This window comes from Piliocolobus tephrosceles, chromosome 10 (genome assembly GCF_002776525.5).
Source record: "Piliocolobus tephrosceles isolate RC106 chromosome 10, ASM277652v3, whole genome shotgun sequence".
Classification (NCBI taxonomy): domain Eukaryota; kingdom Metazoa; phylum Chordata; class Mammalia; order Primates; family Cercopithecidae; genus Piliocolobus; species Piliocolobus tephrosceles.
In genome coordinates this window covers 109,332,593-109,393,972 of record NC_045443.1, presented here as the reverse complement: position 1 = coordinate 109,393,972, position 61,380 = coordinate 109,332,593, and the positions used below count along the sequence as shown (strand labels likewise).

General features: G+C 49.9%; 2 protein-coding genes across 8 annotated transcripts in view; both read right to left on the bottom strand.

The window, feature by feature from the left end:
• Positions 1 to 1,092: 1,092 nt before the first annotated feature.
• Positions 1,093 to 45,217, bottom strand: ALDH2 (aldehyde dehydrogenase 2 family member). Its single transcript, XM_026456572.2, has 13 exons — positions 45,013 to 45,217; positions 29,119 to 29,223; positions 27,372 to 27,512; positions 25,298 to 25,377; positions 23,236 to 23,347; positions 22,605 to 22,733; positions 21,744 to 21,857; positions 20,992 to 21,094; positions 20,348 to 20,532; positions 14,664 to 14,828; positions 12,808 to 12,965; positions 6,975 to 7,089; positions 1,093 to 1,529 (listed from the first exon to the last, which is right to left on the bottom strand). The coding sequence occupies exons 1-13, from the start codon at positions 45,124 to 45,126 to the stop codon at positions 1,497 to 1,499; spliced, it is 1,554 nt and encodes a 517-aa protein (XP_026312357.1). The 5' UTR covers positions 45,127 to 45,217; the 3' UTR covers positions 1,093 to 1,496.
• Positions 45,218 to 55,399: 10,182 nt separating this feature from the next.
• The window catches only part of ACAD10 (acyl-CoA dehydrogenase family member 10), a 71,696-nt gene continuing 65,715 nt past the window's right edge, over positions 55,400 to 61,380 (bottom strand). For 5 of the 7 annotated variants that reach the window (XM_023203559.2, XM_023203564.3, XM_023203566.3 and 2 more), the window contains 3 exons: positions 58,558 to 58,701; positions 56,752 to 56,829; positions 55,976 to 56,163 (listed from right to left, as the gene is read on the bottom strand). In XM_023203559.2, the coding sequence (XP_023059327.1) occupies positions 56,023 to 56,163; positions 56,752 to 56,829; positions 58,558 to 58,701 (363 nt within the window). In that variant the 3' untranslated portion in view covers positions 55,976 to 56,022. Of the gene's footprint in view, positions 56,164 to 56,751; positions 56,830 to 58,557; positions 58,702 to 61,380 lie in introns of all 7 variants that reach the window. The other 2 variants (XM_023203548.3, XM_023203557.2) reach the window with 2 other exon arrangements.

Here is a 61,380-nt window from a genome sequence, read left to right as displayed (position 1 = left end):
GCCGGAGGGAGAGGGGAGAACGGGGGGGGGGGGGTGGGGGGGGGGGGGGGGCCCCCGGCCACGGCACTCCCGGCGGGCCAGACGCACCCCCCCCCCCAAAAAAAAAAAAAAAAAAAAAAAACTGAGTAAACTGACATCTGGTTTCCAAATCAATCTATTATGAAATTGGCCAATGTCACTTCTATTTGGCCTGATCAAGTTTTTACTAAGAACTGAACTGGGCACAGTGGCTCACGCCTGTAATCCCAACACCTTAGAAGGCTGAGGCGGGAGGATCACTTGAGTCCAGCAGTTTGAAAACAGCCTGGGCAACATAACAAAACCCCATCTCCACAAAAAAATACAAACATTAGCCCAGGAAGCTGAGGCAGGAGGATCTCTTGAGCCCAGGAGGTTGAGGCAGCAGTGAGCTATGATTGTGCCACTGCACTCCAGCGTGGAAGACAGAGCAAGACCCTGTCTCAAAAAAAAAAAAAAAAATTGAGAACACTGGACATTCAGTGTCTCTTTTCTGGCTTACCTCTCCCCTCTCTTGGGCATCATGTTTAGGTTTTGTCTCTAGAGCACATCTCAGAGCCTACTATGGGTAAACAGGCCAGAAGTTAAATGCATGAAACATTCAAGCACATTCTTATTGGTGTAATTAAAATAAAAAACTAAATACATGAAACAGAAGCTGTTTACCCACAGCGGAGGAGGAGCAGAAATCATAACCAGTGTGCCATATCATTACTGCCTGCCAGTGTTTCCTTGGGCTATTTTATTATTTTTGTTGAGATGGAGTCTCGCGCTGACTCCCAGTCTCGAGTGCAGTGGCACGATCTCTACTCACTGCAACCTCCATCTCCCAGGTTCAAGCAATTTTCCTGCCTCAGCCTCCCAAGTAGCTTGTAAGTGCCAGCCACCATGCCTGGCTACTTTTTGTATTTTTAGTAGAGACAGGGTTTCACTGTGTTGGCCAGGATGGTCTCAAACTCCTGACCTCGAGTGATCTACCTGCCTCAGCTTCCCAAAGTGCTGGGATTACAGGGGTGAGCCACCACGCCCCACCTTCCTTTGGTTATTGAGATGGACAAAGAGTTACCTAGTAAGTTAAGAGCAGCTTGTTTTTAATGAATCTTAGCCCAGAATACAAAGCAGGGTGTAGCAGTTGCCTTCATGCTGATATAATTGTAAACAATGGCTTTATCTTCCCCTATAAACTCAAGTTACAGGAAGCGTTTCAGAGAGAGGATAAGACATTTGAATCTATTTTTTAAAAATGCACCCTGAAAGCTAGCAGTATTGTTGTCATTTAAAAGGTTTCTCATAGGTTTCTCTTACCCTCAGCCACCATGCTTATCAATTCAAATTCTAGAACTTTCTTGACCCAAGAGATTTTGTAGGAAGAATTTCTCTTTTCAGATATTCAGCACGCAAGGATCATTTTTCTTGGTTTTGTCGCTGATCTTGCTGAACTTTCCATCAATGGCTGAGGGAGGAAGCCCACATGGTTCTTATGAGTTCTTCTGAGGCACTTTGATTGTGATCTGTAAGGGGGACAGAGAACTGTTTGATCTTCCTGTTTGCCTGTGATCTGTAGGCACCCTCAGCTAGTTGCTGACTGAGTGTGAGCAGAAAGGGCTTTTCTTTTTTTTCCCCCAGGCTGGAGTGTAGGAGTGCAATCACAGCTCACTACAGCCTTGACCTCCTGGCTCAAGTGATCCTCCCACCTCAGCCTCCCAAGTAGCTAGAACTACAGGCATGCACCGTAACACCCAGCTAACTTTTTGTATTTTTATTAGAGATGGGGTCTCACTATGTTGCCCAGGCTTGTCTTGAACTCCTGGGCTCAAGTGTTCTGCCTGTCTGGGCCTCCCAAAGTGCTGAGATTACAGGCGTGAGCCACCACACGTGGCCTGTAACTACGATTTTGATGAACAGTTATAGGCCAATGATGTCAGAATTTCTATTTCAAATCTGGGTCTTGCCCCTGGAGCTCCAAGCCCATCTCCCTAGATGTGTTCTCCACATCACCTCTTGGGTTTGGACAGGTACCTCCAACACAACCCTAAAGAGAACCACAGTACTTCAGTGTTCTCTATCATAGGACTGGTGTCACCACTTAACCCCTCCTTGGAAATCTGGGCGCCATCTTTGATTCCTAGTTTTGCTTTTCCTCTCCATATCCAGAGTCACCAATCCTACTCCTGGCTTCCCGTCACATATACCCTCTTTTCTCCACCTGCACTGCACCACTCCAATCCAGACCACCATCATCTTTTTCCTTGGAGCAGCCTCCTGACAGCTCCCTCATTCCCCCCTCTTACCAGATGGTCCATTCTCCCTATGGCAAGCAGAGTGAGGTTTCTTACATTTTTTTTTTTTTTTTTCAGATGGAGTCCCGCTCTGTTGCCCAGGCTGGAGTGCAATGGCGCGATCTCGGCTCACTGCAACCTCCGCCTCCCAGGTTCAAGCAATTCTCCTCTCTCAGCCTCCCGAGTAGGTGGCACTACAGGCACCTGCAACCAAGTTCGACTAATTTTTGTATTTTTAGTAGAGATGGGGTTTCATCTTGTTGGTCAGGCTGGTTTTGAACTCCTGACCTCAGGCGATTCACCTGCCTCGGCGTCCCAAAGTGCTGGGATTACAGGCGTGAGCCACGGCGCCTGGTCGCTTTCTTAAATTTTTAAACAACTTTCTTGAGATATGATTTATGCACAATCAAGTGTAATTGCTTTTAGAATATTTTAAGTTGTGCAATCATCATCATACTCCAATTTTAGAACATCTGCATCATCTCCAAAAGCAATCTTGCACCCATGAACAGCCACTCCCCATTCCCCATGCCCTGAACAACCAGTAATAAGTTTCTGTCTCTACAGATTAAGCAGAGCAATCTTTTAAAAATACAAATTGAGCAGGCCAGGCACAGTGATTCACACCTGTAATCCCAGAACTTTGGGAGGCCGAGGCGGGTAGATCACTTGAGGTCAGGAGTTCAAGATCAGCCTGGCCAACATGGTGAAACCTCATCTCTACAAATACAAAAAATCAGCCAGGTGTGGTGGCAGGCACCTGTAATCCCAGCTACTCAAGTGGCTGAGGCATGAGAATCCCTTGAGCCCAGGAAGCGGAGGTTGCAGTGAGCCAAGATCATGCCACTGCATTCCAGCCTGGGCAACAGAGTGAGACTCTGTCTCAGAAAAAAAAAATTTAGCCACATAATTCTTCCACTAAAGATGCTCCCATAGCTGAGATCAAACTCCATTATCAAAGACATCAAACCCCACATCATGGCCAGCAAGGGCCTGTGTATTCTGGCCCTGCTCTCTCCCCACTAACCACTACATCTTCCACCACCAGCAACCTTCCTGCAGTTCCTGGAAGAGCCGTATTTCTCGCCATCACAGCTCTTCCAGAGGTCATGCTCTTTGTCTAGAATGTTATTCTCTTCCTCCCTTCACCAAATCAACTTCCACTCATCCTTCAGGTATATCAGCTTGGATACCACCCTGTCATGTGGCCATCCTGGACGTCGCCTCCTTAACACTAGTCATGTGCCAAGATTTAAGAGTCTCCATCAACTGAAGTTGGACCTTTTATCCAATGCCATAACTCAAAGCCCAGCACAGGCTGTCCACCCACATGGCCATCTCTTGCTGCTGTGGGCTCTGCTCGGGCAGTGGATGAAGTGTACATGCTGGGAAGTGGGCAGGGCATACAGGAAACAAGACTGGCTGTGAGCTGGTCTTTGTCATAGCTTTACGGTTGGGACACAGAGGCTCATTCTACTGTTTTGCTTGTTTGTTTGTTTTTTGAGACAGAGTCTTGCTCTGTTGCCCAGGCTGGAATATAGTGGCGTGATCTCAGCTCACTGCAACCTCTGCCTCCCAGGTTCAGACAACTCTTGTCTCAGCCTCCTAAGTAGCTGGGACCACAGAAGCCTGTCACTAGCCTGGCCAATTTTTGCATTTTTAGTAGAGATGGGGTTTCACCATGTTGACCAGGCTGGTCTCGAATTCCTGACCTCAAGTGATCCGCCCACCTCGGCCTCCCAAAATGCTTGGGATTACAGGCATGAGCCACCATGCCCGGCCTCATTCTACCATTATACCTATTCTTTGCACATAGAGTGGAAAGTTTCCACATTAAACAAGCAAACACGTTTAGTTGATTCCAGTGAGCTATTCAGAAACACAGGGTGTGTCCTCGGCCTCTCCAGTCTCAGGCTTGGCAATGTAGCCTTGAATGAGTCCTGTTTGCCTTTTCTCACCTGCTCCACAGCTGGCAGGCTTGCCATAAGCCTCCTCTTTTCCAATCCTGGAAAGGCCAGCTCAACCCATTTACCTCTTCCTTAAACATCACTTGTGCTTATGTTTTCTGGTTAAACTATAATTAGTATTCATGGTAGATAGAAAATCATTTTCACGGCCGGGCGCGGTGGCTCAAGCCTGTAATCCCAGCACTTTGGGAGGCCGAGACGGGCGGATCACGAGGTCAGGAGATCGAGACCATCCTGGCGAACACGGTGAAACCCCGTCTCTACTAAAAAATACAAAAACTAGCCGGGCGAGGTGGCGGGCGCCTGTAGCCCCAGCTACTCGGGAGGCTGAGGTGGGAGAATGGCGTAAACCCGGGAGGCGGAGCTTGCAGTGAGCTGAGATCCGGCCACTGCACTCCAGCCTGGGTGATAGAGCGAGACTCCGTCTCAAAAAAAAAAAAAAAAAAAAAATTTCCCATTTGTTTTATCCCCTTGTTTTTTTTTTTTTTTTAGACAGAGTCTCGCTCTGTCACCCAGGCTGGAGTGCAGTGGCGTGATCTTGGCTAACTGCAAGCTCCACCCCCCAGGTTCACACCATTCTCCCGCCTCAGCCTCCGGAGTAGCTGGGACTACAGGCTCCCACCACCACACCCGGATAATTTTGTTTTTGTGTTTTTAATAGAGACGAGGTTTCACCATGTTAGCCAGGATGGTCTCAATCTCCTGACCTCATGATCTGCCCACCTCAGCCTCCCAAAGTACTGGGATTACAGGTGTGAGCCACTGTGCCTGGCCTGTTTTGTTTTTTTTGGGTCTCCCTCTGTCGCCAGGCTGGAGTGCAGTGGTGCGATCTTGGCTCACTGCAACCTCCACCTCCCGGGTTCAAGCGATTCTCCCGCCTCAGCCTCCCAAGTAGCTGGGACTATAGGCGCGCACCGCCACGCCCAGCTAATTTTTGTATTTTTAGTAGAGACAGGGTTTCACCATGTTGGCCAGGATGGTCTCGATCTCTTGACCTCGTGATCCACCCACTTCGGCCTCCCAAAGTGCTTGGATTTTAGGTGTAAGCCACTGCGCCTGGCCATTTTGTTTTTAATTAGATGGTGTCTCGCTACATTGCCAAATTAGTCTCTTATGAAATTGGCAAACACGACTCTTAATTTGGCCTGTCCAAGTTTTTCAACTTACAGAACTGAGAGCCAGGCTGGGTGTGGTAGCTCATGCCTATAATCCCAGCACTTTGGGACCAAGGCAGGAGAATCGCTTGAGCCCAGGAGATTGAGACCAGCCTGGGTAACATAGTGAGATCCCATCTCTATAGGAAATAAAAAAAATTAGTCGGGAATGGGCAATGTGCACCTGTAGTCCCAGCTACTTGGGAGACTGAGATGCGAGGATCACTTCAGCCCAGGAGGTGGAGGCTGCAGTGAGCTGTGATGGCACCAGTGCACTCCAGCCTGGTGATTCCAATCCTGGAAAGCCTTCTCAACCCATTTTCCAGGCTGGCTTCAAACTTGTGGCTCAAGCGATCCTCCCATCTCGGCCTCCCAAGAAGCTGGAACTAAAGGCATGCACCACCACACTCCACTTTTTCCTGTCTTTTTTTATATTTATAAGTAAATGTATCTGAGTATCTATGTACATATACTCCAAAAGTTGAGCTTATACTGAATATATATTAGTTTGTATACTGTTTTTACTTTAAAGGCTAAGCATTTTACATATCAAATATTCTACAAAAACATCTGTAACAGATACCTGTTACTCCTTGAATGGGGTGTTCCATAATTTATTGGGCATTAAGGTTACATCTGATTTTCCCCTCTTAGAGATAAAGCAGTGAAGAACATTTATGGAAGGAATGCCTTCTTTTATTTCTGATGAGTCCTTCAGGCTCTATTCCAATCATTGAAGTTGCAAATCAAAGGAGATGGGTATGGTTATGGGCCTTGATATCTCATGCCTAATAGCTTATTTTATTATTATTTATTTTTAAATATTTTTATTACTGTGGGAATTGCTCCATTCCAACCTAATAGCTCTTTTTTTTTTTTTTTTTTTGAGATGGGGTCTCGCTCTGTTACCCAGGCTGGAGTGCAATGGCACAATCTCAGCTTACTGCAACCTCCGCCTCCCAGGTTCAAATGATTCTCCTGCCTCAGCCTCCCAAGTAGCTGGGATTACAGGCGCACACCACCATGTCTGGCTAATTTTTGTATTTTTAGTAGAGACGAGGTTTCACCATGTTGGTCAGGCTGATCTTGGTTCCTGACCTCATGATCCACTCGCACTGGCCTCCCAAAGTGCTGGGATTACAGGTGTGAGCCACGGCGCCTGGCCAGCTGATTCTTACTAGAAGCTTTTCCTCTTGGCCTCACCCCCTGAGGTCTCTCCCTCTTCTCAGACTCTATAGGCCTTGGCATATAATGAAGCCCAGCAAATGACCGCATAGGGCTGGTTGGGCACGTCCCTCGGTATTTCTCACAGGACAGAGCAGAGGCTGGGTCTTTACCCTCTCTTGTCACTTCTCAGGCTTAAAATGGGAAATTAGTGGGAAACACTGATGGCCTCAAGCATGAGGGAGAGGCCAAAAGGTAGCCTGCCCAGCAGACCCTAAACCCCTGGCAGGCCCCGAGACCCCAACAGACCCTGATCCCCTAGCAGGCTCTGAGCCACCAGCAGACCCTGAACCCCCAACAGGCCCTGAGCCCCCAGCAGGTCCCACACTCACAGTTTTCACTTCAGTGTATGCCTGCAGGCCGTACTCGCCCAGCTCCCGGCCACTGCCCGACATCTTGTAGCCGCCAAAGGGTGACTGGGCTCCAAACACATCATAGCAGTTGACCCTGTAATTTGAAATGAGATTGCAGAAGTCACTCTTGGGGGTTATGGGTTACACTCCCAGGATCCTCTGTATTGCCCCAAAGTCTGTATTTTATTTTTAACTTAAAAAAAATTTTTTTTTTTTGAGATGTAATCTTTCTCTGTTGCCCAGGCTGGAGTTGCCATGGCATGATCTCGGCTCATTGCAACCTCCACATCTGGGGTTCAAGAGATTCTCCTGCCTCAGCTTTCCGAGTAGCTGGACTACAGGCATGCGCAAACACGTCTGGAAATAACTTTTTTTTTAAGCGATGGGGTCTCGCTATGTTATCCAGGCTGTTCTCCAACTCCTGGCTTTCAGTGATCCTCCCGCCTCAGCCTCCCAAGTAGCTAAGACTACAGGAATGTGCCACCATGCCTGGCTAATTTTTTTTTTTTTTTTTGAGACGGAGTCTCGCTCTGTCACCCCAGGCTGGAGTGCAGTGGCCGGATCTCAGCTCACTGCAAGCTCCACCTCCCAGGTTTATGCTATTCTCCTGCCTCAGCCTCCCGAGTAGCTGGGACTACAGGCACCCGCCACCTCGCCCAGCTAGTTTTTTGTATTTTTTAGTAGAGACGGGGTTTCACTGGGTTAGCCAGGATGGTCTCGATCTCCTGACCTCGTGATCCGCCCGTCTCGGCCTCCCAAAGTGCTGGGATTACAGGCTTGAGCCACCACGCCCGACCTTAATTTTTTTATCTTTTATTTTTTGTAGTGATGGGGGTCTCACTATGCTGCCCAGGCGGGTCTCGAACTCCTGGCCTCAAGTAATTCTTCTGCCTCAGGCTCCCACAGCACTGGGATTACTGGTGTGAGCCACTGCACCTGGATGGGTTTCTTTTCTTTCTTTTTTTTTGCCATTAAAAAAAATTATTAAATTTTATTTGAATTTAAAATTCACCATTTTATTTATTTATGTATGTATTTATTTATTTACTTTTATTTATTATTATTATTATTATTTTTTTTTTTTTTTTTTAAGGTGGAGTCTCGCTCTGTCGCCTAGGCTGGAGTGCAGTGGTGTGATCTCGGCTCACTGCAACTTCCGCCTCCCAGGTTCAAGCGAATCTCCTGCCTTGGCCTCCTGAGTAGCTGGGATTACAGGTGCATGCCACCACGCCCAGTTAATTTTTCTATTTTTAGTAGAGACAGGGTTTCACCATGTTGGTCAGGCTGGTCTTGAACTCTTGACTTCGTGATCTGCCCGCCTTGGCCTACCAAAATGCTGGGATTACAGGTGTGAGCCACCATGCCTGGCCTATTTTTTATTTTATTTTATTTTTTTTTTTTTGAGATGGAGTCTCGCCCTGTCACCCAGGCTGGAGTGCAGTGTCACGATCTCAGCTCACCGCAAGCTCCACCTCCCGGGTTCACGCCATTCTCCTGCCTCAGCCTCCTGAGGTGCCTGCCACCACACCCGGCTAACTTTTTTTTTTTTTTTTTGAGACACAGTCTTGCTCTGTCACCCAGGCTGGAGTGCAGTGGCACAATCTCAGCTCACTTGCCTCCTGGGTTCAAGTGATTCTCCTGCCTCAGCCTCCTGAGTAGCTGGGATTACAGGCGCACACCACCATGCCCCAGTAATTTGTATATTTTTAGTAGAAATGGGTTTCACCATGTTGGTCAGGCTGGTCTTGAACTCCTGACATCATGATCCACCCACCTTGGCCTCCCAAAGCGCTGGGATTATGGGTGTGAGCCACCGCGCCCAGGCCTAATTTTTGTATTTTTTTATTTTCTTTTATTTTATTTTTTGAGACGGAGTCTCGCTCTGCCACCCGGGCTGGAGTGCAATGGCCGGATCTCAGCTCACTGCTAGCTCCGCCTCCCGGCTTTACGCCATTCTCCTGCCTCAGCCTCCCGAGTAGCTGGGACTACAGGCGCCCACCACCTCGCCCAGCTAGTTTTTTGTATTTTTTTAGTAGAGACGGGGTTTCACCATGTTAGCCAGGATGGTCTCGATCTCCTGACCTCGTGATCCGCCCGTCTCGGCCCCCCAAAGTGCTGGGATTACAGGCTTGAGCCACCGCGCCCGGCCAATTTTTGTATTTTTAGTAGAAACGGGATTTCACCATGTTGGCCAAGATGATCTCAATCTCCTGACCTCGTGATCTGTCCACCTCAGCCTTCCAAAGTGCTGGGATTACAGGGGTGAGCCACCGCGCCCAGCCTAAAATTCACCATTTTAAAGTATACAATCACTGGTTGATAGCATATTCACAGTGTTGTGTGACCATCACCACTGTCTAATTGCGGAACATTTCTATCACACTGAAAAAAGCCCTATGCCCGGGAGGCAAGCACTCTCTATTCCTTCCTCCCCCAGCCCCTGGCAACCACTAAGGTACTTTCTGTCTCTATGGATTGGCCTACTCTAGATATTTATAATACTGTAAATGGAATCACACAGTATGTGGCCCTCGTGTCTGGGTTCCTTTTTTTTTTTTGGCGTCTCCACTCTGTTGCCCAGGCTGGGGTGCAGTGGCATGATCTCCACTCACTGCAACCTCTGCCTCCCAGGTTCAAGTGATTCTCCTGCCTCAGCCTCTCAAGTAGCTGGGACTACAGGCACCTGCCACCACTGTCAGCTGAGTTTTGTATTTTTAGTAGAGATAGGGTTTCACCATGTTGGCCAGGCTGGTCTCAAACTCCTGATCAAGTGACCTACCCACCTCTGTGGGGAAAAGAAAGATCAGACTGTTATTGTATCTATACAGAAAGAAGTAGACATAAGAGACTCCATTTTGTTCTGTATTTGAGATGCTGTTAATCTGTGACCATACCCCCAACCTTGTCCTTGCAAGAGACATGTGCTGTGGTGACTCAGGGTTTAAAGGATTTTGGGCTGTGCAGGGTGTGCTTCGTTAAACAAGTGCCTGAAGGCAGTATGCTTGTGAAAAGTCATCACCATTCTCTTAATCCCAATTACCCAGGGACACGTACACTGCCAAAGGTTGCAGGTACCTCTGCCTAGGAAAGCTAGGTATTGTCCAAGGTTTCTCCCCATGTGATAGTCTGAAATATGGCCTCGTGGGAAGGGAAAGACCTGATTGTCCCCCAGCCTGACACCCATGAAGGGTCTGAAGGGTCTGTGCTGAAGAGGACTAGTATAAGAGGAAAGAGGCCAGGCGCGGTGGCTCAAGCCTGTAATCCCAGCACTTTGGGAGGCCGAGACGGGCAGATCACAAGGTCAGGAGATCGAGACCATCCTGGCTAACACGGTGAAACCCCGTCTCTACTAAAAATACAAAAAACTAGCCAGGCGAGGTGGCGGCGCCTGTAGTCCCAGCTACTCGGGAGGCTGAGGCAGGAGAATGGCGTGAACCCGGGAGGCGGAGCTTGCAGTGAGCTGAGATCCAGCCACTGCACTGCACTCCAGCCTGGGGTGATAGAGCGAGACTCCCTCTCAAAAAAAAAAAAAAAAAAAGGAGGAAAAGAAGGCCTCTTGCCTTGAGATAGAGAAAAGCATCTGTTTCCTGCCTGTCCCTGGGCAATGGAACATCTCATAAAACCCAATCGTATGTTGTTTACTGAGAAAGGAAAAAACCGCCTTAGGGCTGAAGGTGGGAGGTGCTAGTGACAATGCTGCTCTTTATGCACTAAAAAGGTTTATGGAGATGTTTGCATATGCATATCAAGGCACAACACTTTTCCTTAAACTTATTCATGTCACAGAGATCTTTATTCATATGTCTTACTGCTGACCTTCTCCCTATGATGATCCTATTATCCTGCCACTTCGCTTTTTCTAAGATGGTAAAGATAATGATCAATAAATACTGAGGGAACTCAGAGACCGGTGCCGGCGTGGGTCCTCTGTATGCTGAGTGCTGGTCCCCGGGCCCACTTTTTCTTTCTCTATACTTTGTCTCTGTGTCTCATTTCTTTTCTCAAGTCTCTCATTCCACCTAACGAGAAACGCCCACAGGTGTGGAGGGGCAGGCCACCCCTTCAACCTCGGCCTACCAAAGTGCTGGGATTACAGGGGTGAGCCACCATGCCCAGACAGTCTGGGTTCTTTCACTCAATGCTATGTTCAAGATTAATCCATGCTATTGCATGCATGGCTACTGATATGGTTTGGCTGTGTCCCTACCCAAACCTCATCTTGAATTGTAGCTCCCACAATCCCACGTGTTGTGGGAGGTAATTGAATCATGGGGCCAGGTCTTTCCCATGCTAGTCTTGTGATAGTGAGTAAGTCTCACAAGATCTGATGGTTTTATAAAGGGGAGTTTCCCTGCACAAGTTCTCTTCTCTTGTCTGCCCCCACGTGAGATGTGCTTTTCACCTTCCACCACGATTGTGAGGCCTCCCCAGTTCCCACACGTGGAACTGTGTGAGTCCATTAAACTTCTTTCCTTTAAAAATTACCCAGTCTCTGGAATGTCTTTACCAGCAGTGTGAGAACAGACTCATACAGCTACTTCATTCCTTTCTGTGGCTGAGTCACATTTCATTGCATGGACAGATCACATTCTGTATCCATTCATCTACTGATGGACATTTGGGTTGTGTTCACCTTTTGGCTGTTATAAATAATGCTGCTGTGAAGATTCATATACACGTTTTTATGTGGGTGCGTGTTTTTCTTTCTCTTGGATAAATACCTAGGAGTGGAATTGCTGGGTCATATGGGGGCTTCATGTTTAACTTTTTGAGGAGTTCCCAAACTATTTTTCACAATGAGTGTGCCATTTTCCATTCCCATCAGCAACACAGGAGGGATCTAATTTCTTCATATCCTTACCAATACTTTAAATATATATATATATATGCCAGCCCGGGCAACGTGGCAAGATCTCATCTCTACAAAAAAAAAAAATTGTTTTTAATTGGCCAGGTGTGGTGGGACACACCTGTGGTCCCAGCTACTCAGGAGGCAGAGGTGGGAGGATTGCTTGAGCCCAGGAGTTCAAGGCTGCAGTGAGCTATAATCGCATCCCACAGCACTTCAGCCTGGGTGGAGTATTATTTTCTGTCTCAAAAAATAAAACTAAAAATAAATAAAACAGTAAAAATATAGCCATCCTGGCCAGGTGCGGTGGCTCAAGCCTGTAATCCCAGCACTTTGGGAGGCCGAGACGGGCGGATCACGAGGTCAGGAGATCGAGACCATCCTGGCTAACACGGTGAAACCCCATCTCTACTAAAAACTACAAAAAAAAAAAAAAACTAGCCGGGCGAGGTGGCGGCGCCTATAATCCCAGCTACTCAGGAGGCTGAGGCAGGAGAATGGCGTAAACCCGGGAGGCGGAGCTTGCAGTGAGCTGAGATCCGGCCACTGCACTCCAGCCTGGGAGACAGAGCGAGACTCCGTCTCAAAAAAAAAAAAAAAATAAAATATATATATATATATATGGCCATCCTAGTGGGGGCTAAGTGTGAAGCAGGGGCTAAGTTTTTAGGATCAGTGTCACAATCATGGGTCCCTCTCCTCTGGTCTCCTGCCCTGAGGCAGCTAGGGAGGAGGCCGGCCACCCAGCTGCCTGCCAAGGACAGGTGCAGGGCGTTTGCACCACAGAGAAGCTTGATCCCTCGGAGGTGAGGTACTAGGACCTCTCAAATCAATATCACACCCTGACCCAGGAGAAACTATGCCCAGCTCCCCAAATTCCAGGATGGTGACCACTGGATTTCAGAAGGCCCTGGCTTTGAGGAATCCCTGTTGGGTTGTGAGGGGCTGCTGGAAGGCTCTTACCACACAGTGCCCGCCTGGAGGGCCTGGGACAGGTAATTGGCCTTGTCCAAATCCTTTGTGAAGACAGCTGCGGCCAGCCCGTACGTGGAATTGTTGGCTCTCCCAACAACTTCCTCTATGGTCTTGAACTTCAGGATCTGCATCACTGGCCCGAAGATCTGGAGGGAGAGAGCAGAGTAAGGGGGTTCAGCAACACAGAGGCACCTGCTATCGAGCTCTCGCAGAGCAGAACAGATGATTCCAGATTGGGGGATGAGTCCCCAGCCATGCTCTAACAGTTCCAGGGGAAGACAACAGTCATCAAGCTCAGCAGAACAGAGGGAATGGAGCTAACAGGGGCCAACTTCCTCCTGTGGTCCCCAGGCTTTACATACAGTATCCCATTTCTAAACAATTCTGCCAGGTATGTTATTCACACATGACATGTAGATTTAGTGTGAAAGAATTTAAGTCAGCCGGGCACTGTGGCTCATGCCTGTAATCCCAGCACTTTGGGAGGCCAAGGTAGGAGAACTGCTTGAGTCTAGGAGTTTGAGTCCAGCCTGTCAAACACAGTGAGACCTTGTATTTACTAAAAAAAAAAAAAAAAAAAAAAAAAAGAAAGGAATTTTGACTGACTGAGCACAATGGCTCACACCTGTAACCTGTAATCCCAGCATTTTGGGAGGCCGAGGCAGGTGGATCACCTGAGGTCAGGAGTTTGAGACCAGCCTGGCCAACATGGTGAAACCTTGTCTCTACTAAAAATAAGAAAAATTAGCTGGGCATGGTGGTGCGCGCCTGTAATCCCAGCCATTAGTAGGGGCTGAGGCAGGAGAATCGCTTGAACCCGGGAGGCAGAGGTTGCAGTGAGCCGAGATCGTACCACTGCACTCCAGCCTGGCGACAGAGTGAGACTCCATCTCAAAAAAAGAAAAGAAAAAATAAGCCGGGTGTGGTGGCTCACGCCTGTAATCCCAGCACTTTGGGAGGCCAAGGCGGGCAGGTCACGAAGTCAGGAGTTCGAGACCAGCCTGATCAACATGGTGAAACCCTGTCTCTACTAAAAATACAAAAATTAGCCAGGCGTGTCTAAAATTGGAGATGGAGTCCTGCTCTGTTGCCCAGGCTGGAGAGCAGTGGCATGATCTCGGCTCACTGCAACCTCAGCCTCCCAGGTTCAAGTGATTCTCCTGCCTCAGCCTCCAGAGTAGCTGGGATTACAGGCAAGCGCCACCACACTGGGCTAATTTTTTCTTACTTTTAATAGAGACAGGGTTTCGCCATGTTGGCCAGGCTGGTCTCGAACTCTTGACCTCAGGTGATCCACCTGCCTCGGCTTCCCAAAATGTTGGGATTACAGGCATGAGCCACTGCACCCAGCCTCTACTAAAAATTTTTTTAAAAATTAGCCAGGCATGGTGGTGAGCACCTGTAGTCCCAGCTACTCAGGAGGCTGAGGTGGGAGGATCACTTGAGCCCAGGAGTTCAAGGCTATAAGGAACCATGATTATGCCACTGCACTCCAGCCTGGGCAACAGAGCAAGATTCTGACTGAAAAAAAAGAAAAAAAAAAGGTCATGGGAAGGAGCAGGCAACGTCATTCCTAGACTCTTGGCTCTGAGGGCCATGACACGAAGGCCTGCAGGCCATGCTAAGGAATGCAGACGATCTCCCAGACAGAGGGTACAAGCTGAAGAGGAGTGACAAGATCAGATACATACTATGAATAACTTGTTATGGGCACTGGTTCTGGGCATTAACTCCAGATCTGGCCCCAAGCCAACAGATGGGTGATAGTGGCAGGATGCCAAGCTGAACTGTTTACCTCGTCTCCTACCAAAAACGTTCCCAGAACACCGGCCCCAGGTGCTCACCTCCTCCTTGGCGATGGTCATGCCATCCTGCACATCTCCAAACACGGTGGGCTGGATGAAGTAACCACGGTCAGCAGCAATGCCCCCACCACACAGCAGCTTCGCCCCCTCTTGTTTCCCAGTGTTGATGTAGCCGAGGATCTTCTTAAACTGAGTTTCATCCACCTGTGGGAGAAGGAACCCAGAATTATGGAGGCATCGGATTCAGACCTCTCCTAGGCTTCAGGCTTAGAATTATGCAGGCAACAAGACAACTGGGAAATGGACCAAGGTCATGAGTAAGCAAGATCAGAAGAGGAAACACACAGGGCCAATAGCAGAAAACACCAAAAAGGCCCAACTTCCTCAGCCTACCAGAGAAAAGGACATCAAATCAATTTTTACTTTTCAACTGTAAGATCACCAAAAAGTTTAGGAAGAAAATACACTGATAGCAAGAGACTATTACATACACTATTAGAAGGATGACAGGCTGGTACAGCCTTTAGAGCAAGTAGTTTATTAATATTGCTCAAAAATTATATGCTCAGACCCTTTGGCCCAGCTATTTAACTTCTAGGAATTTATTCTACATATGCATAAAGAGAAATGAACAAGGATATTCACTAGGGAGTATTTTTTTTTTTTTTTTGTATTTTTGTTTTTGAAACGGGGTCTCACTCTGTCACCCAGGCTACAGTGCCGTGGTGTGATCTCTGCTCACTGCAACCTACGCCTCCCACGCTCAAACGATCCTCCCACCTCAGCCTCCCGAGTTAGCTGGGACTATAGGCATGCGCCACTACGCTGGGCTAATTTTTGTATTTTTAGTAGAGACAGGGTTTCCCTTGTTGCCCAGGCTGGGGAGCATTTTGTAAAGGCAAAAGATGGAAACAATTCTAAGTATAAATCAGTAGAGGGGTTGGTTAAAATTATTACGGTGCATCCGATATATTCTATTGTCACTAATAGATCTGAGAACTAACTGACACAGAAAGATGGCCCAAGATATTCTGTAAAAAGAAGGAAAGCTTGGGCTGGGTGCAGTGGCTCATGCCTGTAATCCCAGCACTTTGGGAGGCCGAGGCAGGCGGATCACGAGGTCAGGAGTTCGAGACCGGCCTGGCCAACACAGTGAAACCTCATCTCTACTAAAAATACAAAAATAAGCTGGGCATGGTGGCACGTGCCTGTAGTCCCAGCTACTCGGGAGGCTGAGGCAGGAGAATCGCTTAAACCAGGGAGGTGGAGGTTGCAGTGAGCTGAGATCGTGCTATTGCACTCCAGCTTGGGCAACAGAGTGAGGCCTCGTCTCAAGAAAAAAAAAAAAAAAGAAGGAAAGCTTGTAGAATATGCACTATATATTCCTTTATAGGATAGGGGGAAGGGTGACAGGGTCTCACTCCATTGCCCAGTCTGAAGAGCACTGGCATAATCACGGCTCACTGCAACTTCAACCTCCCTGGGCTCAGGTGATCTTCTCACCTCAGTCTGCCTAGTAGCTGGGACTACAGGTGTGCGCCACCACACCTGGGTAATATTTATATTTTTAGTAGAGATGGGGTTTTGCTATGTGGCCCAGGCTAGTCTCGAACTCTTGGGATCAAGTAATTGGCTCACCTTGGCCTCCCTCCCAAGTGTTAGGATTACAGGGGTAAGCCACCACACCCGGCCTATTTAAAAAAAAAAAAAACATACAACAACATAACTGTGTGTTCATGTGTGGTTACCGATGGAGAATAAAAGAAATGCAACTTATTTTTTACATTAAACACCTTTTTTAAAAAAGAGTCAGGGTCTCACTCTGCCATTGAGGCAGCAGTGCAGTGGTGTGATCACTGCTCACTGCAGCCTTGACCTCCTGGGCTCCCACCTCAACCTCCCAAGGAGCTGAGAGTATAGGCACGCATCACTACATCTGGCTAATTTTTTTTGCTTTTTTAAAAAAGAACAAAATTTATTATTTTTTGAGACGGAGTCTCACTCTGTCGCCCAGATTGGAGTGCAGTGGCGCGATTTTGGCTCACCACAACCTCCACCTCCCAGGTTCAAGTGATTCTCCTGCCTCAGCCTCCCGAGTAGCTGGGATTATAGGTGCCCACCACCATGTCCGAATAATTTTTGTATTTTTAGTAAAGATGAGTTTTCACCATGTTGGCCAGGCTGGTCATGATTTGTTTTTTTTTGTTTTTTTATTTTTTAAGTAGAGACGAGGTCTTGCTGTAGTGCTTAGGTTGATCTTGAATCCTGGGCTCAAGAGATTCTCCTGCCTCAGCCTCCCAGTGTTGGGGTTACAGATGTGAGCTGCCACACATAGCCTATACACTTTCTCATTAAATTTATTAATGCAAGTTTATATTACCTTAATAATTAGCCACCAAGAGAAATGAGACAAAAAGAAACATTAGGATAGGCGCAGTGGCTCATGCCTGTAATCTCAGCACTTTGGGAGGCTGAGGCGGGCGGATCACGAGGTTAGGAGTTCGAGACCAGCCTGGCCAACATAGCGAAACCCCCGCCTCTATAAAGATACACAAAAATTAGCCGGGGATGGTGGTGGGTGCCTGTAATCTCAGCTACTTGGGAGGTTGAGGCAGGAGAATCACTTGAACCTGGGAGGCAGAGGTTGCAGTGAGCCGAGATCACGCCACTGTACTCCAGCCTGGAGACAGAGCGAGACTCTGTCTCAAAAAAAAAGAAAAAGAAAAGAAAAGAAATGTTAGGACAGGTGCGGTGGTTCACACCTGCAATCTCAGCACTTTGGGAGGCTGAGGCAGGTGGATCACCTGAGGTCAGGAGTTCAAGACCAGCCTGACTATCTTGATGAAACCCCATCTCTACTAAAAATACAGAAATTAGCAGGGCGTGATGGCGTGCACCTGTAGTCCCACCTACTCAGGAGGCTGAGACAGGAGAATTGCTTGAACCCAGGAGGTGGAGGTTGTAGTGAGCCGAGATGGTGCCACTGCACTCCAGCCTGGGTGACAGAGTGAGCCTGTCTCAAAAGAAAGAAAGAAATGTTAGTGTTCCTAGCTGCACTATTCACAGTAACCAAAAGGTGGAAACAACCAAGTGTCTGTCAACAGATGAATGGAAAAATCAAAATGTGGTCTATCCACTATCCACACAATGGAATATTACTTGGCCTTTTATGTTTTGTTACATTCTTGTTACAACATGGATGAACCTTGAAAATATGCTACTTGAAAGAAGCCAGACACAAAGAACCATGTGGTGTAGGATTCCATTTGTATAAAACGTCTACAATAGATCAATCTATAGGCAGAACATAGATTGGTGGTTGCCTGGGCCTGGTGGGGAAAGGAATGTGGAGTGACTGCTAATGGGTACAGGATATTTTGGGGAGGTGATGACAATATTGTAGAATTAGTGGTGATAGTTGCACAATGTTGTTGTTGTAAATCTACTAAAAATCACTGAATCGTACACTAAAATGGTACATTTCACACTACATGAATTATATCTCCATAAAGCTATGAAAGATAGAGATGTTGGAGGCCAGGCACGGTGGCTCACACCTGCAATCCCAGGACTTTGGGAGGCTGAGGTGGGAGGATCGCTTGAGCCCAGCAATTCAAGATCAGCCTGGGTAACATAGCAAGACCTCGTCTCTACAAAAAATATGAATATCAGCCAGGTGTGGTGACGTGTGCCTGTAGTCCCAGCTACTTGGGAGGCTGAAGCAAGAGGATCACTTGAGGCCAGGAGGTTGAGGCTGCAGTGAGCCATGATCACACCACTGCATGCCAGCCTGGGCAACAAAACAAGATGCTGTCTCTAAAAAAAAATCACAGAGGGGAATGTTGGGCACATAACCCTGTCCCATGGCAAGGCCAGTCCATCCTCAGACATGGCTGTGGCTCCCCAATGAGGAACCAGAAATGCAAATTGCTAAAAGAAAAAAGCCAGTCTGAGAAGGCTGCCTACTGTATGATTCGGGTAAGACAATCTGGAAAAGGCAAAACTATAGAGACAATAAAAGGATCGCCCAGGCACAATGGCTCATGCCTGTAATCCCAGCACTTTGGGAGGCCAAGACGGGCGGATCACGAGGTCAGGAGATGGAGACCATCCTGGCTAACACGGTGAAACCCCGTCTCTACTAAAAAATACAAAAAACTAGCCGGGCGAGGTGGCAGGCGCCTGTAGTCCCAGCTACCTGGGAGGCTGAGGCAGGAGAATGGTGTAAACCCGGGAGGCGGAGCTTGCAGTGAGCTGAGATCCGGCCACTGCACTCCAGCCCGGGCGACAGAGCAAGACTCTGTCTAAAAAAAAAAAAATTACCTGGGCAAGGTGGCATGCACCTGTAAGTCCCAGCTACTCAGGAGGCTGGGGCAGGAGAATCACTTGAACCCAGGTGGTAGAGGTCGCAGTGAGCTGAGATTGCGCCACTGCACTCCAGCCTGGTGACAGAGCGAGACTCTGTTTCAAAAAATAAAATAAAATAAAATAAAAATCAGTGGTTGCCTGCCAGGGCTCAGGGGAGGAAGAGGGGGAATAGGTGGAGGACAGCGGGTTTCAGGGCACAAATCTATTTGTATGATACTAGAATGATGGTATTATACATATTATGATACATTTGTCTAGGCCCATAGTAAGTACAATACAAAAAATGACCCCAAGACTGGGCGCCTAAGGGCAGATTGCCTGAGCTCAGGAGTTCGAGACCAGCCTGGGCAACGGTGAAACCCTGTCTCTACTAAAATGCAAAAAATTAGCCAGGCGTGGTGGTGCGCACCTGTAGTCCCAGCTACTCAGGAGGCTGAGGCACAAGAATTGCTTGAACCCAAGAGGCATGAGCCAAGATCGCACCACTGCACTGTAGCCTGGGCGACAGAACAAGACTCTGTCTCCAAAAAAAAAAAAGAAAAAAAAAGTGACCCCGAATGTACTCTACAGACTTAAGTTAATAATAAAGTACCAGTATTGGCTCATCAGTACTAACAGATGAACCGCGCTTGTGCAGGATGTGAATGAAGGGGAAACTGGGGGACCAGAGAGGTGCAAAGGAACATGTGGGCACCCTCTGCATGTTCAGCTCAATTTTGCTATAAACCTACAACTGCTCAAAAGTAAAATCCAGGCCAGGCGCAGTGGTTCATGTCTGTAATCCCAGCACTTTGAGAGGCCAAGGCAGGAGGACTGCTTGAGCCCAGGAGTTCAAGGCTGAGGTGAGGTATGATTGCACCACTACACTCCAGCCTGGGCAACAAAGAGAGACCTTGTCTCTAAAATATAAATAGGTAAATAAATAAATAAATAAAATCAAACAGCTCAAAACATGAAGTGAAATAAGGTCCCTACACTAGTTATATCATGACTCTCAGACACCAAGTTTCGCAGGGTTGTATATCTTCTGGTGGATACATTTCTACTGATGACCAAGGTCCTGGAAACACACACTCCCTTTTGCAGGCACTCCTGGTATTTGTTACATATACGCAATTTACAAAGTGCTTCCCAGGATTAATTTCCACATCAGAGCCACTCCATGAATGAGGCAGGGCAGGGCTTAGGATGGGGAAATGGAGGCTGAGGGAGGGAACATAGCTTCCCAAGGGCACACAGCTGCTGTGTGGCAGAGCTGAGACCTGAACCCAGTCCCAACTGATCTGAACCTGATGCCCTCTCTGCTTCTCATGCTGGCTCTGGACACCCAGACCCTGCTGCAATGCCTGGCTCACCTGCGGCCCCTGCTCGGTCTTGCTGTCAAAGGGGTTCCCGACCACCCGAGACTTGGCCCGGGCAACGCTCCGCTCCACGAACTCGTCATAGATGTCCTCCTGCACGAAGGTCCGGGAGCCAGCACAGCAGCACTGGCCCTGGTTGAAGAACAGGGCGAAGTGGGCCTGCTCTACGGCCCAGTCCACTGCGGGAAGTGGTCAGGGGACAGAAAGGCAACAGTGAGAAGAGGAGGAGGACCCTGGCCCCTGTGGCCACCTGCCCAACGAAGCCTGTTTCCACCACTGTCAGGGATGATGCCTGCTGAGTGCCAGAGACAGACAGAGGGAGAAGAGGGGTGATCTGGGAGCCCACTGCCCACCAGGACAAAGGGCGTGATGGCGGCGAGTGGATGAGTCAGATAGCAGGGGCGTGGCCTAGCCTGATGCTGCAGAGAGCAGCCAGGGAGAGGCTGGGGACAGGCCAAGGCCAGGCCACGCGGGCCTTGCGCTGGCGTCTTATCCTGAGGCCGCTGGCATCTTATCCTGAGGCCCGAGGGACAGCAACCACCACCACTGGGCAGTGGGGGCGACAGGATCGGCTGGACCCACAACACAGGCAGCCAGGGCTGCCTTCAAGGCCAGGCCGCCTCCAGCTGGAAACTCACTGTCGGCATCTGACATGATGATGTTGGGGCTCTTTCCCCCTAGCTCCAGGGTCACTCTCTTGAGATTGCTGCTCCCGGCAGCAACCTGGATGAGGTGGCCAATCTGTGGGGACAGAGAGACAGGAAAGAGTTCTCAGCGCGGGGAGAAAGAGCCCAGTACTCTGTAGACACAGAACAGAGGTCCCCACGGCTTGAGCGAGCAACTGGACCAAGAGAGACCTAGAGAATTTCACCAAATAGACATTCACTTTTTTTTTTCTTTTGGACAGGGTTTTGCTCTGTCACCCAGGCTGGAGTGCAGTGGCGTGATCTCAGCTCACTGCAGCCTCGACCAACCCTCCTGCCTTGGCCTTCCGAGTAGCTGGGGCCACACGCACACACCACCACATAAGGCTAATTTTTAACCACAATGGCAGTCCTGGTCAAGGAGTCTGACCTGGCCAAGGTGCTTTGATTTGGGGCAAGCGGTCAGCTCTGCGCTATGTGGAGCCTGGCCAGGCCTGGCCTCCTTAGTCCACATGGGACACCGGCCCCTCCCAAGGGCAGCTAGTGTGGCAACCAGACCACAAAGGGCTCAACCCTGCCTACCTCTCCTGGTACCTACAGGGTCCTTGCCTGAGCTCTGCACAGGTAAGTCCTGGAGGAAGAAGCCTCCACTTGACACCCGGGAGCGCACCTTGAGCATGTTGTCCACTGAGGACAGGGGAAGCTTGGGCCAAGGAGGTTGCAAGATTGAGGCCAGGGTCACCTACCTCGGTGGAGCCTGTGAATGCCACTTTGTCCACATCCTCATGGGAGGCGATGGCGGCCCCGGCCGTGGGGCCAAATCCAGGAACAATGTTGACCACACCAGGGGGAAAGCCGGCCTGTGAGCAAATAGCCAGGGGACATTGGGAGTCACCCTCCTGTTCCAAAAGGCTCAACCAGGGGAAGACACATCCTTTCTCAGAGAAGGTGGGACAGTCTGCCAAGGGATGCACATGGGCAGAAGCTAGTTTTATGGGGCACTACATGGTAATTCTAAATGGGACGGAGAAGGAGCCTGTTCGCTGGGGTTCCCTGTGTCTTTGCCCCTCCCCTGACAGCATTCACTTAGAACAATAGTGGGTTTTTGCTTGTTTTTTGAGACAGAGTCTCTCTCTGGCACCCAGGCTGGAGTGCAGTGGTGTGATCACAGCTCATTGCAGCCTCAAACTCCTGGGCTCAAGTGATCCTCCTGCCTTAACCTCCCAAGTAGTTGGGACTATAGGTGCATGCTACCACACCCAGCTGATTTTTAATTTTTTGTAGAGACCGGGTCTTGCTATGTTGCCCAGGCTGGTCTCAGACTCCTGGGCTCAAGCAATCCTCTGCCTTGGCCTCCCAAAGTGCTGGGATTACAGGCGTGAGCCACGAAGCCCGGCCTGGAGCAATATTTTTAATTCTTCAAAGGGGATCTTGCAGTGAAGACCAATGTGGAAAAGAGGTAAGAGGGAGCCACTCTGGTTCACATGATGATGGGGGCTCCAAAAACACACCTCCCTGTTTAGGGACCCCTGAGACCCTCCTCAGAACTCTTTAGAACAAGCCTCAACAAGCGCATTTAGAGGTTAAGACCAGGACAAGCCACGCACCTCCTTGATCAGGTTGGCCACATAGAGGGCAGTGAGGGGCGTCTGCTCAGCTACCTTCATCACAACCACGTTTCCAGTCGCCAAGGCTGGGCCCAGCTTCCATGCTTGCATCAGGAGCGGGAAATTCCACTGCAACAAACAGCAGCAGCCCTCAAAATCCAAGCTTCCTCAGAGAACTACACTGGGTAGCAGAAGGTGGCACCCCCAGAGGACAGAAGCAGCACCAAGTTCTCTGCACCCTGTGTGTCCTCCCCTAACTCTGTCCATCGTGGTTTCAAGATGGATGGACAAGGCAGGTGGTGCATGAGGATGACAGAGACTCATACTTATTTGTGCTTTTACATCCATGACACCATGCTAAGCCCTAATTACCTCCCTAAGACAGGCACTGTGTTCATTTCCACTTTTCAGATGGGGAAACTGAGGCTTGGGGGATAAGTGACTTGCCCAAGGTTACAGAATTCATGAGTGGCAGGGCTCAGACTCAAACCTGATTGGCTTTGTCAGAGCCCATCTTCTTACCTGCCACCCAGGCTGCCTTCCAACACCAGCCCCAGAACCTCTGCAAAGAGCCTGGAAGACTGCCAAATCTCAGGGCACCCTGAAGAAACTCCAGGGAGGCTGGACTCACCGGAATGATCTGCCCGCACACCCCCACAGGTTCATGGCGGGTGTAGCTGAAGAAGTCTCCATCAATGGGAATGGTTTTCCCGTGGTACTTATCAGCCCAGCCGGCATAATACCTTTAAAAAAAGAAACATTCAAGCTCTAATCAATGATTGTCAGGGACCCCTGCAAACCCTGGCAGAAAGAGAAGACTCAAACTGGTCCAGCTGAGTCTTTCTGATAACTGCCCTTGCTTTTGGCTTATTCAGAGAAAGACAAATGACTGCTAAGGTCATGATAATCTACTCTAGGTAGCTAACCCCTAAGCCTCCGAATCACCTGGGGTTCTTGTAAAAAAACCAGATCCCAAGAGTCTACTTCCAATATACTAATCCCACTCACTGGGGCTCATGCCCAGGAATTAGAATTCCTTCCTTCCTTCCTTCCTTCCTTCCTTCCTTCCTTCCTTCCTTCCTTCCTCCCTTCCTCCCTTCCTCCCTTCCTCCCTTCCTCCCTTCCTCCCTTCCTCCCTTCCTCCCTTCCTCCCTTCCTCCCTTCCTCCCTTCCTTCCTTCCTTCCTTCCTTCCAGAAGGAGTCTCGCTCTGTCACCCAGGCTGGAGTGCAATGGTGCGATCTCGGCTCATTGCAACCTTTGCAACCTCCGCCTTGTGGGTTCAAGCGATTCTCTACCTCAGCCTCCCGAGTAGCTAGGATTATAGGTGCCCGCCACCATGCCTGGCTAATTTTTTGTATTTTTAATAGAGACGGGGCTTCACCACCTTGGCCAGGCTGGTCTCAAACTCCTGACCTCATGATCCACCCACCTCGGCCTCCCAAAGTGCTGGGATTACAGGTGTGAGTCACCATCCCCGATCTTCTTTCTTTTTTTTAAGAAACAAGGTATTGCCAGGCACGGTGGCTCACACCTGTATTCCCAGCACTTTGGGAGGCCAAGGTGAGCGGATCACGAGGTCAGAAGTTCGAGACCAGCCTGGCCAAGGTGGTGAAACCCCTGCATCTATGAAAAATACAAAAAATTAGCCGGGCGTGGTGGCAGGCTCCTGTAATCCCAGCACCTCCGGAGGCTGAGGCAGAGAATCGCTTGAACCCGGGAGGCAGAAGTTGCAGTGAGCCAAGATTGTGCCATTGCACTCCAGTCTGGGCAACAGAGCGAGACTCCGTCTCAAAAAAAATAATAATCAATCAATGAAACATTTTTGATTAAACTAAACCCAGAGCTAGTAAAAGGAAGGAAACAATAAATACTGAAACAGAGATAGACAAGAGAATATTTTCTTGAATAGAAAAACAATAAAATAAACAAAACCAAAAGTTTGGTTCTTTGAAAACATTCACAAAATGGACAAACCTGTAGCTAGGCTAAGAAACAGAAGGAAGACCCAAATAAGTAAAACTGAAAATGGAGACATCACTACAGATCTTACAGAGATAAAAAGGATTATAAGAATACTGTGAACAATTGTACACCAACAAATTAGATAACCTCAATAAAATGGACAAGTTCCAAGTAACAGAGAAAGTACCAAGAGTGACTCAAGAACAAAAGAAAGCATTTATGACTAAGTCACAATTTGTGATACTGAAGGATTTTCCCATGAGCTGGAGTCTAAATGGAGTAGGCTTCTCTCACAGCTGTGATCCTTTTGGATTTTTGTAATTTATTTGTTTTTCGGTTTTGTTTTTGTTTTTGAGACACAGTCTCACTCTGTCACCTAGGCTGGCGTGCAGTGGCATGATCTTGGCTCACTGTGACCTCCACTTCCAGGGATCAAGAGATTCTTCTACCTTAGCCTCCTGAGTAGCTGGTATTACAGGTGTGCGCCACCATGCCCAGCAAATTTTTGTATTTTTAGTAGAGATGGGGTTTCATCATGTTGGCCAGGCTGGTCTCAAACTCTTGACCTCACGTAATCCGCCTGGCTCAGCCTCCCAAAGTGCTGGGATTATAGGCATGAGATACCGCACCCTGCCCCTTTTGAATTTTTGTAATTTAATTTTTACCTCCTAACAATGTTGCCTCCCCCTTTCCCCTGCCAGAACAAAGAACAGGAAAGCTGAGCCCATACCGGAGACATTTGAGGACCATGTCCAAATCCACCAGGTAGGAGATGACGTAGGGTTTGCCATTGTCCAGAGTCTCCAAGGCCTGAGAAGAAAACAAGGTCAGCAGAGACGTGGGTGCATGAATGAGAGGAAAATAAAGGGCTGACAGAGGGAGCCAAGGCTGGGACTGAGAAGGGCTGGTGCAAGCCCAGGGTGAGAGTCCCCTTTGTGCTGCCAAATGTCACTGGCATCTCTGGACTATTGCCACGGTCTCTCCAAAGGCAGAGAGAGGGAGGAAGGGGGCCAGGCAGGATGAGGCACTGACTTCTCACTCAGTGATTTCACATAACACACTCTTTTAGCTTCTGCTCTCTGCCGTATCCCGGTGCTGGGACAGAGACCAGAGTGGAGCTTATAGAGCAAAGAGGCTGTGCATAATGACACAAGTCCTCAGTTGCATGTGTTAAGAGTGCTAGAGGACAGACACAGTGACTCGCACCTATAATCCCAGCACTTTGGGAGGCCAAGGTGGGTCAATCACCTGAGGTCAGGTGTTCAAGACCAGCCTGGCCAACAAAGTGAAATCCTGACTTTTATCGAAAATACAAAATTAGCTGGGCATGGTGGTGCACACCTGTAATCCCAGCTACTGGGAGGCTGAAGCAGGAGAATTGCTTGAACTTGGGAGGTAGAGGTTGCAGTGAGCCGAGATTGTGCCACTGCACTCCAGCCTAGGTGAAGAGTGAGACTCCATCTCGAAAAAAAAAGAAAAAAAGAGTGCTAAAAAGTAGAAAGCAGAGAGCCAGGCTGCCCAGCCCTGTCCAGAAATATCAGCTAGAGATGAGCCCTTTAGGCTAGAACCTGAATGATATGTAGGGGGCAACTGGACAAAGGGGATGGTACAGATGGCAGCAGGGCAAAGAGCATCCCAGGTAGGTGCAAGTGCTGATGCTCAAAGAGGCTTAGCCATCAAGCATGGCAGCCCAGGCTCGGGAGCACATGGGAATATGAGGACTGCAGTGCAGCATGACTCAGATGATGGAACTAGAACAGGCTGGGTCATTTTTTTTTTTTAAGACAGGATCTCACTCTGTTGCCCAGGCTAAATTGCAGTGGTGCCACCACAGTTCACTGCAGCCTGAAACTCCTGGGCTCAACCAATCCTCCTGCCTCAGCCTCCCAAGTAGCTAGGACTACAGGCATATGCCACCATACCCAGCTAGTTTTTTCACTTTTTGTAGAGACAGGATCTCACCATGTTGAAGGCTGGGTCTTACAGACCATGTTGAGGATTTTATCCTAAGGACATCGCAAGCCATGCAGGGCATAAGAGTGGAGTGCCATATATAATCTGCCTTCTGGAAGGTTCGCTCTGGCTTCTGTGTGCAGAATCAACTGTGCCTGGGAGGAGATTGCCTCCTGGTTTCTTCTCTTCTTGCAGCCAGGGAGAATGCCCATCATGGAGGAGCCCAGGGAGAGGTGTCCATTCCCAGGGGTCTCTCTCCTGGGAAGGCCTCCCTGATACAGCTCTTCTCCCCTCCCCCAGATCCTTCTTGCTTAGCCAAACCCACCACATCAAAGGAGACACTAAGGCTTCGTGTAGTGGTTCATGCCTGTAATCCCAGCACTTTGGGAGGCTGAGGCAGGTGGATCACTTGAGTCCAGGAATTGGAGACCAGCCTGGCCAACATGGTGAAACCCTGTCTCTACTAAAAATACACAAATTAGCTGGGCGTGGTGTCTTGTGCCTGTAATCCCAGCTACTTTGGAGGCTGAGGCAGAAGAATCACTTGAACCCAGGAGGTGGAGGTTGCAGTGAGCCAAGATGTCGCCACGGTACTCCAGCCTGGGAGACAGAGCGAGACTCCATCTCAAGAGAGCAAAACAAAACAAAAAAACAAAGGAGACACTGAAAGCCTTCTCTGGTTAGTACAGAGGTGCCCCCCAAAGGTGTCCATCCTACGCCATTCCCACCAGTCCCATGTCTGATGTGTGGCCCCTGGCTGTTCACAGGATGCTTGGTTCCTGGCTGTTCGCAGGATGCTGTGAGCCCATTCGCCACGTGGGATCTGAGGGGGAGAAAGGCTGACGACTCACCGCCAGGTAGGTCCGGTCCCGCTCGATCAGATCAGCCAGGCGGTTCAGCAGCCGGCCCCTGTGTGATGCGTCCATGCGACGCCAAGGTGAGCCCAGTTGGAAGGCGGCCCGGGCAGCCTTCACTGCCTTGTCCACATCTTCCTGGAAAACACAGGAAAACTCAAGCCTTCCTGGAAAACTCAAGCCTTCTCAGTAATAACCAACTCTGAATACAAAGATATCCAGAGGGTCATCAGCACATCGCTGAATAGAAAACCTGCCCCGTAAACAATGCTCCTAGCCTGGCAGAGCCCTGACCAGCACCAGACTTCAGCAACGGGGTTGAATAACACAATCTTCCCCTCCTTTCATGAAGTCCTGGTGGGAATGAGAATCCAGACAATTTCTGTATTTTCTTTCTTTTTTTTTTTTTTTTTTTTTAGACGAAGCCTCGCTCTGTCACCCAGGCTAGAGTGTAGTGGCGCAATTTTGGCTCACTGCAACCTCCGCCTCCCGGGTTCAAGCAATTCGCCTACCTCAGCCTCCTGAGTAGCTGGCATTACAGGCAGACGCCATCGCGCCCAGCTAATTTTTATATTTTTAGTAGAGACAGGGTTTCACCGTGTTGGTCAGGCTGGTCTCAAACTCCTGACCTCATGATCCACCTGCCTCAGCCTCCCAAAGTGCTGGGACAGGTGTGAGCCACCGTGCCCGGCCTATATTTTCTTATTTTTATCTATTTATTTATTTATTTTTGAGACAGAGTCTCGCTCTGTCGCTCAGGCTGGAGTGCAGTGGCCAGACCTCAGCTCACTGCAAGCTCCGCCTCCCGGGTTTACACCATTCTCCTGCCTCAGCCTCCGGAGTAGCTGGGACTACAGGCGCCCGTCACCTGGCCCGGCTAGTTTTTTTGTATTTTTTAGTAGAGACGGGGTTTCACTGTGTTAGCCAGGATGGTTTCGATCTCCTGACCTCGTGATCCGCCCGTCTCGGCCTCCCAAAGTGCTGGGATTACAGGCCTGAGCCACTGCGCCCGGCCAAAAACACAAAATATTTTTACTAAGAGTCTAATTTAAAAATTGTAAACATGGCCGGGCGTAGTGGCTCAAGCCTGTAATCCCAGCACTTTGGGAGGCCGAGACGGGCGGATCACAAGGTCAGGAGATCACGACCATCCTGGCTAACACGGTGAAACCCCGTCTCTACTAAAAAAATACAAAAATCTAGCCGGGCGAGGTGGCAGGCACCTGTAGTCCCAGCTACTCGGGAGGCTGAGGCAGGAGAATGGCATAAAACCCAGGAGGCGGAGCTTGCAGTGAGCTGAGATCCGGCCACTGCACTCCAGCCTGGGCAACAGAGTCAGACTCTGTCTCAAAAAAAAAAAAAAAAAAAAAATTGTAAACATAATATTATCAGTTTCTATTGGTTCCTACAGTCTATGCAATTCAAACCTCCACAGGAGCTAGATCTTAGGAGACCCTAATTCTACCCAACAAAGTTTCCATCTGACCTTCAACTTCCAGGTCTGGAAAGGAGACACTGTATTAGATATTTGCCAAATTCACTTTCAAGTCTGTAGTTCTACACTAAGTGAATCAACACCATTGTCTGCAGGGAAGTTTCTATTGATTAATTTACTTGGAATTTTTCATTGGTATCTGTTACTTGTGAAAGTAATACACATAAATGGTGAAGCTTTTAGCACACAAAAACATACAAAATAGAAAACGAATCCATCCCTCCCCCAAGGTAAGTCACCAGTTCTCACCTTGTCCCCTTCAGCTACCTGACAGATGACCTCTCCAGTGGACGGATTGACCGTGGGGAATGTTTTCCTGCTGACGGCATTGTGCCATTCATTGTTTATGAAGATCTACAGTGAGAAGGAAAGAAGTTCTCAGGACCAGCTCTCAACCTAATAATAGTGGCTACCAGTATTGTAAGGGAAAAACAAAAAACAAAACAAGAAGAAGCAAATATGAATTAATTTCAGAGTGGTGTAGCCTAGAAATGAAAAGCACAGGCCTTGCAGACAATCTAGACCAGAATGCCTACTCCACCAAGTGATCTGGAGTCATTTGACTTTTCAGTGCCTTGGTTTCTTTGAAAAAATGAAGAGAATATTCCTACTTGTTCTAGTTATCCATTGCTGTGTAACACAGCACCCTAAAACTTGGTGGCTTAAAGTGATTTCTTATCTCCCACAGTAGGGTCCCCTGGTTGGGCTTATCTGGGCAGAGTTCCCTTGTGTGGCTACAGTGTGAGGGCAGCTGGAGCCATAGTTATCCAACTCTGAGGCTGGATGTGCAAGATGGCTTCTGCACTCACTGCTCTGGCACCACATGGCTGCTTGGGCTTCCTGACTGCATGGCTGGCTCAAGCTAGTCCGAATTCCCATATGGCAGCTGGTTTCCCCTGAGACAGTGTTCCTAGAGACCCAGGTGGAAGCTGAACGGCTTCCTAAGATCTAGCTTCAGAAGTCACCTGGCCTCATTTCTGCCACCAAATTCGGTTGGTCAAAGTGAGTCACAGGCTCAGTCCAGAGTCCCAGGTTGAGGAGACAGCCTCCCCTTCTTCCTAGAAGGAATGGCAAACAATTTGCAAACATCTTCATTCTATTCCACTCCCACATAAATTCATTGTGAGAACTAAATTAGATTATTCTTTTTATTGTTTTTTTTTTTTTTTTTTTTCTGAGGCAGGGTCTCACTCTGTTGCCCAGGCTGGAGTACAGTGGCACGATCACGGCTCCCTATAGCCTCTTCCTCCCAAGCTCAAGCGATCCTCTCACCTCAGCCTCCTGAGTAGCTGGGATCACAGGCACATGCCACTATGCCTGGCTAATTTTTGTATTTGTTGTAGAGACGAGGTCCCTCTATGATCCCCAGGCTGGACTCAAGTGATACTCCCTCCTCAGCCTCCCAAGGTCCTGGGATTACAGGTGTGAGTCACCATGCCCAGCCTTAGATTATTCTTTCACTTACTCAGCAAATACTTAATGAACACCTGCGATGGGCCAGGCACAGTTCTAGGGCTGAGGACACAGTAGAGCCAAAAGCCAACAAAGACCATGCTCTCATGGTGCCCAGAAAATAAAGAGGCAATCAAACACAGAAGACCACCTCAGACTGTACAGATGAAGGCAAATGGAAGAAGAGGATCCAGAGAAGGTGACTAAGGTGGGGGGCAGAGAACTCCAGCCATGGTGGTAGGGGCAGGCCGCCCTGAGGAGCAGACATTTGACCGAGTCCTGAATGATGAAAAGGAGGGGTCCACAGGAAGAGCCGGAGGACCAGCAGTCCGGGCTGTGGAATAGCAAGTGCAAAGGCCCCAGGGCAGGAATAAGTCTGGTAGATTTGAGAAAAAGCAAAGGTGGCCACAGTTACTGGCGAACCAGAAAGGAAGTGATAAAAAACAGGGTCAGGGAGGAGGGCGGGTCCCAAGACGCCCTCAGTTCTCTCAGTTCTGCCTCTATAATGTAATTCAGACCAGGCCATCACCTAACCAAGCCACATCTGGGGGAAAGACTGCCTTCCTCATGAGGCCAATGTCAGAGAGCTAAAGCCCCTCCATTTGCTCAGAGGAAGGATCTTTATCTATTACCTAGTCACCTGTTAAAGTACAAGGCTGCGCACGGTGCTCATGTCTATAATCCCGGCACTTTGGGAGGCTGGGGTGGGTGGATCACCTTAGGTCCGGAGTCTGAGACCAATCTGGCCAACCCGGTGAAATCCCATCTCTACTAAAAATAAAAAAAATTAGCCAGGCGTGGTGGCAGGCACCTGTAGTCCCAGCTACTCGGGAGGCTGAGGTAGGAGAATCGCGTGAACCTGGGAGGTAGAGGTTGCAGTGAGCCAAGATCACGCCATTGCACTCCAGCCTCGGCAACAAGAGTGAAACTCTGTCTCAAAAAACAAAAATAAAAATAAATACATAAATAAAGTGCCAGAGTTCACCCTCTGCTTTCCAGGCACTGGGCGATGGTCTTGGGGAGTACAGAGAAGACATCTCCCAGAAAGCTGACCCCTTCGGGCTTGGTAAACCAGTATCCTGGCAGAGTCCATGGTCACCTTGCCAGTGCTGGGGCAAAGGCTACAGGTGACATGAAGGCAAAGACATCTGCCTCTCTGCCTGCCTTCCTTGGGGGACCCCTTTGGCCCCAGCATCCCTGCATGTTCTGGCCCTGGCCTAGAACTCCAGTGAGACATCCGTGGTCACTCTGGGCCAGAGTCTCGGACCATAAAGAATACCGAGCTGCCAAGCAAAGCCTGGAGCGAGGCTCACAACAGGGCTGGGGAAGGGTGGCCAGGCTCACTGGTCAAAAGCAGACATTTGGCCTGGCACAGTGGCTCACACCTGTAGTCCCAGCACTTTCGAAGGCCAAGGTGTGAGAATTGCTTGAGCTCAGGAATTTGAGACCAACCTGAGTAACATAGTGAGACCTCCATCTCCACAAAAAATGAAAAATTAGGCCGGGCGCGGTGGCTCAAGCCTGTAATCCCAGCACTTTGGGAGGCCGAGACGGGCGGATCACGAGGTCAGGAGATCGAGACCATCCTGGCTAACACGGTGAAACCCCGTCTCTACTAAAAATACAAAAAACTAGCCGGGCGAAGTGGTGGGCGCCTGTAGTCCCAGCTACTCGGGAGGCTGAGGCAGGAGAATGGCATAAACCCGGGAGGCGGAGCTTGCAGTGAGCTGAGATCCGGCCACTGCGCTCCAGCCTGGGCGACAGAGCAAGACTCCGTCTCAAAAAAAAAAAAAAAAAGAAAAATTAGCCAAGTGTGGTAGCATGCGTCTGTAGTCCCAGCTACTTAGAAGGCTGAGATGGAAGGATCACTTGCTTGAGGCTGGGACGCTGAGGCTGCAGTGAGCCATGATCACACCACTGCCTCCAGCCTGGGTGACAGAGCGAGACTCCATTTCAGGAAAAAAATTAAAAAGCCCATATTTGTCCAGATTCTTTTTTTTTTTTTTTTTTTTTTTTGAGACGGAGTCTCGGTCTGTTGCCTGGGCTGGAGTGCAGTAGCCGGATCTCAGCTCACTGCAAGCTCCGCCTCCCGGGTTCACGCCATTCTCCTGCCTCAGCCTCCCGTGTAGCTGGGACTACAGGCACCCGCCACCTTGCCTGGCTAGTGTTTTGTATTTTTTAGTAGAGACGGGGTTTCACCATCTTAGCCAGGATAGTCTCGATCTCCTGATCTCGTGATCCGCCCGTCTCGGCCTCCCAAAGTGCTGGGATTACAGGCTTGAGCCACCGCGCCTGGCCGATTCTTTTTTTTTTTTTTTAAGTCTTTTTCTGTCACCCAGGCTGGGGTGCAGTGGTGCAATCACGGCTCACTGCAGCCTCAACCTCCCAGGCTCAAGTGGTCCTCCCACCTCAGCCTCCTGAGTAGCTGGGACTATAGGCATGCAACCACGCCTGGCTAATTTTCCATTTTTTGTGGAGAGAGGGTCTCACTATGTTACCCATGTTGTTTTCGAACTCCTGAGTTCAAGCAATCCTCCCACCTTGGCCTCCCAAAGTGTTGGGATTATAGGCGTGAGCCACTGCGCCCAGCCACCCAGATTCTTGTCTTGAACCTCTGCTCATGGCAAGCTCTGCCTCCCAGGTTCACACCATTCTCCTGCCTCAGCCTCCCGAGTAGCTGGGATTACAGGTGCCTGCCACCACGCCCAGATAATTTTTCTGTATTTTTAGTAGAGACGGGGTTTCACCGTGTTAGCCAGGATGGTCTCAATCTCCTGACCTCGTGATCTGCCTGTCTTGGCCTCCCAAAGTGCTGGGATTACAGGCGTAAGGGGCTTTTTTTTTTTAAGACAAAGTCTGGCTGTTGTCCCCCAGGCTGGAGTGCAGTGGCGTGATCCCAGCTCACCGCAACCTCTGCCTCTCAGGTTGAAGTGATTCTCCTGCCTCAGCCTCCTGAGTAGCTGGGATTACAGGTGCCTGCTACCATGCCTGGCTAATTTTTGTATTTCTAGTAGAGACGGAGCGTCACAATGTTGACCAGGCTGGTCTCGAACTCCTGACCTCAGGTGATCCACCAGCCTCAGCCTCCCAAAGTGCTGGGATTACAGATATGAGCCACCGCACCTGGCTGAATACGGGCTCTTTAGCTCCTGATTTTGTCACATGGGACAAGGACCTCACCCCTGTGTCTTTGTTTCCTCATCTGTAGTGTGGGAATCACCCTAGATCCCCCTTTATAAAGCCGCGTGAGGGTCTGAATTCTCTGCGCCAAGCATGGAGTGAACGCCCAACGCTGTGACGATGGCAGGGTGGTAACAGAATGCTCCAGGAAGGAGTTGCTCAGGTAAGGGTCTAGCAGGAATCACCTTCCCAGGCTAAATTTGTTCCGCACAATCTCTATGGTGGAATCCGCAGCTGTGCACCCACAGGAAAGGCTCTGGCACCGGAAAAGAACATGGGTAAACATTAACCGGGGTTCTGGAGGCATGCTTGTGTGGTTTCATATTAGTTGATCTACCATTAATCTTTAGGGAAATGGCACCCTTCTTTCTTTCCACAGGAAGGCTGGGTCGTTTCCAGTGTGGGGACAGGCAGGGCAATAAAGAGCTCAGGTTCAAAGTCAGGAGACTGCCAGACCTAAGTTCAAGTTGAACTATGCCGTGCCTGGGCAGCGGGCCCTGGGTGTTCGCTCCCCGACTCTGAGAGTCAGCTCCTCCTCTGGGTGCCTGTGGAGGAGAAGGGAGTTCCCAGGGCTGCCTGCTGGAAGAAGGGGGCTCACGGGCGTGGGGGGCGGGCAGGCAGCCTGTAGCTGTTGAGTGAGCGTCCTTCTTTTCTTCCCCCTGCAGCATAGGCTCAGGGTTCACGCCTCACACGCAACTGCCTCACAGCAAAGTACTTGGTTCAGCAGGGTTAGGAGAGTACAGAGAAGCACCAGGCTGGGCTGGGTGGAAGTAGGTCTGGTTGGCCTTGTACTGTCCCCAAGCTTCTCCTTCCTCCCTTACAGAGGGAGGAAGTCCACTTAGCCCTCTGCGTGTCATGGACACGGCTAACATTCACTAGCTACTCCTCAAGCAGTAGCCCCGCACCAGCGGTTCTGTGTACTTGGATTGTTCCCATTTAAACCTCATAGCAAACCTAGGAGGTGAACTTCATCCTCTCCACCCACTTCACAGCAGAGGATGCTGGGCACAGAAGAGTCCAGCCACTTGGCTCTAGGTCACACAGCAGCAAAGGCAGAGCCAGGATTTGAAGGCAGGTCTTTGGGACTCCAAGGCCTGTGTTCTTTCCTCAGTTCTTCCAACTCCAACCTCCAGCCATAGCCCAGGTCTGCCTTCGAGGAGGCTGGAATTCTGATTCCTGAATCTCCATCTTTATGGTTTACTTACTGACTCAACACAGGTTGATTTCAAATTTTGATTCTGAGCCAGGCACAATGGCTCATCCCTGTAATCCCAGCACTTTGGGAGGCCAAGGCAGGTGGATCATTTAAGGTCAGGAGTTCGAGACCAGCCTGGACAACATGGTGAAACCCCCGTCTCTACTAAAACTACAAAAATTAGCTGGGCGTGGTGTCACTTGCCTGTAATCCCAGCTACTAGAGAGGCTGAGGCAGGAGAACTGCTTGAACCTGGGAGATGGAGGTTGCAGTGAGCCAAGATGGCACCACTGTACTCCAGCATGGGCAACAGAGTCTCAAAAAAAAAATTTTTTTTTTTTTATTCTGCATGTTGTAAAAAGCACCAACCTCAAAGCCAAACAGATCTGGGTTTCAATTTTTTTTTCTTAAATAAAGGTGGGATTTTTTTGTATTTTTTGTACAGATGGGCTTCACCATGTTGGCCAGGCTGGTCCCAAAGGCCTGTGCTCAAGTGATCCTCCTGTCTCGGACCCCCAGAGTGCTGGGATTACAGCCGTGAGCCACCGTGCCCGGCCTGGGTTTGAATTCTGGCTCCATCCCTCACAGATTTGACCCTGCGCAAATCCCTTCACTTCCCAGATGTCTCACCGAATACTTCTGGGGACAGTATGTGAAGGTTAAATGCAAGAATGGGTGTACAGTTCCTAAACTAGGACCTTACCCGCAGGGGGTCGTGCAGTGTTCTAGATCTTGCAGCTGTCATAGCCTAAAGATTCTTAGGAGCGAGGGCCAGGTCGCTAAACATACTCTTTATGTTGTTCCCTGCACCAAAGCTTACTAAATTGTCCTGGATTTTAAACTCTATTTTGCAAAGATCAGGAAGTAGGAAGGGGAGAGGTGGGCCAGTCTGGCTAAAGCCTCACCAGCCCCACCCCTTCCTCGCTCGGCTGGCCTCTCTGATTTAGATTAGGATCCTGGAAAGACCACTCCCTGGCATGTTTGCCTTTCAAAGCCCAGAATGTTCTCAGTCACCCTTCACCCTTGAATTAGGCTGCACTTTCAACAACCCACTCTCCCTTCTCCACTGATAAGATAAACCTGGGTCTGCCGAGTAGGACCCTGGACACGTCCTCTGGTTTACATTTCCCATTTCCCTTCTCCTAGGGCCAGACTCAGTGGCCTCCCTCCCTGGTGGGGGGCTGGGTAGGAACTGTTCCCACACTGAGTCTCTGCCAAAGTTCTGCTTCAAGTGAAGAGCAGCTCTCCTGAATAAACACCAGGGCAGACTCTGGGCCAAATGCTTTATAACCCCCTGACCTGAAACCCAAAACTCAACTTACATAATGCACTTAACCCATACCCTCTTGGGCGGGGTGGGATGCTTTATAACCTCCTGACCCGAAACCCGAAGCTCGACTTACATAACACACATAACACTCTTGAGCGGGGTGGGGGCGATCTAGCTCTCATTTCCTCTTTATAGTTTCTAGAAGCAGAGTGATGTCTGGAGTTGACACTTTCAATCTAGACTGTTGGCAAAACATAAAGATTTTCTATCAAAACACTCTAATTCCTACATATTTTAATAAATACGTCTCACTTTGTTTTGTAAAAGTTGGATTCATTCACCCACGCATTCCATAAGCTTTCACAGACAGCCCTGGCCACTCCAGCATTGGAAGTCCAACAGCCAAGTCCTGGCTTCTGGGAGCTGAAGTCCTGGTGAGGAGAGGGCGCGGTAAACAAGCAAAACCAAGCAAGTGAGAAGCGGAAGGAGGCTTGGCCAGCTGAGGGGTCAGACGGTGCCGCTAAGCGGGGACCTGAAGGGTGACTGCTAGCAAGAGCCTGGGGACAGGAGGAACTGAATGGGCTGATACGGCTGCAGGGTGTAGGTGAGGGGAGAGTGGGGGCGCTCGTAATTCTATCCACTGTGTGCCAGGATCTGCACTTGGTGCTGGGAGGACCCAGGAGACCGGGGAACCCGGACACTGCCGTGTCCTTTCTAAGTGGGGGTAATAGACTAGCTATTTGCTAACCGGTTTTTCTCAGTTAGTTTTTCTTGGACATTATTCCACAGGCAGCTCTGCCTCATGTTAAGCCACACAGCATTCCTCAACACGGTCAGGCCATGGTTTATTTAACGATTTCCTACAAATGCACTTTTAGGGCAAGTGATCATCATTCCAGCAACAGCTGTGGCGAATCCTTTCCCATGTGTTTCTGCAAACATGCGGCAGATTACTGTGTAGAAATCAGAACAACTGAGTTAGAGGGTAACAGGATCCCTCTTCACCTTGGATATCTTGTTCTCCATGCCAGGCAAAGACTTAGTGGTGATGGTGGTGGCCGAGGGGCTCAGAAGTCGGGACAGGGTCAGTACCCAGAGCAGGACAGCTGGACCTTGGGGGCGGAGGCCAGACCAAGGCCAGGAGAGAATGAAATTCCGGCCACCACCCCCAGACCTCAAGACAACGGGTGGTTATCATCTGCCCAGGGTCTCCAATGAAAGGCTAAACTGTGTTCATTAGCTCTGATTTAAGAAGGTAGGACACATTCTAGAAAGATCTCAGTTCAAGCTTTGAAGCATGAAAGAACTGGGCATGTTACCTAGGAAATCCCCGTCCCTGGAACACCTTATTTTCCCAGAGTGTGCAAGCTAATGGTGGGGTTTTGCAGCCTGGGATCCCAACGGCATGTGCTCTTTCACTTGCTAATCTGCTGTTAGGTAATTAAGTCTGATGGAAAGCAGATGCCATTGCTTGTATTACAAGATTCCAGGGAGTAAAGTCCAAGACAAACATGGAATGCCACATACATTCCCTCTTCCCCACACATCATCCAGAACCCCAGGTTAGTTGGGGATCAAGGCGAGGGGCAGCCATCTCCCCAGGCTTGCTCGTGACACTCCTGAACAAAGACTAACCGACGCCAGCCCTCCACCCCACTCCTCCACCCCAGGGCCTTTTTTCACCACTTTAAAGATGGAGGTTCGATTCTACTCTGGACTATTTGCCAGACAGGCGCGGTTTCAACTTGTTGTTCTGCTTACAGTTTGGCATCCTCTATCTTCCTGCAATGGACTGTCCCTGGGCCAATTTCACCACTCCCTATGCGTCCCCACGTTCCCACTCTTTTAAACTACCAAATACTTTGCAATAAGGCACTTTTGAGTAGAAATACTGGGTTCCCATTAAGCAACCCTTTACCTCACTTCTGGAGCACAAAACTGTATACATGGTTTCATAAACGGCAACCACTCATTATTGAATAAATATTTACCCAACAGTGATCCTATGCCAAGGTGCTAGGTGCCAGGAATGCAAAAGTGAACAATACAAACATGGCTCCCCCTCTCTGATTTTAAAATTCTGTTCAATTGTCCCTTAAATGTTTATTAATACATTCTTATGGTCTGATCATCAGTTAGTGAGGTCAAGTTCACACTAAGTTATAAGTTTGAAAGTGGGCTTCAAATTCTGCCCTGCCCAACCTTCACACAGCATGTGAACTTGACCTCCCTGAGCCTCAGTTTCCTCACCTGCAAGATGGGACAGCATATAAGACATATGGCTTATAGAGTTGCAGGTAGGATGAAGGGTGAAATGCAGGTAGAAGTCCTCAGTAGAGGGCCTGATAGAAAATAGGTGATGAGGCTGGGCACGGTGGCTCACGCCTGTAATCCCAGCACTTTGGGAGGACGAGGCAGGCGGATCACGAGGTCAGGAGATCGAGACCATCCTGGCGAACACGGTGAAACCCCGTCTCTACTAAAAACACAAAAAAATTAGCCGGGCGTGGTGGTGGGCGCCTGAAGTCCCAGCTTCTAGTTAGGCTGAGGCAGGAGAATGGCATGAACCCAGGAGGTGGCGGAGCTTGCAGTGAGCGGAGATCGTGCCACTGCATTCCAGCCTGGGCGATAGAGCGAGACTCCGTCTCCAGAAAAAAAAGAAAGAAAGAAAATAGGTGATGAATAATCATGATTACTGGAGCAGAGGATACATGCCCATGTCCACAACATGTACATTCTCAACTCAACTTGACCTCAGGAACACAAACATTATTATAGCCCCATCACCTGAAACTCAAGTGTGTCCTACAGATTCTGGGCAGGCAGGAAGTACCGAATGCCCATTTGTGTTCTCTGATTAAAAACATGGGCCGGGCACGGTAGCTCATGCCTATAATCCCACCACTTTGGGAGGCCGAGGGGGGCGGATCACGAGGTCAGGAGATCGAGACCATCCTGGCTAACATGATGAAACCCCGTCTCTACTAAAAATACAAAAAAATTAGCTGGGTGTGGTGGCAGACGCCTGTAGTCCCAGCTACTCGGGAGGCTAAGGCAGGAGAATGGCGTGAACCCAGCAGGCGGAGCTTGCAGTGAGCCGAGATCGCATCACTGCACTCCAGCCTGGGCGACAGAGCAAGACTCCATCTAAAAAAAAAAAAAACATGTTATTAGAAGCAGAAGTAACCAAGGTGGGGCCCAGTGACACCCCCAGACTCCCTGGGCTGCCTAAATCTATATCTTTTTTTTCTTTTTTTGAGACGGAGTTTCACTCGTTTCCCAGGCTGGAGTGCAATGGTGTGATCTTAGCTTACCACAACCTCTGCCTCCTGGGTTCAAGCGTTTCTCCTGTATCAGCCTCCAGGGTAGCTAGGATTACGGGCACATGCCACTATGCTGGCTAATTTTTGTATTTTTTGTAGAGACAGGGTGTCATTATATTGGTCAGGCTAGTCTTGAACTCCTGACCTGAGGTGATCCGCCCACCTTGGCCTCCCAAAGTGCTGGGATTACAGGCATGAGCCACCGCACCCAGCCTGCCTAAATCTATTTCTTTTTGTTGTTTTTTTTTGAGACGGAGTCTCACTCTGTTGCTAGGCCTCACTCTCCCTCGGCTCACTGCAACCTCTGCCTCCCGGGTTCAAGCGATTCTCATGTCTCAGCCTCCTGAGTAGCTGGGATTACAAGTGTGGGCCACCATGCCTAGCTAATTTTTGTATTTTTAGCAGAGATGGGGTTTCACCATGTTGGCCAGGCTGGTCTTGAACTCCTGTGCTCAAGCAATCTGCCGGCCTTAGCCTCCCAAAGTGCTGAGATTACAGGCGTGAGCCACTGTGCCTGCGCAATTTTTAAAGAAATCAAACATTTAAATGAAGCCAGAGTCCCCGTTCATTACTACCCTTATCCTGTCCTGCCTGTCCCCTATCCTGTCTTGCCCACTCAGGCAGTAACCACCCTCACAGCAAGGAGAATTTTCCTTCCAGCACATTCTTACATATTTTTTATGGAGATCTGTCTATCTACATGCAATATAAAATTTTGTTTTGTACAGTTTTCATGGTTTCATATGGTGTAGAGTACTGGACATTTTTCCTCCTTGACATATTCTTTTTGAGATACATTATTTGTACAGGTCCAGCCAATGATTTGTAACTGCTACGTGCAGAGGATTATTCCCTACTATAACTGTAACATAGGTGTTCATCTATTTCCCAATGGAGCTCAAGCTGGCTTATTTCCCAAGCTTTTACTGACATAAAAGAAGTTGCAATGAACATTTCTGCACGGTGCCTATGTACACTTGCAGCGTTACCCAGGACGGACTGCAGTGGCAAGATCAAAGCTCACTGAAGCCTCAAACTGCTTGGCTCAAGCAATCCTCCTGCCTCAGCCTCCCAAGTAGCTGGGACTACTGGCGCTCACCACCACATCCAGCTAGTTTTTTAAAGTTTTTGTAGCGGCCGGGCACGGTGGCTCAAGCCTGTAATCCCAGCACTTTGGGAGGCCAAGACGGGCAGATCACGAAGTCAGGAGATTGAGACCATCCTGGCTAACACGGTGAAACCCCGTCTCTACTAAAAAAATACAAAAAAACTAGCCGGGTGATGTGGCGGGCGCCTGTAGTCCCAGTTACTCGGGAGGCTGAGGCAGGAGAATGGCGTAAACCCGGGAGGCAGAGCTTGCAGTGAGCCGAGATCGCGCCACTGTACTCCAGCCTGGGCGACAGAGCGAGACTCCGTCTCAAAAAAAAAAAAAAAAAAGAGTTTTTGTAGCGATGGGGTTTTGCTATGTTGCCCAGGCTGGTCTCAAACTCCTGGGGTTAAGCAATCTTCCCACCTTGGCCTCCGAAAGTGCTGGGATTACAGCTGTGAGCCACCACACCTAGCCTTGGGAAATCCATCCTTTTTTTTTTTTTTTTTTTAGACGGGGTCTCGCTCTGTTTCCCAGGCTGGAGTGCGGTGGCGCAATCTCCACTCACTGCAAGCTCCGCCTCCCGGGTTCACGCCATTCTCCTGCCTCAGCCTCTCAGCCTCCCGTGTAGCTGGGACTACAGGCGCCCGCCACTGCGCCCGGCTAATTCTTTTTGTATTTTTAGTAGAGGCAGGGTTTCACCGTGTTAGTCAGGATGGTCTCGATCTCCTGACCTCGTGATCCGCCCGTCTCGGCCTCCCAAAGTGCTGGGATTACAGGCGTGAGCCACTGCACCCGGCCGGGAAATCCATCCTTAATTGCCTGTCAGTTCTCTCTTTAATTCAGTGCTTCACACCTGTCATCCCAGCACTTTGGGAGGCTAAGGAGGGAATACTGCTTGAGCCTAGGAGTTCAATACCCAGCCTGGGCAACATAGCGAAACCCCATCTCTATAAAAAATACAAAACTTAGGCTGGCCACAGTGGCTCACGCCTTAATCCCAGCACTTTGGGAGGCCAAGGCAGGTGGATCACCTGAGATCAGGAGTTCAAGACCAGCCAGCCTGGCCAACACGGTGAAACCCCATCTCTACTAAGAACACAAAAAAATTACCCAGGCGTGGTGGTGGGCACCTGTAATCCCAGCTACTCAGGAGGCTGAAGCAGGAGAACCACTGGAACCCAGGAGGTGGAGGTTGCAGTGAGCCAAGGTCACACCACTGCACTCTAGCATGGGCAACAGAGCAAGAGTCTGTCTCAAATAAATAAAATAAAATAAAATAAAATAAAAAATACGAAAATTAGTCAGGTGTGGTGGGGTACGCCTGTAGTCTCAGCTACTTGGGAGGCGGAAGTAGGAGGGTAATTTGTTGACTGAGCCTGGGAGGTTGAGGCTGCGGTGAGCATCACTATACTCCAGCCTGGGCAACAGTGAGAGACCCTGTCTCAAAACAAAAACAAAAACAGAAAGAGAGAGTAAGAATAAAGATGCAAGCTTTAATTCACCCCAAACTCCCATTCTACTTTACCACAACCTAGCTCACCCCTTCAGGAAACAAACTGCAAATATAACAGCATCCATATCAAATGGAGTTTGATCACCAAGATACTACAAGTTCACAGTGTCACTATTATCCCAGTTCCTGCTTAAGGCTGCAATCAATATGGAGGCACCAGCGGCCATGAAGCCTCACCCCATTTGGTCCTCCTAGCAACTCGGTGATGTAGATGGAATTTTATCCCCCTTTTTTTTTGAGATGGAGTCTTGCTCTGTCACCCAGGCTGGAGTGCAGTAGTATGATCTCGGCTCACTGCAACCTCTGCCTCCCAAGTTCAAGTGATGCTCCTGCCTCAGCCTCCCAAGTAGCTGGGATTACAGGCGCGCCACCATGCCTGGCTAATTTTTGTATTTTTAATAGAGACAGGGTTTCACTACATTGGCCAGGCTAGTCTCGAACTCCCGACCTCGTGATCCACCCGCCTCAGCCTCCCAAAGTGCTGGGATTACAGGTGTGAGCCACTGCACCCAGCCATTTTACCCCATTTTACAGATGAGGCAGCTGAGGTGCAGAGTCCACTGCTGTACACAACATCCCTCTTTCCTGCTGAGTCGGCATCAAGGACACACAGCAAACAGCCCAGGGGGCTCTAAGAGGGCCAGTTCCAGTGTGGTGCCGCCAAAGTGGAATGCTCTGTAGTCCTTGAAAAGGGTTAAATAAGATCTGAACGTACTCAGAATGATAACCCAGGTACATTTTTCAGTGAGACGGGGAGCTTCAGAATATAAGTGGTTGCATCTCATTTATGTTAAAAAAAAAAAAAAATTCTGGTGTGCTTGCATTCTCTCTCTCTTGCTGCAGGCACTTGTAAATGAAAAAATGTCTACAAGAGACACACCCACCTGTTCACAGTGCTCTTGGAGGGAGTATAATGGGATATCCAGAGAGGTTTATTTACTTATTTTTTTAAGAGATGGTTTCTTGCTCCATTGCCCAGGCTGGAGTGCAGTGGCACAATCATAGCTCACTGAAGCCTTACATCTAACCTCAAGCGATCTTCCCACCTTGGCATCCCAAAGCACTGGGATCACAGGCATGAACCACCTTGGCCGACTGTGTCCAGAGAGTTGTCAGTCCTCTGCAATTTTATACAGTGGGCATGTGTTGCTTTAATGATCTCAAAAAGTCTGATAAAGAAAAGCAACCACGGAAATTGGCTCGACTCCTCCAGCCTACACCCACAGAGCAAATCTGGAGAACAGGAAGTGTTACCCACGGGCCTGAGTGCACCTCTGGACCCAGCTGCCTCACCTGCATGTGATGAAGGATAAAGATCTTAATCAGATTTTGTGGCCACAAGGGTTCCTAGTGTGATGGCTGTTCCTTGAGGATGTTTATGAGACAGGGTCTTGCTCTGTTGCTCAGACTAAGTGTAGTGGCCCAATCATAGCTCACTGCAGCCTGGAACTCCTAGGCTCAAGGGATCCTTCCACCTCAGCCTGCCATATAGCTGGGACTACAGGCATGTGCCACCATACCTAACTAATTTACTTTTTTAGTAGAGACTAGAGACAGGGTCTTGCTGTTGCCCAGGCTGGTCTCAAAGTCCTAGGCTCAAGTCCGCACCCCAAAATGCTGGGATTTATAGGCATGAGCTACTGCTCCTGGCCTCTGCTAGATCTTTTGATGCTCAAGTCTTCCAAGCATGAACTCCTCAGTTGCACAGGCTGCCAAGGGAGCCACAGCTGCTGCCTTTTTAGCTTGTGTTATACAAAAGACATTTTATTTTATCCTTTTAAAAATTCTCTTGCAAATGACTTTTGTAACATCCCCTAAAATCACATGCATGTGGCTTTACCCATCACCTATATCCAGATTTGCAGCCACACTCAGGTCCAGACCAGCAGGTGGGCTGCTGAAAGCAGCTGGCTAGGAGCCAGCTCTACAGCATCCCAAATCAGCAACAGTCCCAGAGGATCGGTGTTCCCTTTGTTCCCACCCAGAGTCACAACATACTATGGAATGTTCTGGTCAGGGGCTTACTCCTAGAAGTTCAGCTGTGAACCCCAACTATGCCACTGACTTTGGTCTTCAGGTGAGTCACTAAACCTCTCTGTAACTCAGTCGCGTCATCTATAAAATGGAGAATTACAGTCCCTACCTACTGAGGCTGTTGTAAGAATTACCTTAAATTGCAAAACAGGTAGACCCTTAGAACAGTGCCAGGCACAAAGGCTGTGCAGAGAGGACAGGAGCTGTGATTAACTATGAAGTGACCGGTTGATGAGGACCTGTGTGAACCTCACCCTCTGAGCCCCTTACCATTTATAGGAGAAAAAGCTTAAGTCAGAGAAAGCAGCCCACATGCACTGGCACAAACAAAACAAACTCTTTCATTACCAGTTTCAGCCTCTGTGAAGTCTAGAACTTTGCCCAAACTCAAAGATCAAAATAAAAAATATTCCAAAGTATTACTGACTGAGCAATCAATAAATGGACCAAGGGAATCGGTTTTATCCTGGAAAGCTCCTCCTTGGTTTGGTCGAAGCCGGCGTTGCAAGCCGCGGACACCCCTTGGGGTCGGCGCCCTGGGGCCTAAGGTCCTCCAGGATTCCCCACTCCCAGCGATGGAAGCAGTCGAGCGTCCACTGGCGTGGCCTCGCCCTTGGCGAACTAGAGAACGCTGGCTGCAAATCACCTCTTTCCTGGTTTTTCCTTTTGAATTCCTTGGATGAGGGCATGAGTCTTGGGATAAAGGGAATGACCAAGGAAAAGACAGAAAAGTTCCCGCAAAGAGGGACTTGGCCGCGTCTTCTGAGTGGTTGAGGGTGGGGACCCCGCGGAGACCCGAAAGCCAAGGACCGTGGGGGGAACGGAATCCCGAGAGTTGGCGCTGGAAAACAGACCGAGGCTGGGCGAAGACGGAGCGGGGGCCCAAGTCAGGGGAAACGGGACGGGGACTGTCAGAGGCGGCGAAGGGGCTAAAATGCTTGCAGGAGAGGAAGGGGTAGACGTGCTTCCAGCTCAGCCTCTGCAAGCCCCTCGAGCCCCAGATGGGTACACTGAGGCCCACGGCGGCGCGGGGCCTGCGGGAACTTGGGCCGGAGAACAAAGCGCGAGCCGGGCCGGGGGGCTCACCTTGTTGCAGAAGACCTCGGGCTGCTGGTTGGGGGCGGGCACGGCCTGGGTGGCGGCAGCTGACAAGAGGCGGAGGCCCAGGCGGGGCCCGAAGCGGGCGGCAGCACGCAACATGGCAGCACGCTAGCAGGCGGCGAGCGGACGGAGTGCCCGGCTAGGGCCTCAGGGCCAAAGAGCCGACCCCGCTCCCCGCCCCGCGCGACCGCCAATGGGAAGGCGGGGACGGGCCGGGGGCGGGGCCGCGTCTCCCCATCCTTGGGCGAGACGCGCGCCGCTGATGCAGGCGGTGCGCCGCTGGGCAGGGGCGCGCCGCTGATGCAGGCGGAGCGGGTGGCGCTAGGTATCCACTGCCCTTGGCTGCCTCCCTGCTCGCGCGGCGCCTCCGCACCCGCCACCGCCCTCCACGTGTGCGGAAAGACCTGGCCCCGCGAACGCAGCTCGCCTTGGTCGAGCCCCCAAAGTGTGCCTTTGATCCCAATGTGAACAGGCCCGAGTCAGGGCGACCCTGACCTCCCCGGCTGATGCTCCAGGGGAAGAGACCGGTCGTAAATCCAAAAGCGAGATCATTTCGGAAATGAAAATGAACGAGGTGACATGGATGGGGCAGAGGGCACTGCTTTTGTAAGTACCATGGTCAGGAAATGACAATGAGACCTGAATGATGAGAGGGAACAGCAAGGGCAAAGGCCAGGAGATGGGACATGGCACGTGTTAGAGAAATGGAAAGAATGAATGCAGCCCAGTTAATAAGGGGAGAGAGAAGGGGACAGGCGACCAGGGCCAGGGCAGGGAGGGTCTTGGAACGCAATATCGGCCCACTGCAAGCTCTGTCTCCCGGGTTCACGCCATTCTCCTGCCACAGCCTCCCAAGTAGCTGGGACTACAGGCGCCTGCCACCACGCCCGGCTAATTTTTTGTATTTTTAGTAGAGACGGGGTTTCACCATGTTAGCCAGGATGGTCTCGATCTCCTGACCTCGTGATCCGCCTGCCTTGGCCTCCCAAAGTGGTGGGATTACAGGCATGAGCCACCGCACCCAGCCATGATTTGCTTCTTAACTCTTCTCAGGTGGATGTAAGGATTTTGCGAACTCTTTTTTTCTAGGGACATGCTGGGGTTGGGCATTGGGCATGCAGGAAGGAACAGAGGACACTGGCTGGGAAGGGAGGTGGAATACCCAGTCAAATGTATGCATTTCAGCCAGATAAATGTCAGCAAAAGCCGGAGGGGTGGGTGAGAGGAGTTCAGCTGTGCCAGGAGAAGTGACAGGAGCTGAGCTGTGCCAGAAGAGATATGTTTGGACAGCAGAGAATTTCAGAAAAGGGGCACATCTAGGCAACAAGCGTCCAGGGAGCTGTTTGTGGCTGGAGCCCCTGGAGCTGAGGCCAGAGAGTTTGGCTAAAGCAAAATGTGGATTCCAGGGCCAAAGAAGGCCTGCAGAGTGTGTGAATTTTGTTTTGCTTTGCTTTTAAGGGCTAATACGATGCCAAAGGGATATTACAGCTAATTACTGTCTGCAAGAGAGACACCCCAGAATTCCAGTGGAAATGCAATGAAGTCCCTGCTCATGTTGCTTCCAACAGGTGGGGACTCCTGGAATTCTCCTCCAGCTGCGAACTCAAGGACCCAGGCTCCTTTCTTTGCGGGACTCTGATTTGAATACCAGATTCCACCAAAGTCATCCTGGGGCTCAGCCCCATTCCACACAAACCAAAGGAAGAAATGGCATGGAGGGTGGCCCAGGGGAGGTTTCCGTGGGCTGAGCCTACTGCCTGGCTGGATTTCAATCACACAACCGTGCCTCCATGCAAGAGTCTGGGAAATGAGTGGCCCTGTGTGCCAGGAAGAAGGGAAATAGGTTTGGAGATCAGCTGCAGAGATGATCTGATAAGCAAGACTCCCTTCCTTCTCTGAATGCAGCCATGCAGGCCCCAAATTCCCCTTCCCAACAGCACCTTTTTTTTTTTTTTTTTTTTTTGAGATGGAGTTTCACTCTTGTTGCCCAGGCTGGCACCATCTGGGTTCACTACAACCTCCACCTCCCAGGTTCTAGCGATTCTCCTGTCTCAGCCTCCCAAGTAGCTGGGATTACAGGCGCATGCCACCACACTTGGTTAATTTTTTTATTTTTAGTAGAGCTGGGGTTTCGTCATATTGGTCAGGCTGGTCTCGAACTCCTGACCTCAGGTGATCCGCCTGCCTCGGCCTCCCAAAGTTCTGGGATTACAGGTGTGAGCCACTGCACCAGGTACTTTTTTTCCCTTAATACTGTGTGTGGAGATCGCTTTGTCACAGCACATAAGGAATACGTCCCCATTCTCTTCGACAGTTTCATGGTATTCCTCTGGATACATGAAGTAGTTTTATTTCATGAATTTCCTATGATGGACATTTAGGTTGTTTCCAATCTTTTGCCACTACAAACAATGCCACAATGTATGTTCTTGATTTGCTTAAGAAATTAATAGAAATGAGGCTGGCACGGTGACACATGCCTGTAATCCTAGCACTCTGGGAGGCTGAGGCAGGTGGATCACTAGAGGTCAGGAGTTCAAGACTAGCCTGGCCAACATGGTGAAACCCCGTCTCTACTAAAAATACAAAGAAGAAAAAAGAAAAAATATTAGCCAGGAGTGGTGGCAGTGCCTGTAATCCCAGCTACTCCAGAAGGTAAGGCAGGAGATTGCTTGAATCTGGGAGACAGAGGTTACAGTGAGCCAAGAGCCGAGATCGTGCCACTGCACTCCAGCCTGGGTGATAGAGACTATGTCTCAAAAAAAAAAAAAAAAAAGAAATTAGTAGAAATGGAACAAAGAATATTTACAATTTAAATACAGATAGGACTATATTACCCTCCAAAGAAATTTGGTTAATTTATGCCTCACTCCCTGTCATGTCTGAGTTTCCTTACACTCTCACCAGTAGAAGTTTCAGGATTTTTGTTTAGCTTTGCTAATCTGAGACAAAAAAGTAGCATTTCCCTACCACATTAATTTGCTTCTCTTTTACAAGTGAGCTTGAGCATTTTTGCCTAGATGAAGTCATGCACGTTTCCTCTGCTATGAACTAGCTGTTCATGTTTCTGGCTCACTTTTCTATTGGATTGTTGGTCTTTCTGAAATGGATTTGTAGGTACTTTATATGTATCCAGGCAATTAACATTTTGTCTATCGGCCGGGCGCGGTGGCTCAAGCCTGTAATCCCAGCACTTTGGGAGGCCGAGACGGGCGGATCACGAGGTCAGGAGATCGAGACCATCCTGGCTAACACGGTGAAACCCCGTCTCTACTAAAATACAAAAAATTAGCCGGGCGTGTTGGCGGGCGCCTGTAGTCCCAGCTACTCGGGAGGCTGAGGCAGGAGAATGGCGTGAACCCGGGAGGCGGAGCTTGCAGTGAGCTGAGATCCAGCCTGGGCGACAGAGCGAGACTCCGTCTCAAGAAAAAAAAAAAAAAAAAAACATTTTGTCTATCACATATGGCACAAATACATCCTGCCAGTCATCTTTTTACTACTAAGTGCTGTAAGTAGCTATTTCTGAACTACAGTATATTCTGTGTCATTGATCTCTCTATTCATATGCCAGTATGACACTGTTTTCATCACTGTAGCTTCCTCCTTTTTGTTTTTTTCCCCAAGCCCAGGGTCTCACTGTCACCCAGGCTGGAGTGAAGTGGCGCAATCATGACTCACTGCAGTCTTGCTTTTCCCCAAGACCAGGGTCTCACTGTCACCCAGGCTGGCGTGAAGTGGTGCAATCACGACTCGCTGCAGCCTTGACCTTCCAGGTTCAATTGATCCTCCCATCTCAGCCTCCTGAGTAGCTGTGACTACAGGTGCATGCCACCATGCCTGACTGACATGGTTTTGCTGCATCCCCACCCAAATCTCATCTAGAATTTGTAACTCTCACAATTCCCACGTGTTGTGGGAAGAACCTGGTGGAAGGTGATTGAATTACAGGGGTGGGTCTTTCCTGCACTGTTCTTTTGATAGTGAATGAGTCTCACGAGATCTGATAGTTTTAAAAACGGGAGTTTCCCTGCACAAGCTCTTTTTCTGCTTGCTGCCATTCACGTAAGACGTGACTTGCTCCTCCTTGCCTTCTGCCATGATTGTGAGGCCTCCCCAGTTATGTGGAACTATAAGTCCATTAAACTCCTTTTTTCTTTTTTTTTCTTTTTTTGTGAGACAGAGTCTCACTCTGTCACCTAGGCTGGAGTACAGTGGTACAATCTGCTCACTGCAACCTCTGCCTCCCAGATTCAAGCGATTCTCCTGTCTCAGCCTCCCAAGTAGCGAGGATTAAAGACATGCCACCACGCCTGGCTAATTTTTGTATTTTTAGTAGAGATGGGGTTTCACCATGTTGGCCAGGCTAGTTTTGAACTCTTGACCTCAGGTGATCCAACTGCCTTGGCCTACCAAAGTGCTGGGATTACAGCACCTGGCCTAAACCTCTTTTGTAAATTGCCCCATCTCTGGTATTTCTTTATCAGCAGCATGAAAACCGACTAAGGCACCAGCTAATTTTTTTTTTTTTTTGGTAGAGATAGGGTCTCTTTATGTTGCCCATGCTGGTCTTGAACTGCTGGGCTCAAGCAGTCGGCCCACCTTGGCCTCCCAAAATGCTGAGACTACAGGCATGTGTCACCACGCCCGGCCGCCTCCTGTTTTAATAGCTTGTACTAATATTTCTCTTAACCAAGATCTTTCAGCCTGGAAGTGAAAAGGTTGCACATTTGCCTTCGATGGATTCCTCTGAGAACTGCATGGAAACTCAGTTGTAGAGGGAAGGCAGGCCACAGCCAGACAGATGAGGAGGGCCCAGTTGGCAGAGAGAGCATGAAGGTGGAATTAACAGGTAGCTGTGTGGAGATGAGGGCGAGAGAGGAGTGGAGGGGGTGCTGAGGTTCCTACCATGTGCTCTTCCCCAGGATGGGGGAGCCAGGAGCAGCAGTAAACTTGGTTGTGGAGAGGGGAAGGAGAAAATGAGCTGACTTATCCACAGTCACATACATCGATACCGTGTGGGCAACATGCTTCGTCCCTGCTGGTGTGCGTGGTGTGTCTCAGTGCAGGACACGCTGGTCCACAGGTTCATTTATTCTGGTTTTACAGGCATGCACCACCACGCCTGGCTAATGTTTGTATTTTTAGTGGAGACAAGGTTTCACCAAGTTAGCCAGGCTGGTCTCAAACTCCTGGCCTCAAGTGATCCACCCGCGTCAGCCTTCCAAAATGCTGGTATTACAGGCGTGAGCCACCGCATCCGGCCTCAGCTGCTTTTACACCGTCCTCAACCAAATACTGCAGACAAAGATCACCTGGATGTGCTGAAACCCTAATATAATTATGGCTCCTTGTGGCTCAGTCTCTCCAAAGCATGAACTAAAACTTAACTCTCAACCAAGATTTCGCCCTGACAGAGCGCTTTCCTCTCTTCCACGTTTTTTCCATCTGTTTCCTGGTTCTTCATCTCCCCTTGTCTGTGGGCTCACTGGCAGGAATGGGGCCGGCAGAAGCACAGGCATTCTCTCGGTGCTGAGACCTTCTGTGGAAACACCTCAGGCCACTTAACTTCCTCTAAGATATTCAAATTCTTAGCTTTCAACTACTCTGAAACCTTTCATTGGTAGGGCACAACTGATGTGTTTTTAGGCTTAAAAAAACCCTAGTTCCACTTGCTCTCTAACAAAGATGGTGACTGAGGTCTCCTTCAGGGTCACTGGTGAGATTCTAGATGTTTGGTTGTTTAGTCCCCATTCTGGGACACTAACTCAGTCTATGGAAGCTCTTTTTTGTTGTTGTTGCAAACAATTATGTTAGGTGGGGAAGTCAAAGCTCCATTTTAACAGGAAGACATCTGGCTGGGCGCAGTGGCTCACGCAGTGGCCAACACTTTGGGAGGCAAGGTGGGTGGATCATCTGAAGTTGGGAGTTCTAGACCAGCCTGACCAACATGGAGAAACCCCGTCTCTACTAAAAATACAAAATTAGCCAGCGTAGTGGTGCATGCCTGCAATCCCAGCTACTTGGGAGGTTGTGGAAGGAGAATCGCTTGAACCCGAGAGGTGGAGGTTGCCGTGAGCCGAGATAACACCATTGCACTCCAGCCTGGGCAACAAGAGCAAAACTCTGTCTCAAAAACAAAACAAAACAAAAAACAGACATCTGCCCTCACAGGTAGGAGGAAAAATGTGGTCAGCCCTGAGCCCCAGCTCTGCCCTCTTTGTTTGCTTATGTTCTCTCTCTCTCTCTGACACACAGCTGGCTCGACACCCCACATGCAGCCAAGGGCACAGGGCAGACACCCCCTGGTGGAGCCTGACCCTCTAAGAGGCAGTCGGGGGGGGCATCCCGGAGATTATTCTGGAAGTATCAGAAGCTCATGCGCTTCTTGAGGGCACAGCACGTTCTCTTTGGTGACACGAGCCTCATCATCTTCCTCCTTTCCTAGGCGAGGAGGCCAGTACCTTTCAGGAGGTGATCTTAACAATCTATGCCATGGAGTAGAAAGAGCTCCAGGATCTTCTGAATTTAGGTTTGAATTCACTGACAAGCTGTGTGATCTTAGGCAAGTTGTGCAACTCCTTTGAATCTCTGTCTCCTCATCTCTAGCAGGGGCAGAATAAAAGGATCTGCCAATTGTTAGAGAGTTCAAAATAACTGGCCGGGCACAGTGGCTCATGCCTGCAATCCCAGCACTTTAGGAGGCTGAGACGGGTCGATCACCTGAGGTCAGGAGTTCAAGACCAGCCTGGGCAATGTGGTGAAACCGTCTCAACTGAAATTACAAAAATTAGCCGGGCGTGGTAGTGCACGCCTGTACTCCCAGCTACTCAGGAAGCTGAGACAGAAAATCACTTGAACCCGGGAGGCAGAGGCTGCAGTGAGCTGAGATCACACTACTGCACTCCAGCCTACATGACAGAGTGAGATTCTGTCTCAAAATAATAATAATATACAGATAGTTCTTGGCATCTGGTATGTACTAAATACCCAGTAGCTCTTATGATTCCAGCCAGGTGGTGTCCGCTCATTCTCCTTCCCCTGGGTATCAGGTTAGGGAAGTCAAGCCTTTCTCACCCTTACTTCTCAAAGTGGGTCCCAAAACAAGGAGCATGACCTGCAAGTGTGTTAGGAAAGCAGGCCCACCACACCACACTCTGCATTTTAACCTGATCTCAGTGGCATTCCTTTGCTAGTTAAGTGTGAGAAGCATGGCATCTTAGCTGGTCCAGGCTAGTCCTCAGCCCAGATGAGGCCCCACATGCTTGCACTCCAGTGTGAGCATAGCCGAGACCTCCTCTTTAGCCGGTCTTGCTCCTGACTCCAGCCACACAGGAACAGCTGGTGTGTGCTGTGGCTTATGGTAAGCCACGCATCATCCCATTTAATCCTGAGGTGATTCTGGGAGGCAAGGACGGGTCTATTCATTTTTCAGATGAGAAATCTGGCCAGGTGTGGTGTAATTCTAGCACTTTGGGAGGCCGAGGTAGGAGGATTGCTTGAGCTCAGGAGTTTGAGACCAGCCTGACCAACATGGTGAGACCTCTGTCTCTAAAAAAAATTTAAATAAATAAATAAAACGAGAGATCTAAGTCTCTAAGATGAAGGAACATTTCCCAAGGTTGCCCAGCTACTCTGTCACGGAGCCAGGATTTAAACCCATTTGAATTTGGGCCACTTGAATCCAGAGCCACAGTCCTGACAAAAATTCTCTCCTTGACCACACTCTCGCCAGCCTCCCTCTGAACTCCCATCTCCACTAGACCTCAAACTTGGCCTAGAAAAACTGCAGACTTTAAACACAAATGCTTAAGTCCACATCCCCATACTCTCATGAAAAGACTTAACAGTTACATGGTGTCCAACAGCTGAAGACCACATTCCTGGGATGCCCATACCTGTCTGAGAAAGCCCAAAGCTGCTGAAAGAAGTTACTGTTTGTTCCAGCAACATCAGAAGATGAACCCTGTCCCTGAGCCTCCGAGGGAGGGCAGGAGCCTAACCCTAAGAGCCAGTTAGCAAACCCAGACGGGTGTCATGCCAACCACGCTCCTTCCTGCTCTCTATAGTTCCCCTTCCTGACTCTTGAGCCCCCCTCCCAAACACCACCCCTCCTATCACCTACGCACAAATCCAAGTGGAGCTCAGTTCCCACTGGGCCCTGCTCCCTATGGCAATGACTTATGACTGATTAAAACCTGTCCCTGATGGGTGCGGTGGCTCACGCCTGTAATCCCAGCACTTTGGGAGGTTGAGGCAGGCAGATCACTTAAGTTTGGAGTTCAAGATTAGCCAACATGGCAAAATCCTGGTCAACATGGCAAAACCCTGTCTCTACTAAAAATACAAAAATTAGCCAAGCATGGTGGCGCATGCTTGTAATCCCAGCTACTTGGAAGGCTGAGGCAGGAGAATTGCTTAAACCTAGGAGGTGGAGGTTGCAGTGAGCCAAGATGGCACCGATGCACATCAGCCTGGACAACAGAGTGAGATTCTGTTTCAGAAAAATAAATAAAAACCTGTCCCTACTACTTTAGTGTCCACCTTTACCTCTGACAGCTCTTCACCACTGTGTCATCCGTCCAATGCTGATAGGATAGAAAATCCCCTGGGCCATTTCTCCACTCAGTCAACTTGATTAAAAGAAACCCTGTCCCAGGTTACTTGCAGATGTGGGCCCCAGGCCGCTGGAGTCCGGGACTCACCTGTCCCAACGCCCATCTATTTTGGTAAAATGGATGAAGGGGAGAAATCTGCACCCATGTCACAGCAGGGAAGGCAGCAGAAATACCAACCAGAGGGGTCTCTGAGTGACAGCTCTGGCACGCCCAAGGCATTCCTGGGGAACTCTGAAGCCCTGGGTGGTGACAGACAACCCCAGGGGACTTACGATGGGGACATGCAGCAGAGATCGCTGGAGCCTATTCTTTCGGTGTCACTCCCAGCTGCCGTCTTGAAGGGGACCTGCCCAGACAAGTTGCCTGGAATTGTCTCTTTGCAGCCTCTGTAGGATTGTTGTGGAATGATCTGACAGTATCTGAAATCAGGCCCTGGCGAGCACAGGTCTTGGCATCCAGATGCCATCTGGCCTCCCAAAGTGCTGACATTATATGCGTGACCCGCAGCACCCAGCCTGCCCTTTCTTCTTGTCAGGCAGGTTTGGCTGAGACACCTCTTCTGGAGAGAGTCCTCTCCTCAGCCTCCAGCCCCAGCAGTGCTTGCCCCATCACGCACCCAGGCCTCCGGGGCGCTAACCACCATCCCCTACTTGAGATGCAAACCCCCAAAGGCCAGCAGTTGGCCTTATTTGTTTACTTGCACATTCCCCCAAGGCTTGGACTCGTGCTGGGCCCAGAGCTGGGGCTCCCTCAACAGTGGTGGGCAGAATCATCTAGCAAAGGTGGAGGGCCTGCAGGGACCTGCCTGTCTGCAGGCAGCATTCCCAGGGTCCCCAGGGCCTCCAGCCCTCAAGGCAGAGGATCTGAGGGAGATGTGGGGGTGCCCACAGCCTGACTCCCATTTTCCTCTCTGCAGCTGCGTTACTGAATGGGCAAGGTTAACCTCAGAGGCCACAAAAGACATTCTTAGGCCCACGAGACAGGCCAGGCCATGACCACTTCCCTTTTTTGAAGGAAACCCCTCCTGGAGCCTAAGGGAGCACTCAGCTGCGTTGTGACAGGCATTTGTTTAGGGTTTAACTTCCTTGAGTAACAAGCAGTTTCTCAAGTGTGGTGAAGGGGGACCTGCCTCCCCACACCCCCGCGCACACGGGTCTGAGGAGCCATTCACGGGCCCCTCGTGGTGCGGATAGTGTAGGGGCGCAGTCCTGGCTGGCCATTCTCAGGGAAGGCGGTTCCCACAGGGTCACCTCAGCAATGTGGCAGCCGGGGGGATGGTCCCTGCCCGTCTGGTCTAACCTGTGACAGGTTTTGGCTACACCACGAGTTATAAGACCAGTAGGCTGGGTCCTCACTGCCCCTGGCGCATCTCTGCATGTCGCCGGGTTTCTCAAGGAGCTCAGACCGCAAGTGAGTGAGCATTTCCGCTTTCCTCAGAGAAGAGAGATTGCGCTCCAAAGTGTAATGGCGAAAGCGCCACCACCTCCTGTTCCACCAGATATGATTCTGACTATGGAGCAGGTGGAGGCTGCAGGGGCCTCACATGCCAGCTCCTGGGTGAAGTGTATATGAGTGCAGAGCCCCGGGCTACGTAGTGAGGGAAGGCAGCCAACTCGGGACTTATCGGACCTGTGGCCTCTGCGCTCCCAGCATGTATGAGACTGAGATGGCAGCTTGGACCTCAAGGAAACACAGGCGGGAGGAGGCGCAAAGGGAACCTCTCCACTCGATTCTTTGTATGACACAGAAAGTCCACAAAGCCTCTGAGATGTGTTTTCTTATTCTTTTGTGATCCCAAAACCCCTTTCCAAAACAACATTTAAATGAGTGTTCTGTGCTGTGTGGTCAAATGGAGACAATCAGATGCCAGTGGCTTTACAATGTGGGTTGCATTCCATTTTCCCAGGCGCCCAGGCCCTGGGTCTCCAGGCCGCTGCCCATCGTGGCCACCCCTCTGCTCACCAGGGAGGCCAGACAGGAACCCTGCAGCTGCCAGAGCAAGCACGTCCCACGGCCTCAGGAGGCCTCCCAAAATGTGTCCAGATTCCCACAGGCAGAGAGAGGGACTGAGAGGCTGAAGTGAAGTGGCCGTGCCTGCCCAGCCCGGGACTGAGAGCCCGAAGACCAGCTTTCCAGACTCTGTCCTGGAACCCCCTTGGCCCTCAGCAAATCCCCTCCTGGCCTGAAACAGACTTTAGGCTTCTTGCAGAGACGTCTTCTGTGGAGAACCAGAAAGCTTGAGCACACCCTGACTGTCCCGGGACACAGCTGCTGAGCAGGGTGCAGGAGCCACACACACCGGATCTTTCAAGGCACATCAGTGACAGATCTGAGCACGGCTAGTCCAGCCAGGACACTGGGCTCCTGCAGCCCCAAGCCTCTAAATGCAGTGCTTCAGCTCTAGCTTGGCCACCGTGGCCCGGTGCACTTCGTCAGGGCCGTTGGCAAAGCGCAGGGCTCGGGCCCAGGTGAAGAACTGAGCCAGTGGGTAGTCGCCGCTCAGACCCGCCGCTCCGAAGGCCTGGCAGACACAGGGTGGAGGGAGGCGGCCCTGGGTCAGCCCTTGTCCCTGAGGGCCCCAGGAATGGTAGCCTGCTTTCGATGGGCCATAACAACCATCTTCCCAGACTTCCCCTGTGGCGCCTATGTGATACAATCACTAATATTCCATAGGGCTTCCGTGGGGCCACACCTGCCATCCCACGGCCTCCAGACTCCCCAGGTCCACTCTGCAGGTGCCTTCTGCCCCATGTTGGGGCCGGGGGTTAGGATCTGAGGAGGCGGCCTCCCTGCATGGTAAAGAGCCTGGGCTCCGGGCTTATGAAAACCCAAGTTCATGTGAATTTGAGGTCAGCTACTTGTAAGCTCAGTGACCTGGACAAGTCAGTTTACTTTTCTGTGCCTGTTTTCTCACATTAAAAATGGGGGTAGGATGGCACCCCCCACCTTGCTGGGTCATTCTGAAGAGGAAAAGGAAAGTTGCATGCATAGTGAGTGGGTGACATAGGGTGTCTGCCAGGGTCTACGGGAGACTGGGCGGCTGAAGACAGGGGAGTTTGGCATCTGGTATTAATGATTCAAATAAGCCAACATTCTAGTCTGTGCTCACCTGAATCGCACGATCAATCACTCGGGAGGCCATGGATGGGGCGACCATTTTAATCATGGCTATATCCAAGGCTGCAGCCTGTAAGGAAGAGATGTGATTATAAAGGACCCAAGGGCAGCCTGGGTGGCAGAGTGAGACCCCCCGCCCCCCATCTCTACTAAAAATACAAAAACTAGCTGGGCATGGTGGCATGTGCTTGTAGTCCCAGCTACTCAGGAGGCTGAGGTGAGAGGATTTTCTGAGTCTGGGAAGTCGAGGCTGCAGTAAGCCAAAACTGCAACCCTGCACTCAAGCCTGGACAACAGAGTGAGACCCCCTCTCAAAAACAAACAACAGGCCAGGCGTGGTGGTTCAGGCCTGTAATTCCAGCACTTTGGGAGGCCGAGGCAGGCAGATCACCTGAGGTCAGGAGTTCGAGACCAACCTGGCCAACATATAGTGAAATCCAGTCTCTACTAAAAAATACAAAAATTAGCTGGGCGTGGTAGTGCATGCCTGTAGTCCCAGCTACTTGGGAAACTGAGGCAGGAGAGCTGCTTGAACCCGGGAGGCAGAGGTTGCAGTGAGCCAAGATCATGCCACTCTACTCCAGCCTAGGCGACAAAGCGAGCCTCCATCTCTCAAAAACCAAACAAAAAACCAAACAACAAAAAAGACCCGAGGGCAGAAAGCTTGGAATAATGATCAGATTCCCAGGAGGAAGTCAAACACCAGGGTCCACAACAGAGGCCCCAAGGTCTTGCTGACGTGAGCTGGGTGAGGCTGCCTCTGTCTGGTATACAGCTAGACAGCAACCAGGATGAAGGGTGCCATGTTGGCAATTACTATCTTATGTTGCAAGATGTGAAGCAAGTGCTGGGAGAATGTGGCTGTCTTCCCAGATGACGGGGAACACAGCCAGCACACACTGAAGGGACAAGGGGGAGGGGCCTGTGCTTTGCTCAGGGTCATGGCCAGCTCTGACTCCAAGCAGCAGTGGACCAAGGCCAGTCAGGGCTCTGGGAAACCGAGCTACAGTGATCTGCCCTGGGGCAGGGTGTTCAAGGGGGACACCCAGCAGCCTCCACCATATCTAGCACGCCAGTGTCAAAGAACCAGGAACTGTGAACCTGGGTTGGTCCCTGACGGCTGAGGATCTTGGGTGGGGGTGGAGGCTGCCCCACAGAAGGCTGGACAAAGCACGGTCAACATGGCATTGTACTTGGTCATCACAGGCACTTAGAAAGAGCCTTAGCCTGGGTAACATGGTGAGACCTGGTCTCTACAAAAAATAAAGAATTAACTGGGCATGGAGGTGTGCGCCTGGAGTCCCAGCTACTTAGAAAGCGGAGGCTTCAGTGAGCCATGATGTACCACTGCATTCCAGCCTGGCTACAGAGTGAGGCCCTGTCTCAAAAAATAGATAAATAAAAGGTTAAAAAGAGCCTTAGTTAATGACTAATGTCACACTTGAAAAGAAGCCTCTATTTTGCTAATTCAATATTCAGATGAAGGCCAGTAGAGGGTCCCTTTTCCCTGACTTACTCTTAGGTTGTCCAACACCTCCACCAATGGCCCTGGGAGTCCAGGGCCACCCAGGGGCGCTGTGGCCCCATCAGACCCACTGCCTTGGACTAAGTAGCTCACCAGATCAGTAAAACACAAAGGCCAGTCCTCTCTTCTTGTTCAATTTTTGAAAAACTGCCAAAACAGCTCCAAGTAGAGGTGAAATAGTTTCTAATGTCAAGAAGCCAGGCTCTCATGCTTTGCTGAATGAGGAGGAAGAATCTCTGCCTCTGGGAGGCCCCTTCGTGCCCCTGCCCCTACCTTGTTTCCTGCCAGGTCCATGAGGTGGGCAGCTCTCAGCACCAGCAGCCGTGCCTGCTCAATCTCCACGCGTGACTGCGCGATGTCCGCCAGCACTGTGCCCTGCTCCACCAGGGGCTTCCCAAAGGCCACGCGGGACTTCACCTGTCGACACAGGAGATGGGCTGAGGGCACCACGCTGGGCTGGGGGTGGTCACAAGAGGTGGGGGCTGGTGGCCTGAAGAGTTGGGTGGAAGCAGACAGGACAGAGCAGGGGAGGAGAGTGAAAGCAGGACCGTGCAGCTTCTCAGCCAAGGTGCCTGTGTGCAGCCATGGGCCATTTCCAGGGAGTAGGTCTGACACACAACCTTTATGTGCGCCACAGCCAGCCACAGCCCACAGGGTACCTGTAACAAACTGCTTCCAAGAACCCTTTATTCCAGCCATTGTACATCTGGGCAGGCCTGGCTACCAGACAGGAGCAGTTATAGATCTGAGCCAGCATCTGGTCCAAGGCTACTCGGCGCAGGCGAAGGGTGCCCTCTGCTGACCGCAGCACCCCTTCCGGCCCTACAGCTCCAGTGGAAGCAAGGTCCCCTCAAGCCCCCCCTCTTGCTCCCAGCCTTCTGCTGTGGGCGGCTTTATCTGCAATGGGGATTTTAAATTCTGAAAGTCACAAGGCATCAGAAAAGGTTCTAAGTATTCCTTTTTTTTCCCTGTTTTATTTATTATTTTTCCTTCTTTTTAAAATTTTTTTGGAGACAGGTTCTCACTTTCTCGGCCTCTCAAAGTGCTGGGATCACAGGCGTGAACCACTGCACCCGGCTTAAAACAGTAATAACAACAACAACAATAAACAAAAACATTATTCTGCATCAAAGCTAACAGCCTGTTTATGTTTCTTTTTTCCCCCCCCAAGACAGGGTGTTGTTCTGTTACCCAGGCTGCAGTGCAGTGGCACAGTCACAGGTCGCTGCAGCCTCGACCTCCCAGGCTCAGGAGATCCTCCCACCTCAGCCTCCTGAGTAGCTAGGACTATAAATGCGTGCCATCACACCTGGCTTTTTTTTTTTTTTTTTTTTTTTTGTGAGACGGAGTATATCTCTTGTTGCCCAGGCTGGAGTGCAATGGTGTGATCTCGGCTCACTGCAACCTCCACCTCCCAGGTTCAGGCAATTCTTCTGCCTCAGCCTCCCGAGTAGCTGGGATTACAGGCATGTGCCACTACGCCCAACTAATTTTATATTTTTAGTAGAGACAGGGTTTCCTCCCTGTTGGTCAGGCTGGACTCGAATTCCCAACCTCAGGTGATCTGCCCGCCTTGGCCTCCCAAAGCGCTGGGATTACAGGTGTGAGCCACGGCACCCGGCCAGCCTGCTTAAAACAACAACAACAACAACAACAAAAACCAAAAACCAAAAACATTATTTTGCATCAAAGCTAACAGCTTGTTTTTGTTTCTGTTTTTTTTTTTTCCCCCAGACAGGGTGTTGTTCTGTTACCCAGGCTGCAGTGCAGTGGCACAGTCACAGGTCGCTGCAGCCTCGACCTCCCAGGCTCAGGAGATCCTCCCACCTCAGCCTCCTGAGTAGCTAGGACTATAAATGCATGCCATCACACCTGGCTAATTTATTCATTTATTTATTTATTTTTGAGACAGAGTATCGCTCTTGTTGCCCAGGCTGCAGTGCAATGGTGTGATCTTGGCTCACCGCAACCTCCGCCTCCCAGGTTCAGGCAATTCTCCTGCCTCAGCCTCCTGAGTAGCTGGGATTACAGGCATGTGCCACCACGCCCAATTAATTTTATATTTTTAGTAGAGACAGGGTTTCTCCATGTTGGTCAGGCTGGACTCGACCTCCTGACCTCAGGTGATCTGCCCACCTCGGCCTCCCAAAGTGCTGGAATTACAGGTGTGAGCCACCATGCCCAGCCCCACCTGGCTAATATTTTTAATTTTTTAATTTTAATTTTTTTTTTTTTGTGACAGAGTCTTGCTTTGTCACCCCAGCTGGAGTGCAGTGGTGCATTCTCAGCTCACTGCAACCTCCGTCTCCTGGATTCAAGTGATCCTCCTGCCTCAGCCTCCCAAGTAGCTGGGATTACAGGCATGTGCCACCAGGCCCAGCTGACTTTTTTATTTTCAGTAGAAACGCAGTATCACCATGTTGGCGAGGCTGGTCTTGAACTCCTAATCTGAAATGATCCGCCTGCCTCGGCCTCCCAAAGTGCTGAGATTACAGGCATTAGCCACCACACCCGGCCTTATTTTTTATTTTTTATAGAGATGAGGTTTTGCCATATTGCCCAGCCTACTCTCAAATTCCTGGGCTTAAGCAGTCTGCCTGCCTTGGCCTCTCAGAGGGCTTGCAGTGAGTCACCACACCTGGCCACAGTCTTTTTTAAAAAAATTTAAACGTATATAGTGAACAATTTCTCCATGTTAAGGAATAGATTTCCACAGCATCATTTAAAGTCTCACTGTATGTCATCTTGTGGTTCATTTGTCCAACAGTCATTGTTATCCTTATAAGTTGTTCAGAATTTTGCTATCTGAATGAGCACTATAATGAACCTCCTAGTAGCAAATCTTTTGTAGATTCCTAATTACTCCAACCAAGTCCTCAGTGGAGGTGCCATGTTCATGCTATGCACTTTCTGGAGACTTCTGTCTGATTCATTCAGTCCAATTGTTCTGCCAGGTTGAATTTAATGCCACATGGGGCTGAAGCACCACACGTGAGTCCACAGACAGGAGCGTTTTACTTAGAAAGAAAAAATAACTGATCAGTCTTAACTAAAAGGGGTGTAAATCACAGGTTTGCTCAGTAATCAAAAATGCAG

Bases quoted from the DNA above. Each gene is read 5' to 3' on its own strand.
- ALDH2 (XM_026456572.2), bottom strand. From the start codon at position 45,126: ATGTTGCGTGCTGCCGCCCGCTTCGGGCCCCGCCTGGGCCTCCGCCTC. The intron at 23,348-25,297 runs GTATGGGCTCAG...CTTTTTTTAAAG, and splicing joins ATGGTCCTCAAATGTCTCCG to GTATTATGCCGGCTGGGCTG. The intron at 21,095-21,743 runs GTAGGTGACCCT...CTGTCCCCACAG, and splicing joins CATTCACAGGCTCCACCGAG to ATTGGCCACCTCATCCAGGT.